Source organism: Oncorhynchus mykiss, chromosome 11 (genome assembly GCF_057628025.1).
Source record: "Oncorhynchus mykiss isolate SJ-2025 chromosome 11, ASM5762802v1, whole genome shotgun sequence".
NCBI classification, from domain to species: Eukaryota; Metazoa; Chordata; class Actinopteri; order Salmoniformes; family Salmonidae; genus Oncorhynchus; species Oncorhynchus mykiss.
Genome location: NC_143032.1, coordinates 41,533,480 through 41,605,568, shown reverse-complemented (window position 1 = coordinate 41,605,568; position 72,089 = coordinate 41,533,480). Strand labels below are relative to the sequence as shown.

Genomic DNA, 72,089 nt, shown 5'->3' with positions numbered 1-72,089 from the left:
CTGACCGCCCACTGGTTCAGGGAGCCGTTTGCGTGCATGGCGATCATGAGCGCATTGGGGGTGAAGATGCTGAGGATCAGGGTGCTGGAGGCTGCCTTGCTCTGGCTGTTGGTGATGAGCACCGAGGAGGAGTGGATGGCCAGTTCCACATTCTTGTTGCAGGCATACATGACCAAGCTGCGGCTCAGAGAGTTGGCTTCGACCGTGGGAAGGCCACAGGAATCCGAGACAAAGGACACCTGTCACGGGCCAATGGAAACACATTTGCCAGTCAGTGCTGCTTTAGTTCCTCACAAAAATTCCTTAGCATTATTATGCACTGCGTTTTCCTCTGTAAAAAATTAAGAAATATTAAGGCAGCCAGCCTTAATAAACCTGTATGTCACTTAAATAGAGATTCCATAAGCAGCGTTTTATACTGCAGAGAAATGCATCAAGGGAATTTCCAATTTCATATAATGTAACACTTAATTCAAATATACAGTAATTAACCCAGCGTCAGTGAGAATCCATTAAAATGGAAGTTGTACAATGCAACTGTTAAAATGAAATCAGTGTTACAGAGACAGCTAGTGTTGTTTTCAACATTGCATGTATAAAAAGACACGCAAAACAGAAATTGGTCAATCGGTCACAGGGCACAATCAGTCACACCACATACACTACATCTAATTTATCTTCTATTATGATGGAGAAACCATAGATGTCGTCAGTTTTGCTCGTTTGCTGATGCAAATACAACATTTTGACAGAGTGCATCAGTCAAAGATGAAATGCATCGTTCTATTGTAATGTAAAACAGAAATGTCAGTCAGGTTGCTTTCCTAATGAAGGTAACGTACCTGGACCTGCCGGGGTGATACTCATCCAGCATGTCAACGTGCCACTCCAGCAGAGCCGTCCATGGGGTGTATACTGAACAGCATGTCTGCCCCTCTGTTCCAGTTATCTAGTAGAATCTGCACCTGGTCCTTCACCGCTGCAGGAGGCAGCTGGACGGACGACACGTTGGGTCCTCGTTCTGCCGCACGTCTAGCAGCCTCCTCTACCTCCTGCTCATAATCAGACATACACACAGGAGAAAGCTCACAGCCTAGTCCTCATATCCACACCACTAAAGGGTAAATACATGATAGGCTTTCGCTTTCATTTTGGTAGAAATCAAACTGCTCTAGAATTCTAAAACTGTTTAGTTAGAATAGAGTTACGGATAACTTCTTGTCATTGTCAAACAATTTATCAAAAGAGGTATATTACACCACAACAAAAATTGCACTTTCATTTCAAGGTTAAAAGTTAATCATATTGGCCAATGCCTTTTTGAACGACATGTTGTGCAATCTGGTCAAGTGTGACAATGCAGTCATTTAGAGCACTGGGGTGTGTTCCCTAGGAACCAAGCGGAAGCAAACAGCCAAAAACAGTGAGGTACTAACCTGAATTTTTCCAATAAGAAAATGCTACATTTTATTCCAAAACGTTTTAATTGCGAAACGTTTTTCATTACAAAAATGTTTTCTATTGCATAACGTTTTGCACTAATGAATACACCGCTGCACGCTACCTACCCTCCTGGGAGTTTTGTTTTGTTTTTTTAGTTGTGCTGCTCCATGCTGCCCCTGAGCTGCTGCAGGAACACCTCCATGGTTAGGGTGAGGTACAGCTCCTGGTTGTTGAGCTAGTGCACGGTGAAGGGCCCGCCAGGCTCCTCGTCATCCCACCCACAGTGACGTGATGGAGGGCAGCAGGAGGATATCTGCACCAGACACACATATCATCACTAACTCTGTACAGTAATGTGTGTGTGTGTAGGGCCCAGTGTTAACCCTGGTCAGGTTACATTGCCAGGAAACACTTTAGACCCTCAATATGTGCAACGATGACTGATCCGTCAGATGTGCTTGTAAGACCGAGTCTAATCCTATTCTTAACCATTAAGTACAGTAGAGTTTGAAAGAGGCTGTTAAAGATACGTTTTATCCTAAAATGAACTGTTATGCAATGTAAACAATGCTACTGAACCTCTTTATGAATGGTGACAGTTGGTTTGTGTCTTGAATACCTGTGGCAGGGTTGATGCTGGCAGCGATGTGGAAGTGGCAGAGAGAGTTGGCATGGAGCATGCTGTTGTAGTGTGTGCTCTGCTGGTACGGGAGGCAGCCGTCAGGGAGGGCTGAGCCACACCTCAACAGGGCTCTGCACAACTCCTGCAGGTTCAACTGAGGCAAGAAACAAAATGGCTCCTAAGTAGGGCTCCCTCTCTTTGGAAAGCCAGACGAACTAAAATAGTAGCTCTGATATCGCAGTCAGTGATTTTAATAAATGATTCTGCAAATGTCAAACTTTCATCACATTTACATATAAAAAAATTTCCCCAATGTAATGTGTCTCTTGCTTATGTGTGTCTGCATTTCTGGCGAGACGCATAACCATGTAATGACCACCTTCAAGTTTTGTACACTAGAAGTAATGAGGAGAGTGCATCCGATCATACAACTAGTTACTAGGTCACCTCAACAAAGGCCAAAATACATTAAGAAAAAAGAGCGGAGGTACAGTAATTCAAGGGTGTACTGTACAGAAACAAGGACAATTTTCTTAATGAAGTTCTCAAGGGCTGCAAATCCTGGAAAACAATCTTCCTGACAGATATCCAATTCATTATGCCCTTTAGCTCTAAGCAAGCTGCTCTCACATCTTCTCACCAGCCTGATGGACTAAGAAGCTGCGCTGGAGACACTTTTCCTACCTCCAAGGTGTTCCTGCCCTGCATTTTTGATATGAGAGGGAGTCTTGTCGATTTGAGCATGTCGCTGTTCTGGCTGTTATTAACATGTCTGAGCGTGTGTCCGGACAGCAAGGTGGCACTGGGAAGCAGGGTCTCGGCCCACAGGCGACACGCACTGTCCTTACAACAGGAAACAGAGAATAGAGCTTTGTCAGATCAGGTATGGACAAACAAGGACAATATCAGTGCTTCTAAAACCTTTAATGATGGGTATTACTGTGGCATGTACTTGCTGGTCTTTCTCCAGAAGAAGCCTGTCACAGATCGTGGGTGGGCCAGGTAGACAAATGAGAAGTCCAGCTCCCACTGGGATTAATTACACATTTACTACAAAGGCTAATGGCTATTTGAGTGTGCACTTAATGAGTCATGTGTTTCTCATGTCTTTCCTTTAAAACAAACCGAGTGGCGCAGCAGTCTAAGGCACTGCATCTCAGTGCTAGAGGCGTCACTACAGACCCTGGTTCAATCCCAGGCTATATCACAACCGGCCGTGACCGGGAGTCCCATAGGGTGGCGCACAATTGGCCCAGCGTCGTCAAAGTTAGGGGATGTTGTTGGCTGGGGTAGGCAGTCATTGTAAAATAAGAATTTGTTCTTATCTTTAATAAAGGTTAACTAAATAAAATATAAAAAAATATGGACACCAAAGGCCACCCTGGCAGTTGCAAAGAATTCTCCATCTGGAGAGAACTTCATGAACTGAATTAGGGAAGCGGTTCAATCTAAGCAGCTGAAGGGGAAACGACAGCATATCAGTAATGCATGAAAAGGTTTTTGGGAATAAAAAATAAAAAAGTGCAGTTCCTACTTGTAGTGCCAGATACACATCCAGGGACACTGAGGGTCACCAAGGGTTATTTCTGCAAGTTCTCCTTCCTCATCCAAACCATCACTGATATTAGACCACAGCTGGAGGCCCCAATTAGGAGATGAATGCCTGTGCGCATCAACAACAAAAAAACAGACAATAAAATAAAAACATATTGGGGCAGCAAGGTAGCCTAGTGGTTAGTGTTGGGCCAGTAACTGAAAGGTTGCTAGATCGAATCCATGAGTTGACAAGGTAAAAATCTGGCAGTTAACCCACTGTTCTAGGCAGTCATTGTAAATAAGAATTTGTTATTAACTGACTTGCCTAGTTAAAGGTTCAATTAAAAATGTGAAAAACACGTTCTTATTCGAAAAGATACAAAATACACTTATCAAAATGGTTTGACCTGTGGGGTCCCAGGCCAGGTTGCGTTCTAAACTGCAAAACAAACTGTCCAATCGTCTGCCACTGGTAGCTCAGTTTCTATACGCGCACAAGCATTAGAACAATCAAATCCAAATGTTAATATCAACTCATTCGGAACAATAGATGTGTCATTTCCTTGCATATGTAGTATTTGAACTAATAGTGGAGTCATTAAGAATCAATTACTTCTTTAGAAGCAATACAATTAGCACTTAGAGCTGATGCCCGGTCTTTCTGGTTCCATATTAAGCTGCAATCCGTCAGCAACAATGAAGAGGGGGGACATTTTAATCAACGTGAAGACATTGTCACTGATTATAACAAGTACTATGCACATACTTGTGACTTTTGAGAGAACTGAGTTGCAGACCAATGTGGAGCATGAAGATGATCAAAGACGACAGTACTGAAATATGCATCAAAGAAATTAGTACATAAACTAGCCCAATTGTTAAGGAATCCTCACAGATTGTTTTTAGCCACATGTTCAGGGAACAGAACAGAATAAAATCCTACCCAAGGAACAAATATCCAAAAAGCAGAAGAATGTATTGGGACCTTAGAAATGTTTTAATTGTACTTTAAGCATTTTACCACATGCTAAAAGTTGTCTACTCAGCATAATTTGAAATCTGACCAAATAAGTCACACAGATATGTTGGCCTAACTAATGACTGATCCAAATGAGGTATTTCCATGGCTATGCACAAAATTAACTACAGGCAAATGCTTACTTGCTTAGAGAATATAGGTTGTCTAACACAATATTCCAACTGTCAGGAAGACTAAATGTCATAGAGTATTGAGTCTGAGTCAGTTGTTTGTCTATTTATTGCTACAATGACAGATTAAGGCTCATGGGACAAAATGACATATCAGGACCTTTTACGCCGTCTTTAGTCACTGGCTGGGTTTGCTTCTGTTCCTTCATTTCCTTTCAAACAAACATTGACATCTATTGTCAGCGTAGACAGCCAAGCTCAATGACTAGTACATAACTGAAAATGTATTGTTAACCTAGGAGGAAAGCACAATGGACAAACAATTTATTTTTTAAATACATACAAAAAAAAACATACACCGAGTATACCATACAATAGGAACACCTTCCTAATATTGAGTTGCACCTCCCCTTTTGTCCTCGGAACAGCCTCAAAATCGTCGGGGCATGGACTCTACAAGGTGTCGAAAGAATATATCTCGAGGCTTAAAAATCCTTCTTTAACCTGTCTCCCCTTCAGCTACACTGATTGAAGTGGATTTAACAAGTGACATCAATAAGCAATCATAGCTTTCACCTGGTCAGTCTGTCATGGAAAGAGGTGTTAATATTTCATATACTCAGTGTGCAGATGTACAGAAACATCAACGACATTACACCTGCACAGCCCCACCTGTTCTCACCCCCATCTCCAGTGCCTACACTACTCTATAACCACTTCCTCAAAGTGCACCATTTTGTTCCTGTTGCCCACTCTGTCAATATTTAGATAATGAAGCACCACATTTCTCCATTGCCTTAACAATGGAGGATTGGTTGATTTCCAGTTAGGTATACATTTTCTCAAGATAGTTGATGAGTATCATCCAACCCATCGGGTCTCTCTGCACACTCATATGACATGTCTTGAAATCTGCAGACAAATGATTAAAAAGAGCAGTTACATTGAAACACTGACAGCCAACTTCCTAACTCCGCCGATAACGTTGCCTTTATAGCATTCCCAGAAGGCATAGATAGTTACTGTTAGTTTACACTTAAGACAAGACTGTCGTTATGCTGTAAAATGTGTGCATTTTGTTTCTTGTATAATACATTCTATACATATTTAATCCAGTTTAAACTGTACATTATTTCAATAGTTATGTTCCAACATTCTCCCATTCCATCTTGTGCCAATCAGTTATTTTTAAGTCTTGGTTCCAATAGTTCATATTTTTTTTCTAAGAGGTTGTCAGTTGGATAGCCTCTCTGCAAGGTTTTGTATATCTTACCCATCAAATGAATATCATTTTCTGACTCAAATAGGATTCCCTCAAAATTGCGCTGATGTTGTAACGGCTGTTGGAAGAATTGGACCAAAGTGCAGCGTGGTAAGTGTTCATAATTTATTAATCGAACTGACCACTGAATGACAACGACCGAAACACTTCTGTCTGGTGCAGACACAAAAAAAAAAAAAAACTACTCACAAAACACAGGTGGGAAAAGGCTACCTAAGTATGGTTTTCAATCAGAGACAACGATAGACAGCTGCCTCTGATTGAGAACCACACCCAGCCAAACACAGAGAAATAGAAAACAAAACATAGAATGCCCACCCCAACTCACGCCCTGACCAAACCAAAATAGAGACATAAAAAGGATCTCTAAGGTGAGGGCGTGACAGATGTCCAAATGATTTCAAAATAAAATTGTGATATGAAACTTAAGTATTTAAAAAAAATCTACATTGGTCAGTCCAAAATTGCATTTGAATTCTGTCATGGAAATACAGTGCCTTGCGAAAGTATTCGGCCCCCTTGAACTTTGCGACCTTTTGCCACATTTCAGGCTTCAAACATAAAGATATAAAACTGTATTTTTTTGAAGAGTCAACAACAAGTGGGACACAATCATGAAGTGGAACGACATTTATTGGATATTTCTAACTTTTTTAACAAATCCAAAACTGAAAAATTGGGCGTGCAAAATTATTCAGCCCCTTTACTTTCAGTGCAGCAAACTCTCTCCAGAAGTTCAGTGAGGATCTCTGAATGATCCAATGTTGACCTAAATGACTAATGATGATAAATAGAATCCACCTGTGTGTAATCAAGTCTCCGTATAAATGCACCTGCACTGTGATAGTCTCAGAGGTATACATCTATGGAAGATGGAAACAAGTTCATATGTGAGCACATGCAGAGTTTCACTGACCTTTTTCAGCTCCATGTTTGGGGTATGTTGGCATAGCAAGCGCACTCGGATATTCAATACTGAATTCTATGTTAACATATTGTTCTATGTTAACATACTGCTCATAATAATGTCCAGAATAGAGTAAATGGAAGGGTATCAAACACATGGTTTTCATGCGTTTGATACCATTCCATTCACTCCATTCCAGCCATTACACTCCATTCTAGACAGTATTATGAGCCGTCCTCCTCTCAGCAGCCTCCACTGATCTAAATAAAAAGGTCAGCCATGCCATAGATGTTTTACACTGTAGCCTAGCCAGTACGCCTTAAATTAGGCGGAACTACCACCAAATTTCCCTTGGGGGAGATAGTCTATCCTATTCTGTGCTTTGCAGCAGGGGAAGGAGACTCTGCTGCAACATGTATTTGAGGAGGATCTCATTCTGGGCAGTGATCGGACAGATGCCACTCAGGAAGCTCCCGCTACAGACGCTGGTAGGATGAGGAAACACACACTACTATAACCTTCACTTTGCTCTTGTGTCCCATCTTATTCAGTGTAATAAACATGTGTGTGTTTGTTTTTCTCCTGCAGCCTCTCTGCCCGCTTCTTCCTGGTAGTGGTAGAGTTTACCCAGACTGGCAGGTCCCTCCTGCATATGTGGCATCTGCAACTGGCAGCTCTCCCAATCATTATGGGTGTGTACCAACAACTACACTCAAGGATTAATTTATATCTTAAAGTGTTGTGTGCAAGTCAGCTAGCTTTATCTTGTCTCCCAATTTTTGGCTTCCATCTGTTTTTGTGTGTCCTTACAGATGAGACCAGTGGTCCGCCTGAGAGGGCGAATGTAACCTCATCAACTCTGAATTGCTCCTTTAACTTTGACATGTTCACTTCCCCTGAGGCCCAGAAGAACAAGCCTTGCACATCCAACCTGCAGAGTGCCTGCCGCCTCACCCTGACCACTCACAGGCTGTACAGCTAGGAGCTGGCTCTTCCAGACGGTGTGAAAGTGATCAATGTCACGCCTTCAGCAGGTAAGAGAGAGCACTGTACCATAGTCACACTGCCCTTCACTCCTGTATAACGGGACAGTCCAGTTTGTTCCTCCATGGGAATGTAATCAACTCCCAAGGCGTTGGCTAATTCTATTGAATGGAACCAGTTGCACTGAAATTGGATTAGTGTTGGGGGTGGTCTTAATTGCTAGGCTGGTGTTTTAACTGTAGATTTCCGGGTTCATATAGCCCAAGTCAATTGTATTGAGTGTTTGTACGAGCTTACCCATGAAGTGTGGCTAAACTAACTACCTAATTATTGTTCTTGTTTCAGGTCATCTGAGTGCATCCTCCCTGCAGCCGGCCGGTGGCGCTCCGTATCTCCTGGCCACGTTCTGTTCAGACGTGAAGGTGAGGTTCTGGAGATGCAGGGCGGCTGCAGTGGAGCCAGACGCCCAGGAGCTGACGTACATCTGAGATGAGTGGCCTCTGCTGGTGGAAGAGGGGCTAGGCAATAGCCGCGCCATTACTGTGCTGGGCACACCAGTAGAGCTCAGCTGTTGTCACACCAGCTGCATCGCAGTGGCCTACCGACACAAACCTAGCCCTCACCTAACCCTAACAACCTAAGCCATAAGAACCACTGGTCCACGTAGGGATATTCCAGTGTGAGTCCACAGGCAGCTCCCACTGGGTGCTAGACAACAACATGAAGAGTGGTACCAAGAAGCTGAATCTGCAGAATAATAATCTGGACATCTACCTGCCCAGCGATGACTGCCAGGGGACCTCTGGTAAGAGTCTGGTCCACCTGGACTGGGTCTCCAGGGAAGACGGCTACCACATTCTCACTGCGGGGATTGGTTCCAAAATCTACATGTATGGCCTGCTCTCTGGTAAACCTCCCGAGCTGGGACTCTCTGAGGGCCACAGGGAGTAGAGCTCCTCCCACCTGGTTCTACTGCGCTCCGCGGACCTTGTCTCCTCCGTGGAGGGCTCCCTGCCCATCCCCGTCTCCCTGTCCTGGGAGAAGGATGGCATCCTGGTGGTGGGCATGGACTGCAAGATGCATGTGTACACCCAGTGGCAGCCTCCTGCCCTGGCCAAGTCCACGGCTCCCAACACCATCACGACAGAAATGGTCATGCTTCCATGACCAGCCTGACCCAGAAACTGAGTGCTAAGAGGACAGCTGCTGTTTGAGGCAGGGAACCACCTGTTCCCAACGCTGCCCCACCTGTTCCCAACGCTGCTCCAATACCACCCGGTACAGCTGCTGGAGCTCATGGACCCGGGGACGGTCCTGCGGGCCAAGGCCATCCTCTCCCACCTGGTCAAGTGCATCGCTGGAGAGATCGTGGCCCTCAAAGACGATGACACTAACCAGGTGGAGCGTCTCCGCTTCCGCACCATCAGCACCGGCGGCAGCACCACCAGGGACCCCAAGCCCTTCAGCAAGGGTGAGAGTTACTCAGAGATTGAGTCCATCACTCCACTGCCCTTGTACGCGCTGCTGGTGGCCGACGAGGACTGCTCTCCCAAGCCCAAAGACAAGGTGGCCAGCTTGAGTGGCCACGGGTCCAGTCAGACGGACGCCTACGATGAACTTTTCCAGAGCAGTGGGGTGTGTGTGGAGCACCTGGAGCCCATGGACAGTGACCAGGAGGATGGTGGTGCTAAGGTCATAGACCAGTCCCAGTACAGTCCCACCTTTGGGCCCGAGCATGCCCAGGTCCTATCCAGCCACCTGCTCCCCTCCAGCCTGCCGGGTCTGACCCGCATGGAGCAGATGTCCCTCAAAGGCCTTGCCAACACCCTCACCACCACAAGCACCAGCATCAGGGCGAGTGCACAAACTGCCCTCCACAGTCCTTCTCTAAATAAATGTTGTTTTATAGACTAATATAAACCATATCTCAAAGTGGTGTATTTGTTTTACTCTGGTAGAAGGCCTGTGAGGAGAAGTACTGCAGATGGTAATGTTCTTTTCATTGACTAGGTGGAGAAACTTTGGATGAGTGCGGTCTGAAGTTCCTGCTGACCACCCTGCCCATTGCGCCCAGCTACTCCGACAAGGTAGGCAAGGCTGAACTCAACAGTATTGCATACAGCACAGTGGGTTTGATTCCTGCATGGGCCACCTATACTGATTTAACCAATTTATTGTGGGGTTTTCCCTTGACTCAGTCAAATATACTAAAAAGACTTTAAAAAATATTTTCCTGAACCATGGGTCAGATAGACTTCAGATTTGGTATATAGACTCAATAATTTGGACTCAATGACTCAATGATTTGGACTCAATGATTGATTTGAGAATGGTTAGATGCGACATTCAAAGTCTGCCACGCTACACCACTAGATGGCACCGTATCACACAAGGGCTTTAAGAACTGACCCGATGGACATGGGGCCATGAAGTTTGGTATGTTAGCCTTATGGAAATCTCCTTAGAACATCGTTTCCCAAACTCTGCCCTGGGGAATCCAAGGAGTGCACGTTTTGTTTTTTGCCCTTGCGCCAGTGGTGGAAAAAGTACCCAATTGTCATGCTTGAGTAAAAGTAAAGATACCTTTAATAGAAAATGACTGAAGTGAGTCACCCAATAAAATATTACTTGAGTAAAAGTCTAAAAGTATTTGGTTTTAAATATACTTAAGTATCGAAAGTTAAAGTAAATATTTTCAAATTACTTATATTAAGCAAACCAGACCGCATAATTTTCTTTTTTTTTTCAAATTTACAGATAGACAGGAGCACACTCCAACATAATTTACAAATGTAATATGTGTTTAGTGAGTCTGCCAGATCAGAGGCAGTATGGATGTTCTGTTGATAAATGCATGAATTGGACCATTTCTGTCCTGCTAAGCATTCAAAATGTAACGAGTACTTTTGGGTGGCAGGGAAAATGTATGGAGTAAAAAGTACATTATTTATAAGTTGTCAAAAATATAGATACTCCAAAAAAACTACTGAAGTACTTTACAACATTGCCTAGCACTACACAGCTGATTCAAATAATGAACACATCGCGCTTTGATTATCTGAATCATCTGTGTAGTGCTAGGGTAATAACCTTAATATGCACCCCTTGAGGTCCCCAGGACCGAGTTTGGGAAATACTACCTTAGAGGCTGTGTGAATATAAAGTTACTGCAACCCATAGAGAATTATAGAGCCTCTAGCATGGGCAGTGCCATTGAGGGCTTCAACCATTTTAATGTAGTCAACTGGGTGGGACTTCCAACTTCATTGGAGTCATGTCCAACAGGGTCATCAGGAGGAATCAGCCAGTCGTGAGGAAGAAAATTGTCTACTTCAAAATGGAGATTGCTTCAAAGGTGCGGCCCATGTGCACAGACGCCATAATGGGATCTGTATAGGGATGCTTATTTTTATTTATTTGTATTAGCTGAAATCACTTTGGATAAATGACCATAATATAGTATTATATGATCACGTTTCAAAGTGTATTCGTCACGTGCACAGGATACGACGGGTGTACAACAGTACAATGAAATTCTTACCTTGAGAGCTCTTTCCAACAATACAGTGATAATAATTATAACAATAGAAAATTGAATACAAAAAAATAGAAGTAAGAATAAAAACCACACAAGAACAACAATGAGAGGTAAAGAAACATGAGAATGCAAGTATATACAGGTCAGTGCCAGTACCTTATTCAATGTGCAGGGGAACTGGAGAAGTTGAGGTGGGTATATAAATACAATGACAAGAAAAAAATATGTGAACCCTTTGGAAATACCTGGATTTCTGCATAAATTGGTCATAATTTGATCTGATCTTCATCCAGGTCACAACAACAGACAAACACAGTCTGCTTAAACTAATAACACACAATTATACGTTTTGATGTCTTTATTTAACAAACAGTGTAAACATTGACAGTACAGGGTGGGAAAAGTATGTGAATCCTTAGATTTAATGACTGGTTGACCCTCTTTTGGCAGCAATAACCTTAACCAAATGTTTTCTGTAGTTGCGGATCAGACCTGCACAATGGTCAGGAGGAATTTTGGACCATTCCTCTTCACCAAACTGTTTCAGTTCAGCAACATTCTTGGGATGTCTGGTGTGAACTGCTCTCTTGAGGTCATGCCACAGCATCACAATCGGGTTGAGGTCATGACTCTGACTGGGCCACTCCAGAAGGCGTATTTTCTTCTGTTGAAGTCATTCTGTTGTTGATTTACTTCTGTGTTTTGGGTCGTTGTCCTGTTGCATCGCATCAACTTCTGTTGTGCTTCAATTGGCGGACAGATAGCCTAACATTCTCCTGCAAAATGTCTTGGTAAACTTGGGAATTCATTTTTCCGTTGATGATAGCAAGCTGTCCAGGCCCTGAGACAGCAAAACAGCCCCAAACCCAGATGCTCCCTCCACCATACTTTACAGTTGGGATGAGGTTTTGATGTTGGTGTGCTGTGCCTTTTTTTGTAAGTAAGTAAGCAAGTAACAGGAGTAATAGTGCCCAGTAGCAGGATAAATCAAACAACCGTAGCTCCTGAGGGCCTGGTGCTGTGTAGACTTGTGTGATGATGGATTGTCTGATAACCTGTATTTGGTTCTCCAGGCTTGTCCACCTATCAATACGCCTGGGCTTTCAACTCTGAGGCTGAGGAGGAGCTTCTCAACATGCTGCCTGCCCTGCAGAAGGGAGACCCCACATGGCCTGAACTACACGCCATGGGCGTGGGCTGGTGTCTCAGGAGCACCAATAAACTTTGGCGGTATATTGAAAGGGTGAGCACAAGTGCTTTCAGAAAGTATTCACACCCCTTGACAATTTCCACATTTTGTTCCAGCCTCAATTTAAATGGATTAAATTGAATGTATGTGTCACTGGCCTACACAATACCCCATAATGTCAAAGTGGAATTATGTTTTTTAAATGTTACAAATTAATTTAAAATGAAAAGCTGAACTGTCTTGAGTCAGTAAGTATTCAACCCTTTGTTATGACAAGCCTAAATAAGTTTAAGTTAGAATTTGCTTAAGTCAAATAAGTTGCATGCACTCACTCTGTGTGCAATAGTGTTTAACGTGATTTTTGAATGACTACCTCACACATACAATTATCTGTAAGATCCCTCAGTCGAGCACCCACAAAGACCAGGGAGCTTTTCCAACCACAAAGACCAGGGAGCTTTTCCAATGCCTCGCAATGAAGGGCACCTATTGGTAGATGGGTAAAAATAAAAAAGCAGACATCGAATATCCCTTTAAGCATGGTGAAGTTAGTAATTACTCGTTGGATGGTGTATCAAAACACCCAGTCATGACAAAGATACATGTGTTCTTCCTAAATCAGCTGCCGGAGAGGAAGGAAACCGTTCAGGGATTTCACCATGAGGCCAATGGTGACTTAAACTTACAACAGTTAGCGTTTAATGGCTGTGATTGGAGAGAACTGAGGATTGATCAACAACATTGTAGTTACTCCACAATACTAACGTAAATGAGAGTGGAAAGAAGGAAGCCTGTACAGAAAAAGAAATATTCCAAAAACATCCATCCTGTTTGCAATAAGGTACTAAAGTAAAACTGCAAAGAAATTAACTTTATGTCCTGAATAAAAAGCATTATGTTTGGGGCCACTTTTTGTATTTTCAAGCATGGTGGTGGTTGCATCATGTTATGGGTATGCTTGTCAGCGGCAAGGACTATGGAGTTTTTTAGGATAAAAATAAAGGTAATAGAGCTATGCGCAGGCAAAATCCTGGAGGAAAACCTGGTTCAGTCTGCTTTCCAACAAACACTGGGAGACATTCACTTTTCAGCAGGTAAATAACCTAAAACACAAGACCAAATATATAAACTGGAGTTGTTTACTAAGACGGCATTTGAATTAAATCGGTTTGAATATCTATGGCAAGACTTAAATGGCTGTCTTGCAATGATCAACAACCAACTTGACATAGCTTGAAGAATTTTGAAAACAATAATGTGCAAATATTGTACAATCCAGGTGTGCAAACTTCTGACTTACCCAGAAAGACTCACCGCTGTAATCGCTGCCAAGGGTGATTCTAACACTCAGGGGTGTGAATACTTATGTAAATGAGAGATTTCTATACTTAATTTTCAATACATTTGCAGAAATGTCTGAGCATGTTTTCAATTAGTCATTATGGAGTATTGTGTGTGAGAGAAGAAAAAAATGTAATCCATTTTGAATTCAGGCTGTAACACAACAAAATGTGGAATAAGTCAAGGGGTTTGAATACTTTCTGAATGCATTGTACATCTTTATATATGTAATTATTGATTGATTGTCCTACTTTTATATCTCAAAGAATAAGGCAAAGTCCGGTTTTGCTGCACTACTGAATTCACTATTGTAAATGAGCGTGTGTGTGGAATGACCTATATACTTTTTTTTATACCTCTGTTATTCATCAGATAGCAAAAGCATATTTTCAAAGGCAGAGCGATCCTCTGGACGCCGCAATATTCTATCTCGCTATGTAAAAGAAAGTGGTGGTCTGGGGACTGTTCAGGTAATGTCTTTGAGAAGATTTTGAATATCATTCCCCAAAACTCCTGACAAGATTGGAACAATTCTTTCACATTATAGAAAGTCAGTCTAATGACAACTTGTGTTCTATCAAGGTCTAAGAAGAATGTCAAAATGACAGCTTTCTTCAGCAACAACTTCAGTGAGGACCGGTGGAGGAAGGTTTCTTTAAAGAACGCCTTCTCTCTGCTGGGGAAGCAACGCTTCCAGCACTCTGCATCCTTCCTTCTACTGGCAGGCTCCCTCAAGGATGCTGTGGAGGTAATAATGTCATCATATCGCTGTAAGCAGATATATCTGTAGTGTGCTTTTTCATAATTTTGTATTTTTTTTTCTTCTTAAATAGTAATAAAAAAATGTTTTTGAGCATTTTATGCAAATTATGTCTGGCCAGGCCAAGGGTAGAGCTGACCTTGTTGGATATTCCTGATGTTCTGCTACTGCAATTGCTTTCAACACAAATGCTGGGGTTGGCTTGCCTTGTTCAGGTTGGCCTGGAAAAGATGCAGGAACTGCATCTGGCCAAGGTGATCTCCCGGCTATACGAGTCTGAGTTTGAGACGTCCTCCATCTACAAGCGCATCCTGCAGAAGCACATGCTAGGCCAAGCCCGCCAGCTGCCTGACCACCAGGACACTTTCCTGTCCTGCGCAGCATGGCGGAGGACTACAGCCGGCCACTTCTCACTCTGCTTGATAAGCCTGCTGCCCTAAACCCAGGCTCCTCCTAGGCTGGCCACACCACTCAGTCTGGTGGTAGTCGGAGAATTATATTTTTCAGATTTGAGGTTCAATCATTTTGTCAGTTATTTTGAGGTTAATTAATGATAGAGCTGTGGTTTGCAGGTACCTCGTCCATGTCCCCCTGTAACCCTGAGGTTTTCAACTTCTACACCTACCTCCGGACACATCCGCTACTGCTGCACCGCCTCACCAAGGTTGGTCTGATGGCGGTGGGCCGCATTGCCCACTCCATCAGCCTGGTGGAGAGGAGGCTGTTCTTTACGGCAGCCTACTCTCACATGCAGGCCGGCTGCCCTATGCTGGCTATGGAGGTCTTCTCCAAAATGCCCAAAGTCCTCAAAAGATCCATGGGACAGCGACAAGGAGGGGAAGGACAATTATTATGAACCGAAGGGTTTGGCCATGAAAAACACCAGCACTAATAACAACTGCAGCGTCTTCCAGGACGCAGTCTCTCCGTTGACGGAGACACCACTAGAAGAGGACGACATACTCATGCCCTCAGGGGACATCCTGGCCAAGTTCACGGGGTACGAGCTGGACAGGGGGAAGCTGCGCTATCAGCTGTGCCAGTGGCTGAAGGTGGTGGTTGCCCTGCAGAGGTGTTGCAGCTACAAGCCCTGCCTGCTGGAGCTGGCCCAGGGCATGGCAGGACCAGGGAGAGAGGAGGCCCAGGCCCAGCCTGGAGAGGTCCAACACACTCGCAGATACTGGCTCCAGAGCAACCAGCCTCTCCTGCCCATGTTCCTCAGCTACTGCAGCCTGCACGGCTCCCACGGGGAGGCTTGGCCTCTGTGCACATGGAGCTCATCCTGCTACTGCAGGAGTCCCAACAGGTACAGCACACACAATGTATGTTGTAATTCTTACACATAGGCTACATGTTGTCAATCGTATCATAAATAGGAACAAATTGATGCCATATCTGCATACTAGTATCTGCATATCTGCAAACCCTTCAAACAAAAAACTACGAACACAACTAAGAAAGAGGCTCTTGCATCTCAGTACTTGACAGCAAGTGTCAGAGGAGGGATAGGGAGGAAGAGTAACTACACAAACACTAAAGCAAAGAACCATAACAAAACTAAAGTGTGTTTAGTCTGAGGTTGGTGTTTGCCTTAAAGCAGCAAACCGTGGTTTCCAGGGTAGCTGTGGTTTCATGTAGCTGATCGGTGCCATCAATGACATCTCCAGTGTGTGGCTGTGTGACAGGCGGGGCTGATTCTGATTCTCAGCTCTCTTCCCTTCTGAGAGGCCTCGTCCTACTTTTAGGGAGATTTGGAAAAATATGATTTGTGTCACAGACACCAGGAACACACACTGCTCTCCTCGGAAGCCTTCGTAACATCATACCATGACAGGAACTCCTCTGACTCGACTGTCTGAGATTACTTACTTTTTCTTTGAGATCAAAGCAGAAAGTCTCTGATCTGATGCGTGAACCGCAGTGTGGTAGCCAGCATGGAATTTATTAGCAATTTTTATTTCCAAGTTGTTTATGATGTTCATTCAGTTTATGTATTTTCTTTGTAAGTGTGTGTGTGTGTGCTGATGTGTAATGATCGTTAGGAACAGGAGGGATCAGACCAAAACGCAGCGTGGTAAGTGTCCATGTTAATTTTAATAAATAAACTGAACACTGCAATAACCAAAAAACAACAAAGAGAGAGCGTAAACAAAACGAAATCGTTCTGTAAGGTGAAGACACACAAAACAGAAAACAACTACCCACATCCCATAGTGGGAAAACAGGCTGCCTAAGTATGGTTCTAAATCAGAGACAACGATTGACAGCTGCCTCTGATTGGGAACCATACCAGGCCAAACACCTAGAAATATAACACACAGAACCAAAACATAGAATGCCCACCCCAACTCACGCCCTGACCAAACTAAAATAGAGACATAAAAAAGGATCTAAGGTCAGGACGTAACATTATGGTCTTCATTCATTCACACCACGCTACTCTATGTCCACAGGATGACCATGTCCAGAAGCCATAGCCTCCTACCTCCACCACGGCTCCATCCCACTCCTGCTGGCGTGCACTGCCAGCGCTAAAACGGTGGTGACCAACCCCATCGTCCATCTGACCAACCTCACCCACGATATCCTGCACACCATCAATGCACTGGACTCCCCACCATACCCAGACAACAAGGTCAGACACATTCCTATACACCCCCCAAGGCTATCATGCACTTTATTGAACTACACACAAAGATCATGTTAGTAAATTGGAGTAGTAATTGTGTCTTGTCCCTTTTGGTAGTAATGTGCTTTAAATATGAGAACAGGGGGGGGGGGGGGGATTGTTTGAGTTTAGATTTTGTGATGTAAAGATCAGTGATTGGGTGAGTTGGCTGATTGGAGGGAGTGTTCCACTGATCTTAATGTATCTGTATGAATGTATATGTATGAATTCCTCCTGCTCTTTCAGATCTATGTGATGCACACTTGCAGCCTCACTGTCTACCTGCATATACCAGTGTCTCTGTGATGGCCACAACTACAGGTGAGTCTAGATCCTAACACCCAAATCTTTGCTCTGTGCACTTGATGTCTGTACTAGAACGGTACATAACCATGAGCATGCTGGGAAATGCACATTAGGCAACATTTCAGACATTTGAGCTACACAGTGCATCCGATCTTGAGAATCTACCTGTCACAACACATTTTTTCAGATACCTCCAAATCAGGAATTTCGTAAGGACACATATCCCACAGTATGGCATGAAGCCAAATAGTCCTACATTAGATAGCTTGATCCTTGTCAAACCCCATTCAAAAAGGGTCGGTCTCTAGACTGTATGATGTGCTACAGGCCCACATAGAGGTATCCACAGACACCATTAAAAGGGCTTGGGAACAAGAACTTGGGTCAGAAATCTCAGATGAGGACTGGGTAGAAGCTCTCAGGAATATAAACCACAGTTCAGTGAATGCCAGACACAACCTTGTACAGTTTAAGGTGATACACAGGTTACATTACTCAAAAGTAAAACTGCATAAAATATTCCCGGACACCTCACCACTGTGTGAGAGGTGCAAGCAGGATGAAGGGACGTTGACCCATTTATTCTGGACATGTCCTAAGTTACATGTTTACTGGGCTCTCATTTTTGGTTACTTATCTAGAGCCTTTGATAGAGTTCTAGCCCCAGACCCATTGACCGCTCTGTTTGGTACAGTTGATGGGAATAACCACGAAGGGAAAGCTGTCTCTCTTTGTACTCTATTAGCCAATTTTGGAAACTGGAGACTGTAACCACCTTTGAAATGTGGTTACGGGATTTAGGGAATGTAATACATATGGAAAAGATTCAATACAATACCTCTAATAGAAGTCCAATGTTTTACAAAATATGGCAGCCGATACTGGATAAATGGTCTAGTCCCGCTTCATAACTGGGTTGACGATCTGCTGCTACTCTGTGCTGTACTCCACTCAATATCTATTTTTGGCTTAACTACACTGCTTGTAATGACTATATGCTGTCTTCTTATACATGTACCACCTAATAGGATTTTGTTTTATTTTGTGTATGTGTGAGTTAAGTTTTGTTTTGTCCTCTAAATTGGCCATCCCATTCAACAGTACAATGAATGTCATTGTTAGTATTGCTGTCTTTTTTATTTGATTTTTTATTGTAAAATAATAAACATATTATTAAAAAAAAGAGAATCCACCTGTCAGTGTATGTAATAATTATCATAAAAATATATAGTTCTGTTATCTGATCCTAGAACAGCAGTTCAACAAGGAAAACGTGTGTCAAGTTAGTGAAGATGCTTTATTTCTTACTCGTCTCGTGGTTGGAATGACATTATTGAAATAGGACCCATGTTATTTATTTATTTAACCTATATTTAGCTCGAGCCCATGTGACCAGTCTAATGACATGTGACCAGGGCTTGAGAAGTGTGATTTTTAACCACCCCAAATTAAAATGCTTACCTTTTTTAATGATTTGATATGCCAACATGGGTCTACTTTAGGACATAGGTTTAAAAGGCTAATAAGAGTAGCCTACTACTGAAATAGATCTGTCAACTGAACCATACATTTGCATGGCCTTGTTTCTATTACAGCATATTGGATGACTATCATTCATATTCCATTCACCCAGCTCAATGTTACATCGATAGGTTTAGGCTACTACAATGATACTCAAATTTCCCCTGTACCCATCATGAGGTTGCTACAACCTAGCCTATGAATGAACGTTTATAACATAGGTGTACAGATCGATAGACATTTTAGTAATCAAGGTGACAGACGTTGACACGTTCAATAACGCCTTGAACACTCTTGGCTGCATCTAGCTGATCTAGGGTGTAATCATTAGTCCAACAGTTGCAAACAAGAGTTTCTATTGGACAAATTCCGGTATGTCTATCTTCGTTCCGTTTGCTTCCGTTTAAGAAAGTTTTTCATCAGAACCGGTGGAATGAATGCACCCTTGATCATATGCAAACACAGTTCACTTTAATAGCAGCCTCATGATACCTGATACCTTGGATAGTTGTATTCTTTCTCGCATATACACACTTCCCTCTCACTTTTTCCCTCCGCTTTTTCCCTCCGTTTGTTTTTCCCTCACATATCAGCTTCCTGTGACCAGGCGAAAAAACCTTGCAAGCCAAACCATATCATAACCGCTAACCACTACACACAACCTACATCTTTGTCACCATATTACTGTCATAGTTCTAGTAGCTATGTTGACTAACGTGTTAGTAAACCCCCTACAATCCTTTTTGTGCAGTACAGTGTAAAGCACATATGTCAGAGTCAAGGCCCGCGGGCCACATCCGGCCCGCAAGAAGGTTTTTTACGGCCCCTGGGATGATCTTGATTTATTATTAGAACCGGCCCGCAGCAAGCCGGCAGCCCGCAGATCTTTTACACGCACCAATACTACATTTCCCACAATGCAAAGGTGACGCACCGAGCAGTAGGCTGCTTCATTTCAATATTTATTGGCACAGCAGTCGTCAGCATCACAGTAAAATTAACTTTCAGATACCCATCAAAAATGGCAAAACGGAAGGTGGATACTGAGAACCGGGGGTTTCAAACAAGGTGGGAGTCGGAGTATATGTTCACGAAGGTAGCTGGAAAACCTGTGTGTCTTCTGTGTGGAGAAAGTGTGGCGGTACTGAAAGAGTATAATCTGAGACGACATTATGAAACGAAACACGCGGACAAAAACAAGAATATGGACATGGAACAAAGGCTACAAAAGGCAGAGGAATTAAAACGATGCCTCAAATCTCGACAGGCTCTGTTCAAAAAAGCCAAATCACAAGGCCAGGCTGCTGTCAAGGCCAGTTTTATTTTGGCAGAAGAGATCGCTAAATCAGCCCGGACTTTTACGGAGGGGGATTTCATCAAAAACTGCATGATTAAAGTTCGTGACGAAGTTTGCCCAGAAAAAAGGCAACTCTTTTTAAATGTGAGTCTGAGCAGAAACACCATTGCCGAGAGAGTAGACCAGTTGTCCATCAATCTAAAAGAGCAGCTTGTGAAAAAGGGAAAAGATTTTATTGCATATTCCTTGGCTGTGGATGAGAGCACCGACATTTCTGACATTGCCCAGTTGTCAATTTTCATCCGCGGAGTGGACTCCAGCCTAAGCGTGACAGAGGAGTTTTTGGCTTTACGTCCTATGCATGGCACAACTACGGGGCATGATTTGTATGAAGAGGTGTCAAGATGTGTAAATGAGATGGAGCTGCCTTGGGAAAAACTCGTGGGTTTGACAACCGACGGAGCACCTGCGATGTGTGGACACAGGAGCGGACTGGTGGCGAAGATACGGGAAAAGATGCAAGAGGAAAACGCGACAGGTGAGCTGACAGCTTATCATTGTATCATACACCAGGAAGCGTTGTGCGGTAAAGCCTTGAAAATGGAGCATGTAATGAGCATCATCACGCGCACAGTTAACTTTATCAGAGCCAAAGGTTTGAATCACCGCCAGTTCAAGGCATTTCTGACGGAGTTAGAAACGGAGCATGGTGATTTGCCTTATCACACAGAGGTGCGATGGCTAAGCCAGGGAAAGGTGCTTCAAAGATGTTTCGAGCTTCGTGAGGAGATTTGTCTATTCTTGGACAGCAAAGGGAAAGACACAACACAACTCCGAGACGAAATGTTTCTGTGTGAAATGGCTTTTCTGTGTGACATTACGAGTCATCTGAATGCAATAAACTTGCAGCTGCAGGGTCGGGATCGTGTCATCTCTGATATGTACAGTACAGTGAAGGCATTTAAAACCAAACTGACTCTGTGGGAGACGCAGATGCGGAAAGAAAATTTGAGCCACTTTCCCAGCTGCCAGACCATGAAAGAGAAGCTCTCTACCAGTGCGTTCCCGAGCACACAGTTGGCTGATAAAATAGGTATGCTTACCACTGACTTTCGACGCCGATTTGCTGACTTTGAAGCACAAAAAAGCAGGTTGGAACTGCTCGGTAACCCATTTGCTGTTGACGTGGAAAGCTCACCACCAAACCTCCAAATGGAGTTGATTGACCTCCAATGCAATGATGCACTGAGGGAAAAATATGCGGCAGTGGGTGCTGCGGAGTTTGCCCGTTTCCTCCCCGGCACAATGCCCCAGCTGCGCATCCAGGCTGCTCAAACGTTGTCTATGTTTGGCAGCACATACCTGTGTGAACAACTGTTTTCTTTGATGAACCTGAACAAAACATCACACAGAAGTCGACTTACTGCTGAACACCTCCACTCAATTCTGAGGATTTCTTCAGCTCAGACCCTTACCCCGAACATTGATGAACTTGTGGAAAAGATGGGACACCACCAAGTATCACCCTCAACCTCAAACAAGTGAACATTACTGTGCAATCACATATTTAGAGTTTTTACTCAGTTCAAGTTTAAAAGTTAAAATTTAATATTTGTTTTCACTGCACGTTACTTCTCCTTAAACAAAGTGTTGTTTTTGATTAATAGATTTTTGCACTTTATTTTTTTGTATTTCAATCCAATTATATTTTAAAAATATTTCAGTTGAGTGGATGATAGAAAATTGCTATTATTGTTTTTTCTTTGAAGTAAATTTAGCCCACTTTTGCTAAAATAGAAAATATAGTCTACTGATGGTGCCTTGAATACCGGTTTCTTTCATTTAATGTTCATGTTATGGGGATATTTATATAAAGGAAATTTGTCTTTTGTGTCTGTTGAAAATTAAAGATTACTGACAGAGCCATAAGAAAATATTGCTTTATTTATCTGATCATATTGTAATATATTTGTTAGGTTTTCAGTAGGTTCAATTAGGTTCACTAGACTATATGCGTTATTTAAAAAATTTTCAATGAACATTCGAACAGTCCGGCCCTCGTCTTGTAGCTGATTTTTTTATTTGGCCCTCCGTCCATTTGACTTTGACACCCCTGGTGTAAAGTCAGCAGCAAGCAGTCTAGGAGTTACAACGGTGTGCCCAGATGGAAATTAATAAAACCAAAAGCTTACCTTGACCTGGAAGAGTTCCAGTGTTGTATAGCCAGCTAGCTAACATAGCATCCCTGTCTGTTTGAGCTGGTTGTTAGAGTAGGCTAAACTAGCTAGCTGCATTTGTTAGCTAAGTATGTGAAAGTTTTAAAAGATTCTAGCTCTCTTGCTTCTCCATTTTTAATAATAAATGTATTTGTTCAAAACTGTTGTCTTTCTCTCTTGAGTCAACTACTCACCATATTTTATGCACTCCAGTGCTAGCTAGATGTAGCTTATGCTTTCAGTACTAGTTTAATTCTCTGATCCTTTGACTGGGTGGACAACATGTCAGTTCATGCTGCAAGAGCTCTGATAGGTTGGAGGACGTCCTCTGGAAATTGTCATAATTACTGTGTAAGTCTATGGAAGAGATGAGAACCTAGGTTATGTATTGAAGTCAATGTACCCAGAGGAGGACAGAAACTAGCTGTCCCCCGGCTACACCATGATGCAACCCTACAGAGCGCTGTTGAGGCTGCTTTAGACCTTCAAGGCAAAATAGTGTGTTTTAATCAATTATTTGGTGACGTGATTATATTTAGTATAATTTCCACTGCCTAGTTGACTTGCGTATTGGCTACAGCCTCATGTCCACACACACACACACGCTCGCGCACAAGGGATATGCCAGAAAATGTAGCCAAACTTGAATGAGACTTTTTTATTACATAAATATGTTAAACGCCAGTCATGTTAGACCAATAATAATGCAGAATAATTAACATTAACGTCTAAAGAATTGATTCTGTTCACATACTCCAGGCACGTTTCGTTCAGATCAAATGGTCACGAGTGGTGAGAAAGACAAGTGCCTATTGACATACCCACCTTGCAATCTGAGTGGAGGCAGTCAGCATTTTTAAACTACACTGAACCAAAATATAAATGCAACATGTAAAGTGTTGGTCCCATGTTTCATAAGCTGAAATAAAAGATCCCAGAAATGTTCCATACGCACAAAAAGCTTATTTCTCTCAAATTTTGTGCACAAATTTGTGTTACATCTCTGTTAGTGAACATTTCTCCTTTGGAAAGATAATCCATCCACTTGACAGGTGTGGCATATCAAGAAGCTGTGCAGAATTTGGAAGTACGTCCAACTGGCCTCACAACTGCAGACCACGTGTATGGCGTTGTGTGGGTGAGTGGTTTGCTGATGTCATTGTTGTGGACAGAGAGCCACGTGGTGTGGTTATGGTATGGGCAGGCAAGCTATGGACACACCCACTGACACACACACACCCATTGATTCTTAAAGAATATAACCCAGAAATTCCTCATAAGCTTAGTTCAACAGTCATACACCATCACAACCCAAAATATAAGCTTATTTTACGCCAATGTTTGTAAATCATGATATAAAATATATAATTTTGATATCATGGATGGTCAGTCCTTGCATCCAAAGCTCTATGAATTTGAGAGTGGGCACATTTCTCCTACCCCATCCTTCAGCTCTTTACAAAAACGGGGGGCGGGAGTGGCCTTTGTTTCAACAGCTGATTGCTGCTTTTAGGAAACTGGGCTCTGATCTGTTGCATCAGCCTCATTCATTTAAAGAAAAATGTACAGCGGTTGTATGAATTGCCCTTGGCATTTCAAGCTCACAGATCTGTAAATGAGTGAGTACTTTGTTTTGAAGTGTGCCCAACAGTTCCCCCTCGTGTGTACAATGAAGCAATGCAGTCAGACTAAATTAGCTTTTTCTAATGTAACACTTGCTTCGTGCTAATGCTTTCGAATACACCCACAACAGTCGTTAAGAGGTTTGTCAAAAGGTTCACTCTAAAGTTAACCCATAGTCGATGATTCCTTCTGGCGAACATCTGAACATTTTTGTTAGAAGTACGCTGGGCTTTTTATATTGTCACGCCGCAGACATTTTCACAGTTCATTCAATCTGCTCTGTCCACCAAAAAAAAGCCTGTAGACTTGTGAAATCGGTGTAATGTTACAGCAAACGGCTCTTTTCATGCAAGCTTAGAGGATTTAGCAGGTACAATGCACTATAATAGGCCCTTCAGGATAGCAGTGTTAGCAATTTTCCCCCTGTAAGAAATGGAACTCCTCTGCCTCCATCTCAGTCCCAACTCATTTAATATCTAATGAAGGTTCTTTGATGTCAGAATACACTTCTGCGCTTTATCTATACTGTAGCTTCTGAATTCTTTATTGTAACCAGAGGGTGAGCAGCACTGTATTTGTATTTAATAGTGTTAAATGGATCAACACTTGACATTTGCCTCCGGCCATCTGCTGTGCAAAACTTCTCCTCATTCAGATAAGATTAAACATTTACAGTGTGCTCCATATACAGTACCAGTCAAAATTTGGACACACCTACTCATTCAAGGGTTTTTCTTGATTTTTACTATTTTATACATTGTATAATAATAGTGAATACATCAACACTATGAAATAACACATATGGAATCATGTAATAACCAAAAAAGTATTAAACAAATCAAAAGATATTTGAAATTCTTTAAAGTAGCCAACCTTTGTCTTAATGACAGCTTTGCACACTTTTAAAACTATAATTTTGATATCATGGATGGTCTGTCCTAGCATCCATAGCTGTCTATGAATTTTAGAGTGGTTACATTTCTCCTACCCCATCCTTCAGCATTTTACTTAAACCAGCTTCATGAGGTAGTGACCTGGAATGCTTTTCCTTCACTCTACGGTCCAACTCATCCCAAACCATCTTTATTGGGTTGAGGTCGGGTGATTGTGGAGGCCAGGTCATCTGATGCAACGCTCCATCACTTTCCTTCTTGGTCAAATAGCCCTTACACAGCCTGGAGGTGTGTTGGGTCATTGTCTTGTTGAAAAACAAATGATAGTCCCACTAAGTGCAAACCACATGTGATGGTGTATCGCTGCAGAATGCTGTGGTAGCCATGCTGGTTAAGCGTGCCTTGAATTCTAAATAAATCAGTGTCACCAGCAAAGCACCATCACACGTCCTCCTCCATGCTTCACGGTGGGAAGCACACATGCGGAGATCATCCGTTCACCTATTCTGCATCTCACAAAGACACAGCGGTTGGAACCAAAAATCTCAAATTTGGATTCATCAGACCAAAGGACATATTTCCACCAGTCTAATGACCATTGCTCTTGTATCTTGGCCCAAGCAAGTCTCTTCTGATTATTGGTGTCCTTTATTTGTAAATATTTTTTTGCAGCAATTCGACCATGAAGGCCTGATTCACGTAGTCTCCTCTGAACTGTTGATGTGTCTGTTATTTGAACTCTGAAGCATTTTTTAGGCTGCAGTCTGAGGTGCAGTTAATTGTCGATTTCTGAGGCTGGTAACTCTAATGAACTCGAATCCTCTGCAGCAGCGGTAACTTTGGGTCTTCCTTTCCTATGGCGGTCCTCATGAGAGCCAGTTTCAATATATTGAATATATTTTGATTTGTTGCTTACTACATGATTCCATACAGTATGTGTTATTTCATAGTTTTGACGTCTTCACTATTATTCTACAATGTAGAAAATAGTCAAAAAAATAAAAAACCCTTGAATGAGTAGGTGTGTCCAAACTTTTGACTGGTACTGTATGCCTCATCACAATTCTCTCGAAGATTTGTGGACAGTTCCTTGGACTTCATGGTATAGTTTCTGCTCTGACTTGCACTGTCAATTGTCAGTACTTATATGGGCGTTTCTTTCTAAATCATGTCCATATATAGACAGGTATGTGCCTTTCCAAATCATGTCCAATCAAATAAATTTACCACAGGTGGACTCCAATTAAGTTGTAGAAACACTCATGGATGATCAATAGAAACAGGATGCACCTGAGCTCAAGTCACGTTCTGACCTTTTATTTAGTATGGTCAGGGCGTGAATTGGGGTGGGCAGTCTGTGTGTTTTTCTATGTTGGGGTTTTGAGTTCAGCCTAGTATGGTTCTCAATCAGAGGCAGGTGTCGTTAGTTGTCTCTGATTGAGAATCATACTTAGGTAGCCTGGGTTTCACTTTTGAGTTGTGGGTGTTTGTTTCCGTGTTTGGGCCACACGGTACTGTTTCGGTTTTTGTATATTTCAGGTTTATTATTTTGTTCCAGTGTTCAGTTGTGGTTTTGAGTAAATCAATATGGACACTTAAAACGCTGCGTTTTGGTCCGATCCTTACTTCTCCTCAGACGAAGAGGAGGAAATCCGTTACAGCTCAATTTCGAGTACATTTTTTCATATTTAAATAAATAAATAAATAATACTGTGCATTCAAAGTATTCAGACCCCTTGACTTAATCAACATTTTGTTACATTAGCCTTATTCTAAAATGTATTAAATAAATACAAAAATCTACACAGAATATCCCATAATGACAATGAATAGGTTTTTAGAAATGTTTGTAAAATAAAAAATATTTATATTTTTTTACAAACATTTCTAAAAACCTGTTCATTGTCATTATGGGGTATTCTGTGTAGATTGAGGATTTTTGTATTTATTTAATACATTTTAGAATAAGGCTAACGTAACAAAATGTTGATTAAGTCAAGGGGTCTGAATACTTTCTGAATGCACAGTATTACAATCTATGGTGAGACGGCATCGTGTCCCAGCCCTTGGCTCCAGTCAGCGCTGTGTTCATACTGTTCTCTGTCTGGCAGCGTCCTCTCAAACTTTGTCTCTCTCTGGCATAAGTGAGGACTTCCATGACGACATCAACACCCTCCACGGCACCACCCCCTACACCCACAGCAGTCCAGGGATGCCCATCAATATGCCCTGGCTCGGGAGCCTGCAGATGGGGAGAGGTGCTGCTGTGGTGAGGCACATGGTGCCTTTGCTCTGGTTCCTTGTTTTTACCACTGATATACAGCGTAACACAATGCAGTAAATTCTACAAATTCTACATTACCAAAAGTTTGTGGACACCTGCTCATTGAACATATCATTCCAAAATAATGGGCATTCACATGGAGTTGGTCCCCCTTTTGCTGCTATAACAGCCTCCAAAGCCAGGCCTAATCGCCCAACATCAGTGTCCGACCTCACTAATGCTCTTGTGGCTGAATGGAAGCAAGTCCCTGCATAGATTGATTCTAGGCCAATGTATATTGTGATATACACTGAGTATACCAAACATTAGGAACACCTTCCTAATATTGAGTTGCACCCCCCACACATTTGCCCTCAGAACAGCCTCAATTTGTCATCCTCATTCCACAGGGATGCTGGCCCATGTTGACTCCAATGCCTCCCACAGTTGTCAATTTGGCTGGCTGTTCTTTGGGTGTTGGACCATTCTTGATGCACACAGGAAACTGTTGAGCGTGAAAAACAACGTTCTCGCCTTATAATAAAAGTGACAGCCATTGAAAAACACTGGTAGGTGAAATTGTTTTTTTTTGTTGGATGGTTTGTCCTCTGGGTTTCGCCTGCCATATCAGCTCTGTTATACTCACAGACAGAAACTTTAGTGTTTTCTATCCAAATCTACTAATTATATGCATGTCCTAGCTTCTGGGCCTGAGTAACAGGCAGTTTACTTTGGGCACGCTTTTCATCCGGACGTGAAAATACTACCCCCTACCAAAGAGAAGTTAAAGAAGATGGTAGGTATCAACCATTTTGTTCTAGAACAATAATGGTACTTCTGAAATGTCTGGAAGAGTTACCATTGGAAGAGTTACCATTGCTTTATCAGATGTTCTCTTTCCTCCAAATCCACCAGCCCCCATGATAAACAGTGAGTACTGGTTGTAGAACACCAACCCTTTCCCACTGTACGTGTGGACTGTGGAGAAAGACAGCTATGTTGTTCAGAGTCACCAATAATGAGAAATTATAAAGATCTTCCACACGACAAGTAGAGAAAATGTTATTTCAGCTTTTTCTGAAACAATCTCTAGATTGCATATATTTGATTACCTTCAATTCTTAAATTCCTCCGCTATTTGTTTAATTAATCCCACCGAGTCATTTCTCTGCTCATCTCATGCAACCCTGTGGAACATCAACCAAAAATAGTTATTCTCAATATATACCTCAACAGAAGCTCAACACAATTTTTCACTCTAATTGTCAGGGAAAAGGAAGAGTAACACAACTAACCATCCAGGAGAATGACTGCTCCAAATCCTTTGCCTAACACATCTTGCGTCTGCAGCCTGAAAGGTCAGATTTCCTGCAAATGCAGACAAAACTATTTTAAATCACAGGCTTTTGTCAGCAGAAAATGATGTTGTGCTTAGAGATACTTAGAATCTGTATTGGGACAGACCCAAGGTGGGTAATGGAAAAGCTCCAGCTACTGCTCTCCATGCAACAACTGCGAGAGAGTGACAATATCAGAACGAACAAAGGTGAGTTCATAGATAATTACATAGTGGTTTCAGTTAGTATTTCCCATTCCTTTTCAAGCAATAGAACATTTTAAGCTATCAAAATGCCAGATTTACCCACTGAATGAACTGTGTGCAAACAGCAACACCATTAGTGTTATTCAGTGTGTTAAACCAATAGATGGTTGCCAATACTGTGTCGGATGAGTGTTTCCTTGAGATTTTGGTGAGGTCAAAGTTGAGTCTAGGCACAGAGCCCAGCCCTACATCATGGCTGCCTGGGAGGGGATGACACCGAAGGTAGGCAGACAGCTGAAGCCCTCGTGGCCCTCACACAGGAACTTGAGGTGGTCGTCGTCCTTGGTGGACAGGCCCACTCCCAGGTCATACAGGATGCACTGAGCTTGGGAGTAGCTGAAGGATGACTCTGGAAGCTTCTGTCCCACTGCCTCCATCTGAAGGGGAAGCACAGCTAAAATCAGCACAGTATGAAGTGATGTTACACATCATTGCCTTTCGACAGAACCAGACCCTGTAGGCCAGCTGGAGACACACTGACTGACATCAGCCAGAGAGAGTTTGACTTGGCCACTTTGCTTCAGAAAGACACTCCAAACAGACAAACATGTGTCTTTGAAGACATTGGTCCACAGTAGGAGACCACAGAGCATCATTATGGGGCCATCTGTCACCAACAGGCACAATGTCACTTCATTCCAGCCCAGTACGGTTGACCTCTCCACTCACAGGACTGATCCCGGATGCAGCAGTGGCGACAATAGCGCTGATGGAGTTGGGGACGGTTCCTGACCGCACCTCCACCAACGTGGCCAGTGACTCTTAACCGGCAACAGGGAAGAGAGGAGACTAATTACAATCACTCAATAAAGCTGTTATTGAACAAAGTACTCTTATAAAAGGCACAAATAAAGAGCACTACAAAGTCATGGTAATGAGGCACTCTTTGGGAGACTTCTACCCCCATGCTGCTGCTGCACATCCAAGGGCAAGCCGAGGGAGAGAGAAGAGGGAATAATGATGAACACTTGCCATGTTCTTGTCTCTGCCTGACCCCTAAGGCGCACTGCACCGCTAGATACTAAACTGTACTTTTCCCTTTGTTCAAAGATGGGGGGACTGGTGGTGGTGTAATTTACATTCCGTGTCATAGCAGCACAAGCCAATGTGTTTGTTCACTGGAAAGCTAGCTTGTCTCTTTTCTCTCATCGGTTTGTGCACTGATGCTCCTCTTTGTTTACACTGCAGCATACTGTTTAGAACTTGGACCTTCTCCCATGAAATCAGTTTCAGTACAGTGCCTCAATGGTTACAACATCAAAAGAGTTCTGGCATTCACTGCAGGCGGAATATTATTCTGATGTTTGATCTAAATCTACCTATTAATTTTCTACATTTTGCACTATTGTTTGAAAAAACGTATGTCGGTTTGAATTCAATGGCAATTATCAGTAACATATCTGGCAGAGGCAAAATATGGCGTAGGTGTTATGGGCTGTGTGAGTTTGTTACCACTGATGTTGGCAGGTTTGGTGGCATTGGTGAAGTCACAGATGTTGTCCCATTGGTGTCGCACTGCCTCAGGAGACATGCTTTGGTTCTTGTGCCCAACGATGTGGCCCTGGGAACGCTCTTATCGCACTACACACACACGCACATTTGTGGAAATTGAATATTGTAGAACAATGCAAATACTCCCAAAGGAGAATAATAAATTCTACATACATTTTCCAATCCAGCCAGCCCCAACCTGAACAGGGAGAGAACATCACAAGAATAATCAGTAAACATTCAGAGTAAGATGAAAGGCATAGTAAACATGTGATACATTTCTCTTACAAACCTCCAACAGGCCTCCATTTTCTTGACACTGCTCATGAGACAGCCATAGAACAAGGGGGAAATGTATTCGGCTTTCAAGGACTCCAAGAGATCTATGACAGAAAAAGTATAGTAGTTAGTTGCTAATGTTATGACATGACAGAGTATACAAATCATGATGTTAAGCTAGCCCTTTGTTTTGATATCAAACATTATGTTATTGAATCTGTCTCTTAAACTCTAGGGAAATCAAGGTTACTGACATATGGGACAATATCACACTCAACTTTCATACTGGGTATAACAGGACATCATGTGGCAGATACCAAGAAGAAAATCACAGATGCCAGTCTGCCAAGCAGAGGCATCAAAACAATCTACGACGCCTCAGTAAATGCTCAATCCACAAATCAACAAGGTCATTTTTTCAGTGTATGATTGATTCATCTCTATTTACTCATTTTGTGCATGCATTTGTTTGACAATAGCAGGTGACTTCAAGTATCACATTTACATGTCGATATTAATTGTAACACATGTAATATTGCATAATTATGCAACAGATCAACTCAAATCATTGAGCCTTAATAAGATGACAGTAATGTGTGCTGCTCAGCCTGTGTTTAGAGCCGTTTCTCAGGGACTCCTCTGACCTGGGGGCATAACAGTCTCTGAGGCACGAGCCCGCGGTCGGGGTGATGGTGTTGTAGTGGATATTGTGCTTTTGACCCTCGATGGCCAGGGTGTTGGCCAGTCCCAGCTTCGCCGCGCTGTAGTTCGCCTGGCCAAAATTGCCATAGATGCCAGCAGCCAATAATGTCATAACGATCCTGGGCACAGACAAGGCACCATAAAATGTCAGTTTAATTCAGTGCGACAGTGTTGAATCAATGTGCCACGGCTGGTGCAGTCACGCAGCAATAACAAGAAAACACAATATGACACAGCAACTGCAAAGAAATCAGACCACTTCACTGCCTGCCAAAAGTCAACAAAGATCACAAACAAAACATACTTAAAGGAAGGGCCCACCTGTGCTAAAACCTGCAACAGATGTTCAAAGCTATATGCTCTATAGGCAACCTTATTCCTGGAGTGCCGCAGGTACTGCAGGATTTTGTTCCAACTAAGCACCACATCAGGGGTGCATTCAGTTTGCTTTAACAATTGCTACTCTATGGTACGGTTTGTACTGAACGACACGTTTTCCCAAAACGCTCTTGTACGTTTTTGAAAAAAAAACGGCGATACGTTTACGCCGTTCGCTGGGTGTGCCGAGTTGTGGCTTGAAGCAATGTGTGACGTATTTAAAGGGCAGCAGTGCATTTTGACCCCACAACCCAACCATTCAACTGGTCCTTCAGTACAGCACCGTTTCCGATCAATTGAACATTCTATTACGTTTTTAATGTACTGAACACAGCCCTGACCAACTGAGCTAATTGATCACTTCAGTGATTGCCTAAATTCAACACACCTGGTCTTCCAGGTCGGGTTAAATCAAAAACATGACGTGTCTGCGGCACTCCAGGACCAGGATTGCCTAGCCCTGCTCTATACCCTGCATCCTAATTTTTGTAATTTTTATTAGGATCCCAATTAGCTAATGATGTAACGCTAGCTAATCTTCCTGGGGTTAAGCACCAATTAACAAGACATTACAAACAACCATAAATCAAGACTTCAAACATTCAACAAGTAGACAATACAGACCATCAAAATACCTGACAGGAAACACATTTAACATTCAGTTGATGCTTTCTATTTCCTGTCCAGTCATATGGTCTATCGCATTAGATGTTCTTTTGTTTTTTTCTTGAAGGTGGATTTACTTTTTCCCTGGGAAATATGGATTGGTAAAGAGATCCATTCAGCTATGGTTTATATAAAACTTTAGATTTAAGGCAATTTGTCCTTGGCTTGGGTTGTCTTAGCTGCCCTGAATTTGCCTGTCTGGTTTGGTTGTAATGCGTGTTGCTAGTATGTACTAACTGGCTAATCAACCCATAGGCACTCGATTGAATAGGTGGCAGCAATATGGTGAGAATTCAAACCAAGCTATCAGAAGGCAAGATTAAGCAATTGCTATGTTGCTTATGCCTATCCCTACAGGAGTGCCTAGGGGGTAATTTGGATTTCAGCAGAGGATTCTGCTCTATTTCATTTTAAATAGGCAACATGGTGCTGTGTCTGACCCTTGACCTTTACTTCATGTGGTTCCAGGCAGCTCTAGTGACCATGAAGGAGCCTCTCAGGTGAACTCTATGGAGGAGATCTGAAATACAGGGAACGAATGTTGCATTAAATCAAATTGTATTAGTCACATGCGCCGAACACAACAGGTGTAGACCTTACAGTGAAATGCGTACTTACAAGCCCCTAACCAACAATGCAGTTTTAAAAAATACAGATAAGAATAAGAAATAAAAGTAATGATCACTATGTGGTGGTTATCTTGATCTAGGATCAGTTTTGCCTTTCAGATCCCAATGAATAAGGTGATATGGACAGGGGGGACCTAAACAAAGATCAGCACTCCTACTCTGAGACACTTTATGGATACAGGACCTGGTCAATCTCATTACTACTTAGACCGTAACTATATTTGTCATTCAATTCTCTATTCTATTTGAAGCTACACTGTTGGTTAGGGGCCCGTAAGTAAGCATTTCACTGTGAGGTCTACACCTGTTGTATTCGGTGCATGTGACTAATAACATTTGATTTGATTGAATTATTTATAACTTGTCAGAAATGGCCAGATCAACTAGCCCATGTCAGCTAAAGTTTTTTTTTTCGTTTTTTTAGCCCATAGATATTGTTGTAATTTCTTTGTCACTCAAAAATCACATTTTTATTTATTTATTTATTTATTTATTTTACCTTTATTTAACCAGGTAGGCAAGTTGAGAACAAGTTCTCATTTACAATTGCGACCTGGCCAAGATAAAGCAAAGCAGTTCGACAGATACAACGCCACAGAGTTACACATGGAGTAAAACAAACATACAGTCAATAATACAGTATAAACAAGTCTATATACAATGTGAGCAAATGAGGTGAGAAGGGAGGTAAAGGCAAAAAAGGCCATGGTGGCAAGGTAAATAAAATATAGCAAGTAAAACACTGGAATGGTAGTTTTGCAATGGAAGAATGTGCAAAGTAGAAATAAAAATAATGGGGTGCAATGGAGCAAAATAAATAAATAAATTAAATACAGTTGGGAAAGAGGTAGTTGTTTGGGCTAAATTATAGGTGGGCTATGTACAGGTGCAGTAATCTGTGAGCTGCTCTGACAGTTGGTGCTAGTGAGGGAGATAAGTGTTTCCAGTTTCAGAGATTTTTGTAGTTCGTTCCAGTCATTGGCAGCAGAGAACTGGAAAGAGAGGCGGCCAAAGAAAGAATTGGTTTTGGGGGTGACTAGAGAGATGTACCTGCTGGAGCGTGTGCTACAGGTGGGAGATGCTATGGTGACCAGCGAGCTGAGATAAGGGGGGACTTTACCTAGCAGGGTCTTGTAGATGACATGGAGCCAGTGGGTTTGGTGACGAGTATGAAGCGAGGGCCAGCCAACGAGAGCGTACAGGTCGCAATGGTGGGTAGTATATGGGGCTTTGGTGACAAAACGGATTGCACTGTGATAGACTGCATCCAATTTGTTGAGTAGGGTATTGGAGGCTATTTTGTAAATGACATCGCCAAAGTCGAGGATTGGTAGGATGGTCAGTTTTACAAGGGTATGTTTGGCAGCATGAGTGAAGGATGCTTTGTTGCGAAATAGGAAGCCAATTCTAGATTTAACTTTGGATTGGAGATGTTTGATATGGGTCTGGAAGGAGAGTTTACAGTCTAACCAGACACCTAAGTATTTGTAGTTGTCCACGTATTCTAAGTCAGAGCCGTCCAGAGTAGTGATGTTGGACAGGCAGGTAGGTGCAGGTAGCGATCGGTTGAAGAGCATGCATTTAGTTTTACTTGTATTTAAGAGCAATTGGAGGCCACGGAAGGAGAGTTGAATGGCATTGAAGCTTGCCTGGAGGGTTGTTAACACAGTGTCCAAAGAAGGGCCGGAAGTATACAGAATGGTGTCGTTTGCGTAGAGGTGGATCAGAGACTCACCAGCAGCAAGAGCGACCTCATTGATGTATACAGAGAAGAGAGTCGGTCCAAGAATTGAACCCTGTGGCACCCCCATAGAGACTGCCAGAGGTCCGGACAACAGACCCTCCGATTTGACACACTGAACTCTATCAGAGAAGTAGTTGGTGAACCAGGCGAGGCAATCATTTGAGAAACCAAGGCTGTTGAGTCTGCCGATGAGGATGTGGTGATTGACAGAGTCGAAAGCCTTGACCAGATCAATGAATACGGCTGCACAGTAATGTTTCTTATCGATGGCGGTTAAGATATCGTTTAGGACCTTGAGTGTGGCTGAGGTGCACCCATGACCAGCTCTGAAACCAGATTGCATAGCAGAGAAGGTATGGTGCGATTCGAAATGGTCGGTAATCTGTTTGTTGACTTGGCTTTCGAAGACCTTAGAAAGGCATGGTAGGATAGATATAGGTCTGTAGCAGTTTGGGTCAAGAGTGTCCCCCTGAATACACACATGAATACACATTAGACATGGGAAAAGTGTATAGAATTGCAATTTGATTTAAAACTGCAACATTTTCTTTGCACCATGACAAAATGTGTAGAATTGCAAGAAATAAGCTTTAAACCTGCAAAATTCTCTCCCCCAACAAAAAGGGAGTGAACAGTTTGTGCCATGAACTGTACTTGTGCTCATAGAAATAGATGTGGCGCATGCTTGCACTCACAGGGGGAGGAGTGAGATGTTCCCCAATGCTGGAAGGGGGGCCCAGAGTGAAAAAGTTTGGGAACCCCTGGTCTACAGTACAATGCCCTGGTAGTTTCAATGAGGGTGGAAAAAAAACATAAGGAGGTGTAATTGGATACTGGAAGGATGGAATTTGAGACTGCATCAAGGCTCTGTAATACTGTCCTTAAACATGCAAACTGCCTACATAGCCATGAACTTAGCCTCAGATTCCAGGCCTCCAAACAGGATTCAGAAGGATGGCCACACGAGACTATCTTGAACCATGTGTAACATTTCGAATGAAGGAAGATAACTAGGTCCAAACTACCCACCATAGTTAGCCACTGCTTTGCCTCCATTGGCTTTTATCTCTTCATTGACTTTATCAGCAGCGGAGCGCTTCCCTCCCCCTTTAATATCTCTTCCAAGGTCATTAACCGTGTGTGGAGAAGAAATTTTGCGCCTGGTGTAATATTCTTACACTCAATAGTAAATTGCGACCGCTAATGTTGCTTATGCCTGGAACCGGCGCTGACTTTAATAGAGTACCTTCAGAAAGCATTCACAATCCTTTACTTTTTCCACATTTTGTGTTACAGTCTGAATTTAAAATGTATTAAATATACATTTTGAGTCACTGATCTTCACACAATACCCCATCATGTCAGAAGTGAAATTTGGTTTGTAGAACATTTTAGAAATGAATAACAAATGAAAAGCTTTAATGTCTTGATTCAATAAGTAACGGTATTGAGTTTCCTAAAAATCTAAACAAAACCGTAGAGACCCATTCGGCTTAGGTACTAAAATACAGGGAGAACTCCAAGTACTGTTGCCATGTTGTGCAATGCCGTGTTCAAGCATGAACTCCGCCTCACTGCAGAGCTTCGCTCTCTTTTTAGGATTCACTCGATAGGCATGTTGTTTGATTAGGGCAGAGTCTGAAACGTCAATGTCATGCTTGAGTATATTTGTCTGAGTTGGCACATCTGAGAATAAACCCTGATATTCTAAAAGCAGTACAACAATGTCGCCTTTTTCTAACAGCACATACAGTTGACCGGGGCAGCTCTAGCAGGGCAGACATCTGACAAACTGACGTGTTGGAAAGGTGGCATCCTATGGCGGTGCTACATTGAAAGTCACTGAGCTCTTTAGTAAGCCCATTCTACTTCCAATGTTTGTCAAATCAAATGTATTTATATAGCCCTTCTTACATCAGCTGATATCAATCAATCAATCAAATTTATTTTATATAGCCCTTCGTACATCAGCTGATATCTCAAAGTGCTGTACAGAAACCCAGCCTAAAACCCCAAACAGCAAGCAATGCAGGTGAAGAAGCACGGTGGCTAGGAAAAACTCCCTAGAAAGGCCAAAACCTAGGAAGAAACCTAGAGAGGAACCAGGCTATGTGGGGTGGCCAGTCCTCTTCTGGCTGTGCCGGGTGGAGATTATAACAAAACATGGTCAAGATGTTCAAATGTTCATAAATGACCAGCATGGTCGAATAATAATAAGGCAGAATAGTTGAAACTGGAGCAGCAGCACAGTCAGGTGGACTGGGGACAGCAAGGAGTCATCATGTCAGGTATTCCTGGGGCATGGTCCTAGGGCTCAGGTCCTCCGAGAGAGAGAAAGAAAGAGAGAATTAGAGAGAGCATATGTGGGATGGCCAGTCCTCTTCTGGCTGTGCCGGGTGGAGATTATAACAGAACATGGCCAAGATGTTCAAATGTTCATAAATGATCAGCATGGTCGAATAATAATAAGGCAGAACAGTTGAAACTGGAGCAGCAGCACAGCCAGGTGGACTGGGGACAGCAAGGAGTCATCATGTCAGGTAGTCCTGGGGCATGGTCCTAGGGCTCAGGTCCTCCGAGAGAGAGAAAGAGAGAAGGAGAGAATTAGAGAACGCACACTTAGATTCACACAGGACACCGAATAGGACAGGAGAAGTACTCCAGATATAACAAACTGACCCTAGCCCCCCGACACATAAACTACTGCAGCATAAATACTGGAGGCTGAGACAGGAGGGGTCAGGAGACACTGTGGCCCACTCCGAGGACACCCCCGGACAGGGCCAAACAGGAAGGATATAACCCCACCCACTTTGCCAAAGCACAGCCCCCACACCACTAGAGGGATATCTTCAACCACCAACATACCATCCTGAGACAAGGCTGAGTATAGCCCACAAAGACCTCCGCCACGGCACAACTTAAGGGGGGGGTGGTCATCCAGACAGGATGACCACATCAGTGACTCAACCCACTCAGGTGACGCACCCCCTCCAGGGACGGCATGAGAGAGCCCCAGTAAAGCCAGTGACTCAGCCCCTGTAATAGGGTTAGAGGCAGAGAATCCCAGTGGAAAGAGGGGAACCGGCCAGGCAGAGACAGCAAGGGTGGTTCGTTGCTCCAGAGCCTTTCCGTTCACCCTCCCACTCCTGGGCCAGACTACACTCAATCATATGACCCACTGAAGAGATGAGTCTTCAGTAGAGACTTAAAGGTTGAGACCGAGTTTGCGTCTCTGACATGGGTAGGCAGACTGTTCCATAAAAATGGAGCTCTATAGGAGAAAGCCCTGCCTCCAGCTGTTTGCTTAAAAATTCTAGGGACAATTAGGAGGCCTGCGTCTTGTGACCGTAGCGTACGTGTAGGTATGTACGGCAGGACCAAATCAGAGAGATAGATAGGAGCAAGCCCATGTAATGCTTTGTAGGTTAGCAGTAAAACCTTGAAATCAGCCCTTGCTTTGACAGGAAGCCAGTGTAGAGAGGCTAGCACTGGAGTAATATGATCAAATTTTTTGGTTCTAGTCAGGATTCTAGCAGCCGTATTTAGCACTAACTGAAGTTTATTTAGTGCTTTATCCGGGTAGCCGGAAAGTAGAGCATTGCAGTAGTCTAACCTGGAAGTGACAAAAGCATGGATTAATTTTTCTGCATCATTTTTGGACAGAAAGTTCCTGATTTTTGCAATGTTACGTAGATGGAAAAAAGCTGTCCTTGAAATGGTCTTGATATGTTCTTCAAAAGAGAGATCAGGGTCCAGAGTAACGCCGAGGTCCTTCACAGTTTTATTTGAGACGACTGTACAACCATTAAGATTAATTGTCAGATTCAACAGAAGATCTCTTTGTTTCTTGGGACCTAGAACAAGCATCTCTGTTTTGTCCGAGTTTAAAAGTAGAAAGTTTGCAGCCATCCACTTCCTTATGTCTGAAACACATTCTTCTAGCAAGGGCAATTTTGGGGCTTCACCATGTTTAATTGAAATGTACAGCTGTGTGTCATCCGCATAGCAGTGAAAGTTAACATTATGTTTTCGAATAACATCCCCAAGAGGTAAAATATATAGTGAAAACAATAGTGGTCCTAAAACGGAACCTTGAGGAACACCGAAATTTACAGTTGATTTGTCAGAGGACAGACCATTCACAGAGACAAACTGATATCTTTCCGACAGATAAGATCTAAACCAGGCCAGAACTTGTCCGTGTAGACCAATTTGGGTTTCCAATCTCTCCAAAAGAATGTGGTGATCGATGGTATCAAAAGCAGCACTAAGGTCTAGGAGCACGAGGACAGATGCAGAGCCTCGGTCCGATGCCATTAAAATGTCATTTACCACCTTCACAAGTGCCGTCTCAGTGCTATGATGGGGTCTAAAACCAGACTGAAGCATTTCGTATACATTGTTTGTCTTCAGGAAGGCAGTGAGTTGTTGCGCAACAGCCTTTTCTAAAATTTTTGAGAGGAATGGAAGATTCGATATAGGCCGATAGTTTTTTATATTTTCTGGGTCAAGGTTTGGCTTTTTCAAGAGAGGCTTTATTACTGCCACTTTTAGTGAGTTTGGTACACATCCGGTGGATAGAGAGCTGTTTATTATGTTCAACATAGGAGGGCCAAGCACAGGAAGCAGCTCTTTCAGTAGTTTAGTTGGAATAGGGTCCAGTATGCAGCTTGAAGGTTTAGAGGCCATGATTATTTTCATCATTGTGTCAAGAGATATAGTACTAAAACACTTGAGCGTCTCTCTTGATCCTAGGTCTTGGCAGAGTTGTGCAGACTCAGGACAACTGAGCTTTGAAGGAATACGCAGATTTAAGGAAGAGTCCGTAATTTGCTTTCTAATAATCATAATCTTTTCCTCAAAGAACTTCATGAATTTATCACTGCTAAAGTGAAAGTCATCCTCTCTTGGGGAATGCTGCTTTTTAGTTAGCTTTGCGACAGTATCAAAAAGGAATTTTGGATTGTTCTTATTTTCCTCAATTAAATTAGAAAAATAGAATGATCGAGCAGCAGTAAGGGCTCTTCGGTACTGCACAGTACTGTCTTTCCAAGCTAGTCGGAAGACTTCCAGTTTGGTGTGGCGCCATTTCCGTTCCAATTTTCTGGAAGCTTGCTTCAGAGCTCGGGTATTTTCTGTGTACCAGGGAGCTAGTTTCTTATGAGAAATGTTTTTAGTTTTTAGGGGTGCAACTGCATCTAGGGTATTGCGCAAGGTTAAGTTGAGTTCCTCAGTTAGGTGGTTAACTGATTTTTGTCCTCTGGCGTCCTCGGGTAGGCAGAAGGAGTCTGGAAGGACATCAAGGAATCTTTGTGTTGTCTGTGAATTTATAGCACGACTTTTGATGATCCTTGGTTGGGGTCTGAGCAGATTATTTGTTGCAATTGCAAACGTAATAAAATGGTGGTCCGATAGTCCAGGATTATGAGGAAAAACATTAAGATCCACAACATTTATTCCATGGGACAAAACTAGGTCCAGCGTATGACTGTGACAGTGAGTGGGTCCAGAGACATGTTGGACAAAACCCACTGAGTCGATGATGGCTCCGAAAGCCTTTTGGAGTGGGTCTGTGGACTTTTCCATGTGAATATTAAAGTCACCAAAGATTAGAATATTATCCGCTATGACTACAAGGTCCGATAGGAATTCAGGGAACTCAGTGAGGAACGCTGTATATGGCCCAGGAGGCCTGTAAACAGTAGCTATAAAAAGTGATTGAGTAGGCTGCATAGATTTCATGACTAGAAGCTCAAAAGACGAAAACGTCATTTTTTTTTTTGTAAATTGAAATTTGCTATCGTAAATGTTAGCAACACCTCCGCCTTTGCGGGATGCACGGGGGATATGGTCACTAGTGTAGCCAGGAGGTGAGGCCTCATTTAACACAGTAAATTCATCAGGCTTAAGCCATGTTTCAGTCAGGCCAATCACATCAAGATTATGATCAGTGATTAGTTCATTGACTATAATTGCCTTTGAAGTAAGGGATCTAACATTAAGTAGCCCTATTTTGAGATGTGAGGTATCATGATCTCTTTCAATAATGACAGGAATGGAGGTGGTCTTTATCCTAGTGAGATTGCTAAGGCGAACACCGCCATGTTTAGATATCTCAAAGTGCTGTACAGAAACCCAGCCTAAAACCCCAAACAGCAAGCAATGCAGGTGTAGAAGCACGGTGGCAAGGAAAAACTCCCTAGAAAGGCCAAAACCTAGGAAGAAACCTAGAGAGGAACCAGAATATGTCCAGTCCTCTTCAGGCTGTGCAGGGTGGGGATTATAACAGAACATGGCCAAGATGTTCAAATGTTCATAAATGACCAGCATGGTGAAATAATAGTAATCACAGTAGTTGTCAAGGGTGCAACAAGTTAGCACCTTAGGAGTAAATGTCAGTTTGCTTTTCATAGCCGATCATTAAGAGTATTTCTACCGCTCCTGCTGTCTCTAGAGAGTTGAAAACAGCCGGTCTGGGACAGGTAGCATGTCCGGTGAACAGGTCAGGGTTCCATAGCCGCAGGCAGAACAGTTGAAACTGGAGCAGCAGCACGGCCAGGTGGACTGGGGACAGCAAGGAGGCATCGTGCCAGGTAGTCCTGAGGCATGGTCCTAGGGCTCAGGTCGTCCGAGAGAGAGAAAGAAAGAGAATTAGAGAGCTCATACTTAAATTCACACAGGAAAATACAGGAGAAGTACTCCAGATATAACAGACTGACCCTAGCCCCCTGACACAAACTACTGCAGCATAAATAGTGGAGGCTGAGACAGGAGGGGTCAGGAGACACTGTGGCCCCATCCGATGATACCCCCGGACAGGGCCAAACAGGCAGGACATAACCTCACCCACTTTGCCAAAGCACAGCCCCCACACCACTAGAGGGATATCTTCAACCACCAACTTACCATCCTGAGACAAGGCCGAGTATAGCCCACAAATATCTCCACCACGGCACAACCCAAGGGGGGGGCGCCAACCCAGACAGGAATATCACGTCAGTGACTCAACCCACTCAAATGACGCACCCCTCCTAAGGACGGCACGAAAGAGCACCAGTAAGCCAGTGACTCAGCCCCTGTAATAGGGTTAGAGGCAGAGAATCCCAGTGGAGAGAGGGGAACCGGCCAGGCAGCAAGGGCAGTTCGTTGCTCCAGAGCCTTTCCGTTCACCTTCACACTCCTGGGCCAGACTACACTTAATCATTTGACCCACTGAAGAGATGAGTCTTCAGTAAAGACTTAAAGATTGAGACCGAGTCTGCGTCTCTCACATGGGTAGGCAGACCATTCCATAAAAATGGAGCTCTATAGGAGAAAGCCCTGCCTCCAGCTGTTTGCTTAGAAATTCTGCGTCTTGTGACCGGCGTACGTGTAGGTATGTACGGCAGGACCAAATCAGAAGGATAGGTAGGAGCAAGCCCATGTAATGCTTTGTAGGTTAGCAGTAAACCTTTGAAATCAGCCCTTTCCTTAACAGGAAGCCAGTGTAGGGAGGCTAGCACAGGAGTAATATGATCACATTTTTTGGTTCTAGTCAGGATAGCAGCCGTATTTATCACTAACTGAAGTTTATTTAGTGCTTTATCCGGGTAGCCGGAAAGTAGAGCATTGCAGTAGTCTAACCTAGAAGTAACAAAAGCATGGATACATTTTTCTGTATCATTTTTGGACAGAAAGTTTTGGATTTTTGCAATGTTACGTAGATGGAAAAAAGCTGTCCTTGAAACAGTCTTGATATGTTCGTCAAAAGAGAGATCAGGGTCCAGAGTAACGCCGAGGTCCTTCACAGTTTTATTTGAGACGACTGTACAACCAAGATTAATTGTCAGATTCAACATAAGATCTTTGTTTGTTGGGACCTAGAACAAGCATCTCTGTTTTTTCCGAGTTTAAAAGTAGAAATGGAGATTGCTGTGGGCTCGATTTTATACACCTGTCAGAAAAACATATTTTTCTCTCTCATTTTTCTGTTTCAACTTCGGCCACTGAGAGAAAATATGTCCTTTCTCACGGCAGTAACGACAAACTGGCAGATATTTAAAAAACAGTTCAGTTTATCTTTGGGCAGTGTAGATAAAGACTGAATCCTCATAGTCGGAGGTGACTTTTCTGGATTGCTTTGCCGTAAGGATGCAGCTAGCAACTGGAACGGACTGCAACAAACACTCAAACTGGACAGTTTTATCTCAATCTCTTCATTCAAAGACCCAGTCTGCTTTGCGTGATTTAATGTTGTCTGTACATTCTTGCCCTTTGTGCTGTTGTCTGTGCCCAACAATGTTTGAACCCTGTTCTTGTGTTGCTACCATCTTGTTGTCATGTTGTGTTGCTGCCATGCTATGTTGTCGTCTTAGGTCTCTCTTTATGTAGTGTTGTGTTGTCTCTTGTCGTTATGTGTGTTTCGTCCTATATTTATTTTTAATTTATTTTTATTCCCAGCCCCTGTCCCTCCAGGAGGCCTTTTGCCTTTTGGTAAGTCAATGTAAATAAGAATTTGTTCTTAACTGACCCTCCCTTGCGAACTCAACATGGCTTTGTGATTTTGTTTGACAGAAAACTACCACAAGAGTGTATTTTGAACACTCAAATATCTGGGTACAGGAGAGCTTCTAAGTAGGTGATTAGAGCGACTATCATACTCATGGGAAACAAAATCCCGGATGAGCCCCCATTTTGTTACGTTCCCACAAGACAAATCCCAAATGTCGCTCACAACAAAGGGAGCAGATACCTTTATAAAACAAATGGACCTCAGGATCTCATCACTGTATTTCTGTGCATTCAAATTGCCATCGACAAAACACAAATTGTGTTCATTGCCCATAGTTTATGCCTGCCCATACCATAATCGCACTGCCACTCTGTTCACATCGTTGACATCAGCAATTCTCTAAAACAAACATTGTGGAAAACCCTACATGTGAGATGCTAGATAAATGTATCAAGGCAAATGGTAGAGAAATTAATGTTAAATTATCTGGCAACAGCTCTGGTGGACATTCCTGCAGTCACCATGTCAATTGCACTCTCCCTCAAAACTTAAGACATCTTTGGCATTGTGTTGTGTGACAAAACTGCACATTTTAGAGTGGCCTTTTATTGTCTCCAGCATTAGGTGCACCTGTGTAATGATCATGATATTTAATCCGCTTCTTGATATGCCACATCTGTCAGTTGGATGGATGATCTTGACAAAGGAAAAAATGCTCACTAACAGGGATGTAAACAAATGTATGCACAAAATTTTAGAGAAATCATATTTTTATGCAGATGGAACTTTTCTGGGATCTTTTATTTCAGCTCATGAAACATGGGACTAGCACTTGCTGAACATTTTTGTTCAGTGAAATTATTTTATATATTTTCTTGATACTTCAAGGGGTCTTAAAATTAAAAATCAAATAGCAACATGATCCTTGGTATGCTATTCTTAAAACAATTCCATATAGCCTTAGTAGCAATTCCATATAGCTTAGTAGAGCTCTGTGAGAAAGAAGTCCACAGCTATGGGGGCAGACGTTTTGATCGAGAGATATGCACATTTTCTCTAACACTAAAAGACTGTACATTTTATTATAATCAGTGGTGTAAAAAGTACCTTTTCTAATAATTCCTTTTCTAATAAGGTCTCAAGTAGAAGTGACCCAGTAAGTCACCCAGTAAAATACTACTTGAGTAAAAGTCTAAAAGTATTTCGTTTTAAATATACTCAAGTATCAAAAGTAAATGGAATTGCTAAAATGTATTTAAGTATCAAAAGTCAAAGTAAAAGTACTAATAATTTCAAATTCCGTATATTATGCAAACCAGACAGAACAATTATATTGTTTTTTATTTTATTTACGGATAGCCAGGGGTACACTACAACATTAATTTACAAACAAAGCATGTGTTTCGTGAGTCTGCCAGATCAGAGGCAGTAGGAATGACCAAGGGATGTTATCTTGATAAGTGTGTGAATTGTACCATTTTCCTGTCAAAATGTAACAAGTACTTTTGGGTGTCAAGGAAAATGTATGAAGTAAACATTTAATTATTTTCTTTAGGAATGCAGTGAAGTAAAAGTTGTCAAAAATATAAATAGTAAAGTACAGATACCCTAAAAAACGACTTAAGTATTACTTTGAAGTATTTTTACTTAAGAACTTTACACCACTGTTTATAATGAGGGATACCTGGAGAAAATCTGACCTCTCTGAAATGAACATGTATGGCCCTCCCTTCAGTGAAATATATTGATGTGGATTTTCTTACACAGGGACACTCGACGTCAATCTTCAATCAATCATTGTTTATTGTTAGCACGCAGGAAACATTCCAACAAACTTGATGCACCATAGTGAATGTCTGTCAGGAGCTCTAATGGGGCAGTCCTATTAGTTATCTTATATACTTACACAGAAAGTGATATTTGCATGATTTAGCTTATTCATTATTCATAATAATTTATCAGTAACGTTTTGTTCATGCATGTGACAGACCAATACTTCATGAGGCTTCTTCTCTCTAAGCTGAGAACTTGAAACTTGAGATATCTTTCATTCTCAAAACAAGGGTCTGAGCGTACTGCCAAATTGCAGATACTGATAGTGAGGTTTCGCTCAGTCAGTCACTTGCATGAACACAGAAAACGGTTATTAGAAAAGCACAAACATAAAATGTTCCATCACAATATTGTCATGGAAATTCAACACAGGTCAATATTAAATTAATCATTCTTTATTATCAGCAAGCTGGAGAGGTCGTAGGAGAACTTAAATGCATAAAATACCAGTCTAAAGCGAGCTCTCCCGAGGCAGTCCCGTTAGTTATCTTATATACTGCTTACATAGACAAGCTACATAGGAATGGTTCCTAGGGTTGGTTCCAGCATGTCTCTAGCACGTCTCCGTTCTTAATTTATACAACATCTTCTGGGCGTTCTGCCAAAGGGTCTGAGGAGGGAGTCATGACCGTCTCCCCCTCATATCGCTTCCCAGCACCTACAGGAACAAATTATTGTATGAAACAATATGTACAATTCAAGGCGGTCTCCAGACTATGCATTTTTCCTCCAACAATATTTTTACCCTCCGTGAACGCTTGCAAAAAAAAAGGTGACCCTCCCCTATACCCAAAATAATAATTTTTACATCAAATGGATAGCAGAGGACATGCCTACCATTTACACTCACTCTTAGGACGGCCCAGCCTACAGCGAGATTATTTGTATTGTCAAACAGACAAGCATCAATGTTGATGTCACCAGAATAAGACCCTCGATATTTATTGGAAAGGGCCATCAAGCTCATCATCTTGAACATTCACAATCATGTAACGTCCATAATCTGTAGCCAGATAAACTTAATGCTTTCCCGAGTCATAGTGGTAGGACCACACAACATATCATCTCAGGATGACACACACTTCGATATGATGGCTATTGTATCAATATTTGTGCATAAGTGTTTCCATTGACATTTCTCATATAATTCATTTTACCCATTTAAAAAGATGTCACCTTGTCTAGAGTACTTAGTTTTGTTCACATTTGGAAAGTTTACCGAAAATGTTTGTTTCCATCATGCCTGTCATCACATTTTTTTCCCGACATGTACTTTACTCGCGTAAAAAGGTTGGATGGACACCTGGTTATTGTCATACTGAGATCAATCTGGTCTTGAATTCAAACAAACAATAGCCCAGGCCAATGAAGGGACACACATACTGTACAATATTAGGAGGCAATAATATATATATATATATATACACACACACACACAGTGTAGCAAAAAAGTATTTAGTCAGCCACTAATTATGCAAGTTGTCCCACTTAAAAAGACGAGAGAGGCCTGTAATTTTCATCATAGGTACACTTCAACTATGACAGACAAAATGAGAGAGAAAAAAATCCAGAAAATCACATTGTAGGATTTTTAATGAATTTATTTGCAAATTATGGTGGAAAATAAGTATTTGGTCAATAACAAAAGTTTCTCAATACTTTGTTATATACCCTTTGTTGGTAATGACAGACGTCAAATGTTTTCTGTAAATCTTCACAAGGTTTTCACACACTTGCTGGTATTTTGGCCCATTCCTCCATGCAGATCTCCTCTAGAGCAGTGATGTTTTGGGGCTGTTGCTGGGCAACAGACTTTCAACTCCCTCCAAAGATGTTCTATGGGGTTGAGATCTGGAGACTGGCTAGGCCACTCCAGGACCTTGAAATGCTTATTTCGAAACCATCCTTCGTTGCCCGGGCGGTGTGTTTGGGATCATTGTCATGCTGAAAGACCCAGCCACGTTTCATCTTCAATGCCCTTGCTGATGGAAGGAGGTTTTCACTCAAAATCTCACGATACATGGCCCCATTCATTCTTTCCTTTACACGGATCAGTCGTCCTGAAATTCCACAAATTCACTTAACAAGGCACACCTGTTCATTGAAATGCATTCCAGGTGACTACCTCATGAAGCTGGTTGAGAGAATGCCAAGAATGTGCAAAGCTGTCATCAAGGCAAAGGGTGACTATTTGGAGAATCTCAGATATAACATATATTTTTGATTTGTTTAACACTTTTTTGGTTAATACATGATTCCATATGTGTTATTTCATAGTTTTAATGCCTTCATTATTATTCTACAACGTAGAAAATAGTAAAAATATAGAAAAACTCTTGAATGAGTAAGTGTGTCCAAACTTTTGACTGGTACCGTATGTAATATATAATATACAATATATATTTCCTTAATGATTATTATTCATCCTTTTTATGCCTCTTGGTTCCCTCACAAGCCTGGGCACAGGAGCTTCAGCCCCGGTAAACACCTGCATTAATCCGGCCCTGAGGCTATAGATCATTTGATTGAGACCATACTAGGCACACTTGATATTAGCGCCCAGCAGAGAGTTAGGGATGAGGGGCAGCATCGGACACACATCGAGATATAATAAGCAATTAATTATCAAACACTGAGCAATAGGACATTTAATCGATTATAAGTGGCATGACCCTCCCCTGGACTAAATTTAAAAAAAATACTAAACCCTAATGCTTTATACTTCAAGAAAGGCTCAAGGGCACAGTACAAATACTGTATGGTAAATAGTTTTCTTTAATAGGAAATACATCCTATGAAAATGGCTTGAAATAACTTATATGCTTTCTAAATATACTATAATACAATTATAAAAACGACTAACTATAAGATTTCACCTTCGTTATAACTGTAAACTGTAATAATTATATGTTCAACGATGGATCAAAATTTACAGAATGTTTAATTTGAGGAAAATGGAGAAGGGTCATACTTTTAAAATTTCAGTCAATGGTAGGGTTTAATATATATATTATCTAGACCAGAGGAGGGTCATGTAATCTGTAATTGATACAATTTTGATATTTCTCATTATTTTAGAATTAGTTGTGCCCGATGCCGTCCCTCATCTCTGATTTTCAGCAGGGCGCGAAAATCAAGTGTGGCTATGGGCTATTTAGTGTGGTCTCAATCAAATGATCCATAGCCTATAGGCTATGAAGTGCAGGCTCGGAGAAGCACAAAGTTATATTTCTAAGATAGCTGCTGCAATGGTGTAAATTAAACTATGCTGCATTGTTCACTGCAGTGGATATTGCAACCCTGAGCCCCGGCCTGCTGATCAAAACTTTTTTATGTGCCGCATACCCAATGTTGTGCTGAGTAGCCCAACCGTGGCAGTTCAGGAGGAGTCAAATAATTCTTCCACACATTTTGGGGGATTATGCCTATTCCAAAAAAACAATATCTTGCCTTGGACTAGCCTATAGCCTATGTTTTATTCCATTTGAGAAGGAGAGCGCAAAGATGAAAATGAGTCAACTTTGATAGCTTGCTACTACTATGGTGTATTTGAATAAAAACGATATGTTTCTTGCCCATCATATTTTCAGAGAGTTATTGACTTCACAATAAGCCAGATTCGAGTAACTTGTTTTGTGGTGCTGAAATTTGAAGCATCAGCCGCGGAACAATCAATCAGAAATGGAAAGCTCATGGTGCTGAAAGTAGGCAAATTGGAGTAGCCTAGGCATAATTCATTTAAACCTTCTTCATTTAAATGAGACTTTACTAACAACGAACAAGAGGGCTTTGTGTTGAGGTATATTTATTCCTAAGAAATAAGAGATAGGCATACCTGTTTGACAGACGGAATTAGGATATAGGCTGCTAGATCCATAGATTTTCCGGCCAATTCCTTTAAAAGAGCCTGCCTCTGTGTCAGTAAAGGGCTGTGAAGTTAAAATCAGGACTCGAATTGAGGAGGTTTGAGAGAGTATGCCATAGGCCTACCTTTTATTAAAGAAAATGGCAAAACAGATCCGACTATTTATAGCGCTTTGGTCCATGATGCTTTATGCTAGAAACAAGCTGTAAAATTCCCAGGGAAGACGTGACAACAATTCAAATGGGGATATCATTGTTTCATTTATTTGACACCGAGGCTGAGCTACAACCTTCTATAGCCGAGGAAACCAAAAATTGACTTTAATTGTGAAGTAATTTAATTCTGTCACTATCAATTGATTAAGATATGAACTTTCTGTACAGTAGAATATGTTTAAACCCAGACAGCTTTTAGGGAAACACTTGTGACCTTTTCTGGTTGGGTTAAGCCATGGAAGAAGAGTAGCCAGCAGTTAACTCTTAGCGCACAGATGCTGTTAACGGGATCAAAATCGACAACATCCGGTGAAGCTGGAGCAAGCCAAATTCAAGTGACAAAATTGTAATATTAAACATTCATGAACATACAAGTGTCCTACATCATTTAAAAGCTTAACTTCTTGTTAATCGAACAGCTTTGTCAGATTTCAAAAAGGCTTTAAGGCGAAAGCATACCATGCGAATATCTGAGGACAGTGCACCACATACAAAAGCATTAAAAACATTTTCTTAACCAGCAGAGGCTTCACAAAAGTCAGAAATAGCGATAAAATAAATCACTTACCTTTGAAGATCTTCCTCAGTTTGAAATCCCAAGGGTCCCAGCTACACAACAAAAGTCCTTCTTTATATCCCCAAAGTCAGTTTAGTTGACGCGTTTGATTCAGTAATCCACTCATTCCACTAGTTCAACATGCATACAAAGGAATCCAAAAAGTTACCAATAAACTTCGTCCAAACAATTCAAACAACATTTCTAATCAATCCTCAGGTACCCTAATATGTAAATAAACAACAACATTTAAGACGGAATGTAGTATGTTCAATACCGGAGATAAATAACTAGGTGCGTGCCCTCATCCACACGCGCCACAAGACTACAGTCAAAATGAGAGCCAATGAGAACCGTAGGATAAATAAAGGGGGAATATGAGCAGACAATGAAAGCTCTTACAATATTCAGTGTTTATATTTCTCTAAAACAGGCTATAGGCTACATGTGCACCACCAAGTCAGAATATAGGTGAAATTAGGAGGGGAAAGGAGACCAAATTATTGGGATGAGGCACATGGGCTACTAACAGCTTACTACACAACACTTACTACTTTAAACTTCTTCACAACAGTATCTCGGACCTACCTGGTGTGTTCCTTGTTCTTCATGATGCCCTCTGCGCTTTTAACGGACCTCTGAGACTATCACAGTGCAGGTGCATTTATACGGAGACTTGATTACACACAGGTGGATTGTATTTATCATCATTAGTAATTTAGGTCAACATTGGATCATTCAGAGATCCTCACTGAACTTCTGGAGAGAGTTTGCTGCACTGAAAGTAAAGGGGGCTGAATAATTTTTGCACGCCCAATTTTTCAGTTTTTGATTTGTTACAAAAGTTTGAAATATCCAATAAATGTCGTTCCACTTCATGATTGTGTCCCACTTGTTGTTGATTCTTCACAAAAAATACAGTTTTATATCTTTATGTTTGAAGCCTGAAATGTGGCAAAAGGTCGCAAAGTTCAAGGGGGCCGAATACTTTCGCAAGGCACTGTATGTAAATTTGACATTTCAGTTGTTGTTTTTTTTATAAATATGCAAAACTTTCTAAAAAAAACTATTTTTAATTCAATTTTAGAATAATGATGTAACTTAACACAACTGCTCATTCAAGGGGTTTTCTTTTTTTTACAATTTTATACATTGTAGAATAAAAGTGAAGACATCAAAACTATGAAATAACACATATGGAATCCAGTAGTAACCAAAAAAGTGTTAAAGAAATAAATATATTTTAGATTATTCAAAGTCTGTAGCAGAGGTAACTCGGGGTCTTCCTTTCTTGTGGTCCTCATTAGAGACAGTTTAATCATAGTGCTTGATGGTTTTTGCGACTGCACTTGAAGAAAATGTCTTGAAATTTTCTGGATTGACTGACCTTCATTTCTTAAAGTAATGATGGACTGTCGTTTCTCTTCGCTTATTTGAGCTGTTCTTGCCATAACGGACTTAATATTTGTGACCAAAAACTAGTTCAGGAAACTTGGCGTATGTTGCAAGTCATGTCATGTCAAGTCATGCTTTTTTTGGCAGAAATGCCTTCTCGAACATACAAACTTTCATGTGCCTTAATATCAAACTTGTATGCCATCTGTAAATACGAATAAAGTTATTAATTGACAAGCCTAGTTGGTTTAGCTTCAGAAAAAGGAAGCAACCTTCCGGCAAGCCACGATTGGCTGAGATAATGAGTGGGCTGGACATGCCAAGAGACGACTTTGGATTGGTCTACCATATAGCACGCATCTGTCAATTGGAGCTGGTCAGTATGTTTAGGTAATCGTGTCGAACGCAGCTTTTTTTTAATGGAGAAGGCCAGCATCCATGAGTTGCCTCTTCACTGTTGACGTTGAGACTGGTGTTTTGCAGGTACTATTTGATGAAGCTGCCAGTTAAGGACTTGTGAGGTGTCTGTTTCTCAAACTAGACACTCTAATATACTTGTCATCTTGCTCAGTTGTGTACCGGGGCCTCCCACACCTCTTTCTATTCTGGTTAGAGCCAGTTTGCGCTGTTCTGTGAAGGGAATAGTACACAGCGTTGTACGAAATCTTCAGTTTCTTGGCAATTTCTTGCATGGAATAGCCTTCGTTTCTCAGAACAAGAATAGACTGACAAGTTTCAGAAGAAAGTTATTTGTTTCTGGCCATTTTGAGCCTGTAATCGAACCCACAAATGCTGATGTTCCACAGATACTCAAAGAGTTCTAAAGAAGGCCAGTTTATTGCTTCTTTACACAGAACAGCAGTTTCAGCTGTGCTAATGTAATTGCAAAATGGTTTTCTATTGATCAATTAGCCTTTTAACTATGATACATTTGGATTCGCTAACACAACGTGCCATTGGAACACAGGAGTGATGGCTGCTTATAGTGGGCCTCTGTACTGCTATGTAGATTTTCCTTTTTTTTTTTATCGGCCTTTTCCAGCTGCAATAGTCATTTACAACATTAACAATGTCTACACTGTATTCCTGATCAATTTGATGTTATTTTAAAGAAGAAAAAAAAAATCTTTCAAAAACAAGGACATTTCTAAGTGACCCCAAACTTTTGAATGGTAGTGTATACTGGTAAGATTTTCAGATTTTACACATTTCTAATTTTGACAGAAAGTGGTTTTATTTCAAGTGTACTGTTAGCTAGCTAATGTTAGCTGGCTGGGTCGCTACCTAAAGTTTATGTGTATGATCTTATTCTTCGTATCTCAGACACATTTGCTTGACTAGTTTTAGCAATAGAACGTGGTTGGTTAGCTAACTACCTGCAGATTCATGCAGGGTAGTAACGTCATGAGTTGTGATTATGGTCCATTGTTTAGCTAGCTAGCTACATGTCTGTTACTGTAATTTACTTATGCCAATGTGTTTTCATTAATTGAAAACCCTTAATCTATTTTATGAGAATTTGTAAGATTCTTGTTTGCATAAAATAGACGGAGACCAGTCTTTTCAATAATAGGTAACAGAATTTATTCTCTGAGTTTTGCCAAGTTCTCACGAGAAACAGTTTATATACAAATAACATGACATCATTTCATTGCTTAACAGAATCTCCTCCTCTCGACCGAGACAAAGTGAGGTGAAAAGTTCATTGTAACTTACTAACACACTCCCAGGTAACTTTTGACCCCTCAACATTATTGATCACCACTTAGCTGACAGTTCTAATTAACAGAAAACCTAGGAATGCACTCACTGTCTTATCTAAAAACCCCAGAGCTCAGTTTTGTCGGTTCAACCATAGGTTAACGACCTTATCTGTTTACACAGTCCACTTCTTTCTTCCTAGTTGGAATGGTGTTCTTCAACTTTAATTACTCCTTGTCTGTGTCACACAATCCCATCTTATGAACCCAGATATTTAATCAGATATAATAAAACAGAGTATAAGTTTTACTTAGTTACAGTTCCATGTAAAATGATTTGTTCAGTCATTTAATCATAATTTTCCCAACAATGTCTTAACAAAAGACTCTACTCTAATTTTGTCATAGTATTTCCATTTCAAGTTAGTGTACTGTTAGCTAGTTAGCTAACGTTAGCTGGCTGGCACGCTAACTAACGTTACGTCATGCGTTGGGATTCATTTTTTACCTATCTAGCTACATTTCTTAACAAAAGACTAATTTTAGTGTACCAGAGTGCAGAATAACTGATGCATTTTTGAAAGCTCAACACCCGTTTAATATGTCCGGTGTCAGTAATTGTCTGAAACAAAGCATAATTAAATTGTTGCCATGAGCACAGTTACAGTCACCAACACTCTGGATAACATGACAACTGCCTAAACAGCTCTGCTAGGGGGGGTAAAATGGTCAGAGTGGGGTGTTCTCTCGTTATGTGTCTGGAAGTAGCTAGCCAATGTTAGCCAGTTAGCTTGGGTGCTTGACTGTAGTTATGAGGTCAGAGCTTTCGGAACAACCCTACTTATTTGCCAGAGCGTCCAGTGTGCGCTCTGAACACGAAACCACAGAGCAATAGGGCAAGTAATGTTCAGTGAGCTGTTCTCTCTCTCTTAGATGTCTGGAAGTAGCTGGCAGGTTAGCACAGAACGGTTGGATCAACCCTTAAGGAGATGGGTGTGGCTAAGGCTTAAGAGGGTGTGAACAATGCTCAATGGGTGTGAGGGCGCGCAAGATGGCGGTCAGTGCAGGATATTTGTTTTGGTAGCTGAAGGAATTATTGGATTTCCTTACCCAATTATGACCATTGGATCATTTCTACGGTCATAAAACCCCGTATGAATATGGTTTAGATTATTTACCAAAGTAATTAATTACTTTCTGCAAGTTATTCACCTCTAAAACTAAGTTTGCTACAACACTAGAAAGCCAGATAAGCTATCTAGCTCAAAAACTAGCTCGTCGAACGTACATGGGAACTGCCACGACCAGAACCAAAAGGAAAGAAATGGAGAGATCGTCAGATGGACAATTAACCACAAAAGATAGTATGATTTTGGATACTCCTCTTCAGAATGTAACTGTGGGGGGAAAGACTGCAATGGGTGATGAAAATGTGGTGAGCATCCCCTCCAGTCCCCAGCTCAGGCCGTTACCTTACGACCCCGGCACTCCAGTCAAGCCCCAGGGGAAAAAGATGAGGCCAAGAGGGTTAGTCACTTCTTTGAGATGCAAAACAATATTGTAATGCTTTTGACAGCAAAGATAGATGAAAGGGCAAATGGCTTGGAGATCATGGTTAGGGAGAATACAATGAAAATTGAGGCCATTAAAAAAAATCAGTTGACTTTATCTTTGGAGAAATGAAAACCCTCAAAAGTGAGATGAAGAAAAAAGTTGAACTTATCTGCCAGGAAAATGAAAAGAAGGTTGCTGGACTCGAGCAAAAGGTGAATGAGGCGGAGACATACCAGCGCAGGTGGAACCTGAGGCTCCATGGAATTCCAGAGTAGGCGGGTGAGGACATCAAATGCAGAGTTGTTGACATCTGTGGAGCTGTCATTCCCAAATCAAAAGCCAAACTTCAGGAAAATGTAGACATCGTCCATCATTTGGGAAGACTCAAGGATCAAGACAAGAGACCGAGGACAAACATCATCCGGTTCACCAACAGATCTACACGGGATCTTCTTTGGAGGTGGGTGAAGAATTGTGAATTCCTCATCAAGCAAAAATTGAGGGTCACGGAGGTTTTGACCTCATCAGACAAAGTGACAAGAGAAAAACTGTGGCCGATGGTGGCTGCAGCTCGAAAGGCAGACTTTTGCAAGGAACTTTTAACAAGGTACACCTGTTAATAAAATGACAGTAGGCCTTCATTGTAAATAACAATGTTCTTAACTGACTTGCCTTGTTCAATAAAGGTTAGATAGAAAACAAAAAAAATTGAAATGCATTTCATATGACTACCTCATGAAGCTGGTTGAGAGAATACCAGGAGTGTGCAAAGGTGTCAACAAGCCAAAGGGTGGCTACTTTGAAGATTCTGAAATATAAAATATATTTTGATTTGTTAAACTATTTTTTGGGTTACTACATGATTCCATATGTATTATTTCATAGTTTTGATGTCTTCACTATTATTCAACAAAGTTGAAAATAGTATAACTAAAGATAAACCCTTCAATGAGTAGGTGTGTCCAAACTTTTGATTGGTACTGTGTATGTATATATATATATATATATATATATATATATATATATATATATATATATATATATATATAAATAAAGATAAAAAAATATATATATATATGTATATATACATATATACATATATATATATATATATATATATATATATATATATATATATATATATATATTTTTTTTTTTTTAATTTCTCTGCTCCACCTGCCCTGAATGACGGGTCGCCACTGGATGTAACCCTTATTATATTAAGTGGTATTCACTCCTTATTAATGGCAAATGGCTGCATTCTTGTTCATATTTTTTCCCAGTTGTTCATGAATAAGCTTTCCATCATATTCCATCATTTTTTGCCACTAGTAGATGTGTGTACGCATGGTCTAACGTTTGCTGGGAGGTGAGCACATTCCCATGTCAAGTAAATTTTTTATAAATGCCAACTTTGCGTGAAAAATGTGCGTGCGACAGTTTGGGGTATATTTTGTACATACTGTACACAAATAAATGACGCCCCAGGTGATCTGCTTCTGCGGCGCATGCGCGGGTGTCATGCGACTACAGCTCTTAAGCGCAGCCGTATAGAGACTGTTCTCTCCCCCGAAGTCGGCTACCAAACAACACCATGGAGGCTTCGATGAAGATGCAATGTGAAAATGGAATGATTTTCACTTGTCATTTATTCAGTAATGTAACTGCAGTTTATGAATTTAACCTATACTATATCGGACTGTCGTTGTATAGAATATAAATATATTTTTGAGAGAGAATCTGATCAACGGGGATGCCTGGCGCAGCAAACGGACCGTTATGATTAGAATATTGGGCATGGATTGGATTGCTGTGTTCTATCCTATTTACCTTGTTCCTTATCATTCTGTTATCATGCTGGACCTGACTAGGCATGTTAAAAATTGTGAATTTGCAGTGCTTGCCACAAGGAAATGTGACTATCAGCATTTTGTTTTTGAGAAAATGTGAAAGGTAACAGTGGAATGATCATGAGCGACTGTCGACAAACACCTCTTCAGTATATGTTTCTTAAAGATAATATTATTTTCGTTATGCTCTGTTGCGCAAGCGTGCTCGCCGGGACGCTGTCACTGCACTTCACAACATTCTTGCGTGATGTAGCCTATAGGAATGTGAAGAAAACGGAGCAATAAAATGCATCGACAAAATGGTCTTGCTTCGCCGAAAGGATTTATTAGTGATCCTTAAAATACATTGTGCCAACGAAGAATGTCAGAGACATCAAATGCAGAATCTTCTGAAGGAGTAGTCTCCAAAGTGAAAGTAAAAAAGCAGATCAAGACAATCATGAAGGATTTGGAGACCATCCTGGGAGACTTGAGGGATGTGGCCAAAGAGCTCAAAGAGGTTAGTGGAAAAGGTTTCCTTATGTCTGGCTTAAGTGGCTTTTAGGCTGTTTGAGATGAACATACATTGTTTCTTTATTTCATGCTGGTATGGTTAGGCTATTGTTTTTCTGTTGATGGGGAGCAAAACAAGCGTGTTCTATAATAAACATCTGAAGGCTCTACGGAGGATGACAACGTAGCTGCCCCTTGTTGCGCATGCTTTGATTTAAGCGCACAAATTAATCATGATTAATTGTTCATCTTGAAGTTCCCCGGAATGGTGTTGCATTTCATTTCATCATCGTAACACAGTCTAGCCTAGGCCTACTGTTTCCATGAGATTTGTCTCCTGCCAAATTATACAGCAGCTCATCAGCACCTTTTTACAATATCCGAGTTTTGTCAGTGCTGTCATTGGGTCCAAGTTATTTAAGCTGAATAACAATTGCAATTTTACTGCATTTATTCATTCATCTCACGCTTTCTTTGTTTAATTTTAAATTCCACACATTGATCATAATAATCCTTGTTGGCTACCATCTTCCATAACCCGCAGTCTAACGTGCTTTGACATGTGGATGTTGTCAACCTATATGCTTTTGTAAGAACAGAGCTGTCCAGCCTGCTGAGGCTGAAATACTCGTCCCTATCTGACAGGTTGTCACTTGGATAAGACCTACTTACAAGATTTTTCTTACATCCTGTATTAAAATGGATATACGGCACACGTGTCCTCTGAAATAATAGTCCTCTTTCAACCGTTTCAACGAGTATTTGAATGGAATAGTAGCAGGGTCAGTGTGTTCTATTCAGGGAAGCATACACAATCTGTCAGTCTAACAACACTGCTAAAACAACCAACCTAGAGGGTTGTCAATATCAAAGCCAATATTTCAGTAAATCCCATTCTACTGCAAATCACACACTATACTGGCTGGATTCAAGCCTATGTTTAAGGGGAGCTGAACCCAGATGCTTGGCACGGAGAGAGAATCAACATGCCCTACAGCATGTGGCACTGGATACTGCAACTCTTTTTTTTTGTGGCCCACTAAATGATCAATTTATGACTGTGCATGGAGATTTCACTCTAAATGAGCTTTTCGCACCAGCCTCAGTTTAACATTCCATGAAATTTAGATATGCGGATATTACTTCAATATTACTTCAATGTCATGGTTTGGCAAAGTATTGGCTGCCACTGTAATGTGAGTAGTAAAATGTTTTAATGATATGTAAATCATCTCCATAGGTCTTAATAGGTATTATGTCAGTTATGGATTGCAAAGTCATTTCAGACTATCCCTAATAGTTTTGAACATTGTGTCTTTTGATGCATGCATATCAGTAATAAGGGTTGATTTCTAGTCAGAATTAGTAAAGATACCTAAGGGAAGATGAAGTCATTCACTACGAAGAGATGCAATTTTCACTGACTATGTACAGTGCCTTGCGAAAGTATTCGGCCCCCTTGAACTTTGCGACCTTTTGCCACATTTCAGGCTTCAAACATAAAGATATAAAACTGTATTTTTTTGTGAAGAACCAACAACAAGTGGGACACAATCATGAAGTGGAACGACATTTATTGGATATTTCAAACTTTTTTAACAAATCAAAAACTGAAAAATTGGGCGTGCAAAATTATTCAGCCCCTTTACTTTCAGTGCAGCAAACTCTTTCCAGAAGTTCAGTGAGGATCTCTGAATGATCCAATGTTGACCTAAATGACTAATGATGATAAATACAATCCACCTGTGTGTAATCAAGTCTCCGTATAAATGCACCTGCACTGTGATAGTCTCAGAGGTCTGTTAAAAGCGCAGAGAGCATCATGAAGAACAAGGAACACACCAGGCAGGTCCGAGATACTGTTGTGAAGAAGTTTAAAGCCGGATTTGGATACAAAAAGATTTCCCAAGCTTTAAACATCCCAAGGAGCACTGTGCAAGCGATAATATTGAAATGGAAGGAGTATCAGACCACTGCAAATCTACCAAGACCTGGCCGTCCCTCTAAACTTTCAGCTCATACAAGGAGAAGACTGATCAGAGATGCAGCCAAGAGGCCCATGATCACTCTGGATGAACTGCAGAGATCTACAGCTGAGGTGGGAGACTCTGTCCATAGGACAACAATCAAAAGTATATTGCACAAATCTGGCCTTTATGGAAGAGTGGCAAGAAGAAAGCCATTTCTTAAAGATATCCATAAAAAGTGTCGTTTAAAGTTTGCCACAAGCCACCTGGGAGACACACCAAACATGTGGAAGAAGGTGCTCTGGTCAGATGAAACCAAAATTGAACTTTTTGGCAACAATGCAAAACGTTATGTTTGGCGTAAAAGCAACACAGCTGAACACACCATCCCCACTGTCAAACATGGTGGTGGCAGCATCATGGTTTGGGCCTGCTTTTCTTCAGCAGGGACAGGGAAGATGGTTAAAATTGATGGGAAGATGGATGGAGCCAAATACAGGACCATTCTGGAAGAAAACCTGATGGAGTCTGCAAAAGACCTGAGACTGGGACGGAGATTTGTCTTCCAACAAGACAATGATCCAAAACATAAAGCAAAATCTACAATGGAATGGTTCAAAAATAAACATATCCAGGTGTTAGAATGGCCAAGTCAAAGTCCAGACCTGAATCCAATCGAGAATCTGTGGAAAGAACTGAAAACTGCTGTTCACAAATGCTCTCCATCCAACCTCACTGAGCTCGAGCTGTTTTGCAAGGAGGAATGGGAAAAAATGTCAGTCTCTCGATGTGCAAAACTGATAGAGACATACCCCAAGCGACTTACAGCTGTAATCGCAGCAAAAGGTGGCGCTACAAAGTATTAACTTAAGGGGGCTGAATAATTTTGCACGTCCAATTTTTCCGTTTTTGATTTGTTAAAAAAGTTTGAAATATCCAATAAATGTCGTTCCACTTCATGATTGTGTACCACTTGTTGTTGATTCTTCACAAAAATATTTTATATCTTTTTTTTTAATATCTTTATGTTTGAAGCCTGAAATGTGGCAAAAGGTCGCAAAGTTCAAGGGGGCCGAATACTTTCGCAAGGCACTGTATATTATTATCATCACCTCAACCATGAATGTATGGGAGGCAGAGTATGTGCTTTCAGCTATTTCAATTTAATATGTCCACTATGTGTAAGTGCATACACACAGAATTAATTCTTATCTAAACAATTTAGTACTGCTAATTCATAGCCAGAGGGTTCCACTTCTGAGTCTGAATACAATTTGGTGTGTTGTGTGGGTAGTTTCCCGTTACCTTACAAATACATAATGAATCAGATAATATTGTTGTGTTGTAAGTGAATCTGGCTTGAGATTACCCAATGTTAAAAGTTATTATAATAATGTATTATTTTAATAGCCACGTTGCACATCAACAAGTGCTTCATACAGTAACATTTTGGCTGCTGCTGTATTTTGTACTCTAATAGTCTGTTACTTTGATGTCTGTCAAGCTAAATATAAGTACTGTCCATGATAGCTCTTTTTCCTTTCTACTGGTGCAGGTTGTGCATGAGATCGACTCCCTCACGTGTGACCTACAGCTGGAGGAGGCGATGACGGACAGTTCCAAGACAGACACCCTGAACAGCAGCTGTAGCAGCAGCACCACCACAGCCTCCAGCATTGACAAGATCAAGATCTACCCTGACGACGCTATCTTTAGGCCCCCGTCTGTCATCCCTGCTGTCCTGACTGTGCTGAAGAAGCCCCACCCTCCTCTGCCGCCTCCCAGGCTGACATCTATCAAAGCGGAGGAGAACAACAAGAATCCGCCATCAGGGAACCTACTAGCCAAGGCTAATGGGACTCTTATGCGCAATGAAGTTTTCACAGGGAAGCCAAACAGAGACTTATTGTACTGCATCTCAAATAGTATTCCAGAGAAAGGACGTACACCCATGCCTTTGCTACGGCATGAAGAGAGCAAATGCCACCAGGCCACCAGGGAGCGGGTCCGATTCAGTGAAAAGGTCCAGTATCACGGGTACTGCCCTGACTGTGACCTGCAATATGACGTCAATAACACAGATATACACTTACAGACAGAATTGACTGAAGAAATTAGCCATGTCCATCAGTGTTCCTCCTCCTCACCACCACCCCAGCTCCTGTTGGAAAATGGTGGCCTCAGCGTCAGCCATAGTTTCTTTCCTGCAAACTTGCCTTGTGTGCCTCATCCTAACCCTTCCTTGAAACCACAGAAAACCATCCTCCGAAAATCAACCACCACAACGGTTTGAAAATCAACCACCACAGCGGTTTGATGTTAATCGCCCTTAATTAAACATTTCAAAATTGTAGTGTTCTATTTCTATTTTACGAGCTTTCTACTCCAGTCAAATGTGGATTAATCTAAACAATGAGAGAGAAAAAATAGACTATGCACAAGGAGAGAATGAATGGTGAGTTAGTGCCAACCGACAACTGTCCTTGGAGTGTAAGGGGGTTTGGCAGGGTTGGGTTGAGAGTAGTGAATTTAAATGGACTCAGATTTTTGAAGCGATTCAAGAAACAGGAAGCTGTGTTAGAACATGTTATTAATTTATGCTTTGGGTTAAACAAGAAACCTAGCTTTCCTCAAATCCGTCCGCTGCCCAACACACTTTCTGACAATATGGCAATGAGGTCATACCTTTTCTCACTCAATATCGCTCCACTCTCACACTTCACTTGAAGGATACAAATACTGAGCTATATTGTATGCGCAATTTTTTTTGTTAATTGGCCACAAAATCAACATTTTGCAATAGTCATCTCAGTCTCTGGATTTAAACCACATTGACAACCTATGGTTTGAATTGAATAGGGCCATCCATATGAGCAGATGAAGGATATCAAGGATCTGGAAAGATTCTCTATGGAGGAATGGTCTAGAAAGCTTTCTAATGTGTTCTCCAATCTCATAAAACATTTTAGAAAAAGTCTGTGTCGTTATCCTTGTAAGGGGAGGGTGCCTAGAGAATTATAAACAGGAGTGCCAATACATTATGACCCCTAAATTTTTGAAATTTGTTTTTATTTCTTGTTCAACAAAATGTATTTCTGAGCAATTGTATTCGTATATAAATACATACAATGCCTTCAGAAAGTATTCAAACCCCTCAACTTATTCCACATTTTATTGTGTTACAGCCTGAATTGAAAATGGTTAAACGAAACAAACACATGTCCACCCAGCTACACACAATACCCCCATACTGACAAAGTGAAAACATGTTCTTAGAAATCTTTGGACATGTATAGAAAATAAAATACAGAAATCTCACTTACATAATAAGTATTCACACCCCTGAGTCAATACATGTTAGAATCCCCTTTGGCAGCGATTACAGTTGTGATTCTTTCTGGGTAAGTCTCTACGGGCTTTGCACACCTGGATTGTACAATATTGGCCCATTTGTTCTTTTCAAAATTGTTCAAGCTCTGTCAAGTTGGTTGTTGATCATTGCTAGACAATCATTTTCAAGTCTTGCCATAGATTTTCAAGCAGATTTAAGTAAAAACTGTAATTCGACCACTGTCTCCTTGGTAAGCAACTCCAATGTAGATTTGGCCTTATGTTTTAGATAATTATCCTGCTGAAAGGTGAATTCACCTCCCAGTGTCTGGTGGAAAGCAGACGGAACCAGGTTTTCCTCTGGGATTTTGCAAGTGCTTAGCTCCATTCCATTAAGTTTTGTTTATTGTGAAAAACTCCCCAGTCCTTAACAGTGACAAGCATGACACAGCCACCACTATGCTTGACAATATGGAGAGTGGTACTCAGTAATGTGTTGTATTGGATTTGCCCCAAACATAACGCTTTGTATTCAGAACAAAAAGTTTGATTTGCCACATTTTTTGCAGTACTATTTTAGTGCCTTGTTGCAAACATGATGCATGTTTTGGAATATTTTTTATTCTATACATGCTTCCTTCTTTTCACTCTGTCAATTAGGTGAGCATTGTGGAGTAACTACAATGTTGTCGATCTATCCTCAGTTTTCTCCTATCACCATTAAACTCTGTAACTGTTTTAAAGTCACAATTGGCCTCATTGTGAAATACATAAGTGGTTTGCAACTGAGTTAGGAAGGATGTCTGTATATTTGTAGTGACTGGGTATATTGATACACTCTCCAAAGTGTAATGAATAACTTCACCGTGCTCAAAGGGATATTCAATGTATTTTTTTACCCATCTACCAATAGATGCCCTTCTTTGCGAGGCATTGGATAACCTACTTGGTCTTTGTGGTTGAATCTGTATAGGTGTTGAATACTTGACTCAGGACATTTCATTTTTTCATTTTTAATTCATTTGTAAAAATGTAATTTTGCTTTGACATTATGGGGTATTGTAGGCCAGTGACAAAAATCTAAATTAAATCTATTTCAAATTCAACACAAAAAAAAATGTAAAAAGTCAAGGGGTGTGAATACTTTCTGAAGGCACTGTAGCTCAGTTTTTGTATTATTTATTTTATACAGTCTTTTTTGCTCATCTTTATCAAGGCTGCCAATAATTAGGGACCTGACTGTATATAACCATTCATCAGATGTTGGTATTTTGGTCTTAATTGAATAGAACTGTAGTCAAACAGTCATACCCATGTGTGTATGTGGTAGGGCTTTACTATGTTATTATGCCATTCAAAAACGTATGAAAGGGTATGAATTCAAAGACATTTAGAACCTAAAATGGTTATTTTACCCTTTCCACAGAGGGTTCTACAGGGAACCCGAAAGGGTTCTACCTGAAACCAAAAATGGTTCTCCTATGGGGACAGCCAAAGAACCCTTTTGGAATGAATGAAATTAGGCATACCCTGGAGGTGGATGGAAATAGGGCTACCTCCTACTAGCAAGGCTTCTAATGAGCAGGACTAGGCTATTACTGTGCTGTTAGCAATCTTTCATACTGCCTTTGTACCATCATAAATGTTGACAATGCTCTAAAACCGACATGGACAAGCAGCGTGTGTTTGAAATGTGTGTGAGTGTGAACAAAGACAAAAAGTGGGGCATGAAATTTTATGTTGATGTGACTCAATGCATGATCTCTTTGCTCTAATGGACAAGCTTACTAACTGCGTTCACCATTTAGATAAGGATTTGTGCTTATTGAAGCATTTAAAAAATTAGGAATGCCATGAAGGACATAGTAATGTCAGCCCCGCAGGCTTGTGCACCTGATCACATTGATGAGATTAGTAGAAACATTTTATTCTAGAAAAATCAATGTATTTACCTTCATCAAGAAGTACAGTGCTATTGAAAACTAACAGATTAAGAACAATTTCCAGGAAATACATAAATACATAATATAGCCTACTGAAAGGAAAAGCTGAGAGATCAGTGTTGTGAGAACCTTAAAAGGGCTTCCACAAGAGTGTGCCCACACGAGCCATATAAAGAGATATCTATCGCAATGATGACTCCCACCCACCCAGCTACAAGTCTTGTATGTTCCTGGGGGTGGGAGACTATTTTAGACATGTAAAATTCTTGTGTAAAACTGGTTGTGCAAAACTCCAACATTCTATGTGACATGATTGCTTGCCGCCTGGCAAAGATAAATAGGCATAACTGTAACACAATTACAGTACTGTAGTGCCAATCAACAATTACCTATCATATTCTGCCATATGTAGGCTGCTACTACAGTGCTAGACTAAAATTGTTAATATACTCATCATGTGTCAATGGGTTATGTCTTTCTTTGCTTCCTCAATCAAAATAAGATGAAAAGACATTAAACAAAATGAAAAGTGAAATATGGCAAGACAAATAATACAGTTTTGTGTCAGAGGCTTTCCATCTATAATGGAGATCTCAAAAGGTCATTACGATACAAAAGAGTGCTGAACTACATTATCAAACATCAGAGTGCTAACAATACATCTTGCACGTTAGGTATGGATGCTCTGTTAGATTAGTCCCCCTACTACCATATTTCACATAGGAATGGTGGAAAGGGAATGTCCTCTTGCAGTCGTTTGTGTGTTTGAGAGCGAGAGAGCGAGAGCATGAGTTTGAGAAATGTTGTTGTGAAGCAAACTTAATCAGAGATTATTATGCCCCTTTGCAGACTATTAAAAGCAGAGGCATCAGCTGCATCTCCTTTTTTTAAGGGAAAACAATATTACAATTTGGACTTGTTTATCACAGCTATGGTGACACAGCTGTCCAGATATACACTCACGAATTTGTCAAGTGTAAGAATTGACCAAGAGGCTATGAGGAATGTATGAAACCACACACGTTTAGGAAATACAGTTAGGCCTTTTATGTCACCCCAAAACTTTATGTCAGCCCAATCTTCAATCCAAGTACAAAGCATTCAAGTTGACCAACATCTGTGAGTTACAAACTGTTAGGTTCCAACAACATACAGGATTATTGATGTTGGCTATTATTCTGTTGCTGCATGCGCATGTTTTATAAGAGAATGTTCTATTTTGTTCACTCTTTTGCGATTAGATGAAAAAAAAAGGTGTACAATGCAGCCTCGAATGCTCGGAAAGGAATTGTGCAACAATTTCTAACAAAAAAAAATATTTGAATTGTGATCATGTTCTTTTTTAATCTGTTCATTCCCATAGCTGCGGCTGTTTATGCAAGTTCAATTGCATTTCCTTCTTATTGTCAGAATGCTCATATGCATATTTTCCTTGTTTCCCCTGCAGGTCCTTCTGGGTAAGAGTGGAAACAACCTTCACTGACATTAAGCTGATCAACTTCAGTTCAGCATACAGTCACTGAGAACGATGCTCCCTACCTTTGACAGAACATCCCCCAGAACCCCCGAGCCATGGCCAAATAATTCATCCTCACAGAGAGAGAACATTGGAAGTCCTCAAGGCAAGGTCTTACTCACAGAGAAATATGGCAGAAGTTCAAATGTAATGTAAAAATAAGATGAAAACATTTTGTCCAAGTGGTAACTGGTTCATTTACAACTGAAATTAAGATTTTCTGTTTAGTCATAGGTTAAACTGATGTCCCCAGCATTTGGAGAACTCTTCCAGGTGGAAGTCTACTCAGTCTCAACTCCTGTTGAGAGGGCAAGAGAGAGAGAGCGCGAGCGAGAGAGGAAAAAAAACATGGTCAATATTTTAAAGCCATAATTTGAACAAGAAAAGACCCACTCAGTTACAGTTTTTTGCTCTGTGAATTGTGCTATATATGCCTTGAAAATAACATATTTGACATAAACATCCAGTGAAATCTGGTAATCTGCAGTGACTGCTCTGAAGATAGAAGCCGCAACATGGTCCTCTAACATCTATACTGTAGTAGGGTGTGAAAAACATACAGTAAATGTGTCCTTTTGCAAATCCAACATACAATATGAGGCAAGTTGAATGGCTCAGAAATTGTAATGGAGGCTGGTCACTCATTTGTGTTCAGAATATGTTGTGCATATTGAAATCTATGTTCAATGTCATGCAAGTTACTTGCAAAGATATGGCATACAGCTTTAAACAACTCTCAAAGACAGAATCATTTGCATCAAATTGTATTTGTATATATTTAGAGTAATTTTCTACAGAGATTTTAACATAAAATCTAATATTTTTGATATTCCATGGGATGAGAGTAGTATTTTGAAGAAGACTGTCATACTTTTGAAATACATTTATCTCTGCAGGGCATATGTGGAAATTCTATTTCTATAGTGAGAGAGTATTTATATAGATTTTTAAAAACATGTTATCGTTATGTTTTAGGGGTGTAAAAAAAATGTGTAGCACATGAAAGCAAACTAGATTAAACCAAATACAGTACATTGTTGTGCTCAGAGGAAGCATGATGCTGAATGAATGCACGGCTGATTCTTCATCCACCTCATCCTGTCATCACTGTGGTCTCCTATGCATTTACTGGAGAGGCTGTTGAGACATGCTGCCCCTTCCACAAACTGGAGTGCGCCTCACTTTTGCCCACCCTTAGCTGATGTGGACTTTGTGACTGTGTGTCCTTGTCTCTCTGGACTACTAATGACTTTGCTTTGAAGAGGATGGACAAAGCAAACTTTGTCAATGACGTGTCGGGAAAACAATGTATACAGTATGTCCACATCTTTATGAATAATTTGTCTTTATACTTTGTGGACTTTAATACGTGAATTACAGAATAATTTCAAGTATGTGTGTTTATTGTGTTGATTTGACATTTCAATGCCTGCTTTTAAAGCTTTTTGAAAGGTCAATGACCTACAGTATATCACCCTCTGTAGGTCAAATGAAAAAGGAACTATTACTGCAAGCTACTACAATGTCATTATCTCACTGTCAGTGTTCACTTTCTAGAAGTGTAAAAGGAGAGATGCTCTGGGAAACCCAATTCCAAGTGAACAAACATAAGAGGCAAAAGGAAGAAAAACAGAATAGATATTTTAATAATAGTATTGCATGAACCATGAGCTTGTGTGATCCATCTACTGTCCCAAGTAGACCTTCAATGTAACTTCCAATGTATAGCCCGTGAATCTGCACGGACCCGGGTCTCACTAATGAATTCGTACCACACCAATCTTAGTTGAATATTTATTTACTAAAAAGCTAAAATGATGATAAAAGATAGACAAAACACATTATAGGCTATTGATTAGAACTTAGTATAACAGGCCAACACACTGTGGCGCGTGTTACCCACAATGGGAATTTCAAAAGAGAGAGAAAAAAGAAAGTACACAAGAGAAATATACATTTGGGTGAATTTGTCAGCTATGCTATTCTAACCCTAGACTTGCCCCAAACTGCCGCTCTTATGGGTCAGAATATAATGATGTAATTACGTGGGAATGATCTCCGAGGATTCTCTGAGTGGACCGTTCGGCTGTTCGATGACGCACTTCTCCTGCGCACCTCCCTGCTCGTCCTCATGATGTCAGTGTCCTTTTTGGCTTAGGAGTCTGTTCCCTCACCCTTTTCTCTGGAAGGGGTCTTCTGAGGACAGACAGATCTGTAGCTCAGAGCTCACAACATAGGAATGAAACCCTTTAGACGGTACCCCAGACAGGGCCAACCAGGCAGGATATAACCCCACCCACTTTGCCAAAGCACAGCCTCCACACCACCCGAGGGATATTAACAGACAACCAACTTACAACTCAGATGCCAGACTGAGTATAGCCCCTGAATACCCCCTCCACCTCACCTCATGAGCCCGAGGGGGCACAAAACCAAACAGGAAGATTACGTCTGTGACTCAACCCACTCAAGTGATGCACCCCTCCTAGGGACGGCATGGGAGAGCACTAGTAAGCCAGTGACTCAGACTCCGTAATAGGGTCAAAGGCAGAGTCCCAGTGGGAGCCTTCCAGGCAGAGACAGCAAGGGCAGTTCGTCGCTGCAGTGCCCTGCCGTTCACCTTCGCACCCCTGGGCCAGACTACACTCAATCATAGGACCTACTGAAGAGACAAGTCTTCAGTAAGGACTTAAAGGTTGAGACCGAGTCTGCGTCTCTCACATGGATAGGCAGATCATGCCCTGCCTCCAGCTGTTTGCTTAGAAAGTCTAGGGACAATAAGGAGGCCTGCGTCTTGTGACCGTAGCTTACGTGTAGGTATGGACGGCAGGACCAAGTCGGAGAGATGGGTAGGAGCGAGCCTATGTAATGCTTTGTAGGTTTGCAGTAAAACTTTGAAATCAGCCCTAGCCTTTAACAGGAAGCCAATGCAGTGAGGCTAGCACTGGAGTAATATGATCAAATTTTGGGGTTCTAGTCAGGATTCTAGCTACAAAGTAGCCTATGCTTACCTGGCAGAATATCATGATTCTTTGCATCAATCCAGTGGCCATTTGTTTTGCAAACTCCATCTCATGTGCGCTACAGAAACACCGCTAACCGAACAGTGCAACGTGCCTGCACACTTGAATTAAATGGTAACTACTAAAAAAATCTAAATTTCTTGTTTTTTTTTGCAGACCTCAAAAGTGGTCTTGTGATGTGATTTAAAACCTGTTTGGGATAGGGGGCGGTATTTTCATGTTCGGATGAAATTGTGCCCAAAGCAAACTGCCTGCTACTCAGGCCCAGAAGCTAGGATATGCATATAATTGGTAGATTTGGATAGAAACACTAAAGTTTCTAAAACTGTTAAAATTATGTCTGTGTATAAACAGAACTTATTTGGCAGGCGAAACCCCGAGGACAAACCATCCAGGAATTTTTTTTTTGAGGTGACTGTTTTCAATTGCTTTTCTATGGGAATCTAGATTTCAGAGGCATCTGGTTGCAGTTCCTAGGGGCTTCCACTAGATGTCAACAGTCTTTAGAAAGTGGTTGATGTTTTTCTTTTGAGTAATGAAGAAGTATGACTGTTCAGAATGAGTGTCGAGTCTAGTGTACTCGTGTTTGGGGCGCGCGACCTAGCGCTTGCTCCACTTTCATTTTATCCGCTATTGAACACGATTTATTCCTTCTTAAATTTTATCGATTATTTAAGTTTTAAAATACCTAAAGTTGTTTGAAATGTTTGGACCAAGATTACAGGGAATTTATTAGATAATGTGTAGTCAGGTTGGGCGAGTTGGAACCAGTATTTTTCTGAATCAAACGCGCCAAATAAATGGACATTTTGGGGATATAATGACGGAATTAATCGAACAAAAGGACCATTTGTGATGTTTATTTGAGATATTAGAGTACCAACAGAAGAAGATCTTCAAAGTCAAGGCATTAATTATATAGTTATTTCTGAGTTTTGTGTTGCGCCTGGCGGGTTGAAATATGATTGTCATGTGTTTGTTTGATGGGGTGCTGTCCTCAGATAATAGCATGGTTTGCTTTCACCGTAAAGCCTTTTTGAAATATGACAGGGTGGCTGGATTAACAGGAAGTTAAGCTGTATTTTGGTGTATTGCACTTGTGATTTTATGAAAGTAAAATTTTCTAAAAATGCATTATGAATTTTGCGTTATGCAATTTCACCAGATGTTGTCGAAACGTTCCGCTAGCGGAACTCCTAGCAGTAAAAGGTTTTAAGCATTGTTATGAACTTGTTGATTTGAGAGCAAAAGTTTGGAACCACCAAGACTCTTCCTAGAGCTGGCCGCCCGGCCAAACTCAGAAATCGAGGGAGGAAGAGCCTTGGTCAGGGAGGTGACCAAGAACCCAATGGTAACTCTGACAGATCTCCAAAGTTCCTCTGTGGAGATGGGAGAGCCTTCCAGAAGGACAACCATCTCTGCAGCACTCCACCAATCAGGCCTTTATGGTAGAGTGACCAGAGGGAAGCCCCTCCTCAGTAAAAGGCATATGACAGCCCGCTTGGAGTATGCCAGAAGGAACCTAAAGGACTCTCAGACCATGAGAAACAAGATTCTCTGGTCTGATAAAATCAATATTTAACTCTTTGGCCTGAGTGCCAAGCGTCACGTCTGGAGGAAAGCTGGCACCATCACTACGGTGAAGCATGGTCATGGCAACATCATGCTGTGGGGATGTTTTTCAGCGGCAGGGACTGGGAGACTAGGAAGGATCGAGGGAAAGATGAGCAGAGCGAAGTACAGACGGATTCTTGACGAAAATCTGCTCCAGAGCAATCAGGATGTAGTGGATTAAGATGAATCCAATTCAAAAAAACATATCTTTTAACTGACAGATTTTATGTTTTTTATTTTTTATTATGCTAATTAGAATTCCGCGGGGGTGTGGACATCAACTTTAGTCTTATTTCAAACCAACTTGCATAAACCTGAAACGGACCCTTACCTTAAACCTAACCTTAACCAAACCCTTAACTCTGACCCTAACCCTTACCACCTTTTTTCAAATAAATTCTGTCCTTATAGCCTTTTCCAATTGACACACTCCTCGAGCACTTATCCAGTTATTGGTCTTCGGATTAAGGAAGGAGAGGAGAGGCCATTGACTTCCATTGAAGCAGAAAAAAATTGGGAGTGGGATGTTGACCCCCAGAGGTCCGATGTCTCGTTTCCTCTTCTGTCTCTGGCTTCAACAACACTGCAAGGTATGATAAAAAAACCCTGATGGACATGGGACAACTGCCATACCAAATTTAAAATAAATACGATTTTTAATTACCAACGTAGCATAAAGTAGGCTACCCTGTTTTACAGTGAGCAAACTGCACTTTCTGAAGTTGGATAATTTTACTGTCTGGACCAAAAACATTTAGCTATGCAGATAGTATGGGCAGCAAATTAAAGTTGTTGTGACCTTTGTCTTTTTTCTACTTTCCCTGATTGGATTGACTAGCTAACAATGGGGTGTGTTCATTACGCTGATTATGTGCCTAACATACTCCCTTAACTATCTACTACTAACAGTAGCTCTAACCATAACCATAACCCTTATTCTAACCCTAAACGTAACCATTGCCCTAGCCTTGTCCCTTACACTAACCTTTATTCTAATTCAGCATAATCCCAAATGCGGTCCTGGGGACCCCAAGGTGTGCCTGTTTTGTTTTTTGCCGTAGCACTGCACAGCTGATTCAAATAATCACAGCTTGATGATTAGTTGATTATTTGAATCAGCTGTGTAGTTCTAGGGCAAAAAACAAAATGTGCACCCTTTGGGGTACCCAGGACTGAGTTTGGAAATGCTAGTCTAATCTAAACTAAGCCAGCTAAACCAGGAAAGGTTAAGATAACATTATACCTGAAACATTCATGTGTGAGTCGAGAGTGTAGCTACAGTATACCTCCACTGCGTATTGGGTGTTCTAGGCAACAACAAAAAAGCTGTGGTGTGAAATTATAATTTGTTTCTGAAATGACAGTAACATTTTGCAGTATACTATTTTCTGTTTCAACTCCAGCAGAAGGCGAGAAGAGGGATGTTGAATTCTGAGCTCCAAGGCTGTTGTTGTGAGGTTAAACTGGACTGTGAAGGATTCACTTACTGGATATGAGATAGACCTATGAGGATACACCTCGTCTACATCCAGTTTTTGACACACCAATTGACTGGAAATGCTGTTAAATGTAAAAGCACATTTTTGCACTCTAACCCTGTAGTAGCCTAATACTTAAAAAATGCATCACTGAAAAGACTTGTCTGAACATGTGAAAGTTACTGTATGTGGCAGAGCACTCGCCTTCACCTGCCCAATCATATTACGTCAATG

At 41.3% G+C, this 72,089-nt stretch overlaps 1 protein-coding gene and 2 pseudogenes across 4 annotated transcripts; 2 read left to right on the top strand and 1 right to left on the bottom strand.

Annotated features, from left to right (window-relative positions):
- The first annotated feature begins 6,961 nt into the window (after window positions 1–6,961).
- Window positions 6,962–17,914, top strand: LOC110535017 (dmX-like protein 1; annotated as a pseudogene).
- Window positions 17,915–27,304: 9,390 nt separating this feature from the next.
- On the bottom strand, window positions 27,305–33,484 carry LOC110535016 (peroxisomal multifunctional enzyme type 2-like; annotated as a pseudogene).
- A 22,672-nt stretch (window positions 33,485–56,156) lies between these two features.
- Window positions 56,157–67,134, top strand: LOC110535688 (protein Largen). 4 transcript variants are annotated; one of them, XM_021620860.3, is made up of 3 exons: window positions 56,157–56,991; window positions 60,507–61,262; window positions 65,672–67,134. In XM_021620860.3, exons 1-2 carry the CDS (start codon window positions 56,854–56,856, stop codon window positions 61,242–61,244), a joined length of 876 nt encoding a protein of 291 aa, XP_021476535.2. In that variant the 5' UTR covers window positions 56,157–56,853; the 3' UTR covers window positions 61,245–61,262; window positions 65,672–67,134. The 4 variants fall into 4 exon arrangements, 3 of the variants coding, with proteins under 3 accessions (XP_021476535.2, XP_021476536.1, XP_021476534.2); XR_002475294.3 differs by having other exon boundaries at window positions 56,164–56,991; window positions 60,507–61,406; XM_021620861.3 differs by having other exon boundaries at window positions 56,181–56,991; window positions 60,507–60,974.
- The last annotated feature ends 4,955 nt before the right edge of the window (window positions 67,135–72,089 follow it).

Coding starts and splice junctions, on each gene's coding strand:
- LOC110535688 (XM_021620859.3), top strand. CDS start 56,854: ATGTCAGAGACATCAAATGCAGAATCTTCTGAAGGAGTAGTCTCCAAA. Junction 56,992..60,506: donor TGGCCAAAGAGCTCAAAGAG/GTTAGTGGAAAA, acceptor CTACTGGTGCAG/GTTGTGCATGAGATCGACTC. Junction 61,239..65,671: donor GAAAATCAACCACCACAACG/GTTTGAAAATCA, acceptor TTTCCCCTGCAG/GTCCTTCTGGGTAAGAGTGG.